Source organism: Oncorhynchus kisutch, linkage group LG22, assembly GCF_002021735.2.
Source record: "Oncorhynchus kisutch isolate 150728-3 linkage group LG22, Okis_V2, whole genome shotgun sequence".
Taxonomy (NCBI): Eukaryota; Metazoa; Chordata; class Actinopteri; order Salmoniformes; family Salmonidae; genus Oncorhynchus; species Oncorhynchus kisutch.
This window is the reverse complement of record NC_034195.2, coordinates 55,846,410-55,918,498: the sequence shown is the minus strand read 5'-3', so window position 1 is coordinate 55,918,498 and position 72,089 is coordinate 55,846,410. Positions and strand designations below refer to the sequence as shown.

At 45.3% G+C, this 72,089-nt stretch overlaps 2 protein-coding genes across 12 annotated transcripts in view; both read left to right on the top strand.

Annotated features, from left to right (window-relative positions):
- The first annotated feature begins 33,548 nt into the window (after positions 1–33,548).
- pgghg (protein-glucosylgalactosylhydroxylysine glucosidase) lies at positions 33,549–60,409 on the top strand. Of its 8 annotated transcripts, XM_031801704.1 has the most exons (16): positions 33,549–34,050; positions 34,264–34,332; positions 36,605–36,894; positions 37,498–37,708; positions 40,302–40,483; positions 41,727–41,980; positions 42,190–42,309; positions 43,379–43,510; positions 46,560–46,671; positions 47,026–47,098; positions 51,085–51,221; positions 52,479–52,612; positions 53,435–53,530; positions 54,458–54,555; positions 55,230–55,453; positions 57,387–60,409. In XM_031801704.1, exons 1-16 carry the CDS (start codon positions 34,010–34,012, stop codon positions 57,461–57,463), a joined length of 2,250 nt encoding a protein of 749 aa, XP_031657564.1. In that variant the 5' UTR covers positions 33,549–34,009; the 3' UTR covers positions 57,464–60,409. The 8 variants fall into 8 exon arrangements, with proteins under 8 accessions (XP_031657564.1, XP_031657572.1, XP_031657571.1 ...); XM_031801712.1 differs by lacking the exon at positions 34,264–34,332 and having other exon boundaries at positions 33,549–33,696; XM_031801711.1 differs by lacking the exon at positions 34,264–34,332 and having other exon boundaries at positions 33,549–33,696; positions 36,573–36,894.
- A 3,357-nt stretch (positions 60,410–63,766) lies between these two features.
- The window catches only part of incenp (inner centromere protein), an 11,675-nt gene continuing 3,352 nt past the window's right edge, over positions 63,767–72,089 (top strand). Inside the window, exons 1-11 of one of the 4 annotated variants that reach the window (XM_031801857.1) lie at positions 63,767–63,965; positions 64,605–64,753; positions 65,233–65,340; positions 66,229–66,884; positions 67,307–67,358; positions 69,301–69,361; positions 69,594–69,732; positions 69,972–70,093; positions 70,612–70,749; positions 70,990–71,007; positions 71,514–71,744. In XM_031801857.1, the coding sequence (XP_031657717.1) occupies positions 63,963–63,965; positions 64,605–64,753; positions 65,233–65,340; positions 66,229–66,884; positions 67,307–67,358; positions 69,301–69,361; positions 69,594–69,732; positions 69,972–70,093; positions 70,612–70,749; positions 70,990–71,007; positions 71,514–71,744 (1,677 nt within the window). In that variant the 5' untranslated portion in view covers positions 63,767–63,962. The remainder of the gene's footprint in view (positions 63,966–64,604; positions 64,754–65,232; positions 65,341–66,228; positions 66,885–67,306; positions 67,359–69,300; positions 69,362–69,593; positions 69,733–69,971; positions 70,094–70,611; positions 70,750–70,989; positions 71,008–71,513; positions 71,745–72,089) is intronic. The other 3 variants (XM_031801858.1, XM_020474175.2, XM_031801859.1) reach the window with 3 other exon arrangements.

Here is a 72,089-nt window from a genome sequence, read left to right as displayed (position 1 = left end):
TTGCACACATTGTATATAGACGTTTTCTATTGTGTTATTGACTGTATGTTTGTTTATGTGTAACTCTGTGTTGTTGTTTGTGTCAAACTGCTTTGCTTTATCTTGGCCAGGTCACGGGTGTAAATGAGAACTTGTTCTCAACTGGCCTACCTGGTTAAATGAAGGTGAAATAAAATAAATAAAAGTAGCAGACAATATCTGCTGTATGAGGTGCTACAACCACATGGCAGGATTAGAGTATATATTGGGTATACAGAACAGATTTATGTGGGAGTGGAGGGAAACGAGGCAGTTGAAGTACTGGCTAAACAAGCACTTAGTGGTTTGGGGATTTTGATGTTGTAGTTTCAATGAGCAAGACAGACAAAGACAAAAAGTCTGATATGGACAGTGATGGTGCAGAGATGACAGGAGCAGTGGAATAGAGATACTAAGGGCAGGCATTTATTTCAAGTACAGAGGAAAGTCAACGAGGGGAGGAAGGCAGGAAGGGACAGGAGAGAGGAGGCTATTTTTACAAGATTACAGGACACAGATGGTTGAATAGACTTTAAATGTGATAGGAAAGCATCAAACAGGAAAGTCTGATTATTGACAGGAAACAGAGACTGTGGAGCATGTATTGATACAATGTGGGCAGAGGGAAAGAGAGAGGCTGAGATCTAGTATCAGAAGGAAAGAGAGGCTGAGATCTAGTATCAGAAGGAAAGAGAGGCTGAGATCTAGTATCAGAGGGAAAGAGAGGCTGAGATCTAGTATCAGAGGGAAAGAGAGGCTGAGATCTAGTATCAGAGGGAAAGAGAGAGGCTGAGATCTAGTATCAGAAGGAAAGAGAGGCTGAGATCTAGTATCAGAAGGAAAGAGAGGCTGAGATCTAGTATCAGAGGGAAAGCGAGTCTGAGATCTAGTATCAGAAGGAAAGAGAGGCTGAGATCTAGTATCAGAGGGAAAGCGAGACTGAGATCTAGTATCAGAAGGAAAGAGAGGGTGATCTAGTATCAGAGGGAAAGCGAGGCTGAGATCTAGTATCAGAGGGAAAGAGGGAGGCTGAGATCTATTATTAGAGGGAACGAGAGGCTGTGCTCCATTATCAGAGAGAAAGAGAGAGGCTGAGCTCCATTATCAGAGGGAAAGAGAGAGGCTGAGATCTAGTATCAGAGGGAACGAGAGGCTGAGATCTAGTATCAGAGGGAGAGAGAGAGGATGAGATCTCGTATCAGAGGGAAAGAGAGAGGCTGAGATCTAGTATCAGAGGGAACGAGAGGCTGAGATCTAGCATCAGAGGGAAAGAGAGAGGCTGAGATCTAGTATCAGAGGGAAAGAGAGAGGCTGAGATCTAGTATCAGAGGGAAAGAGGGAGGCTGAGATCTAGTATCAGAGGGAAAGAGGGAGGCTGAGATCTAGTATCAGAGGGAGAAGGGGATACAGAACATTAGTTTAAATAGTATATTGAGTAGAACGTCATTAGATATAGTCTCAAATATTGTGTTATCTTTTTTAAGAGCAACAGGGCTGGCAGGTTGGAGAACAGTAGGTGACGGTAATGCACCATAACGTTGGCTGCCAACAGCCGATAAACCCCCACCGAAGAAGAAGTACTTCACACTAAAAGGTCATCTAAAAATGGAAAAGATTTGGTTGTTGAGGTTTTTTTTTATCAACGAGAGATTAACAACCGCTGCAGAGGAGATATTCGAGGTCGTTGAAAAAACGATAGCAGAGAACCAGGAAGAGGTTGACCGTCTACAGAGGAGATATTCGAGGTCGTTGAAAAAACGATAGCAGAGAACCAGGAAGAGGTTGACCGTCTACAGAGGAGATATTCGAGGTCGTTGAAAAAACGATAGCAGAGAACCAGGAAGAGGTTGACCTGTTTAAGTATAACGTGGTTGATTTGCGATGTTGACACAAACATTATATTAAGCAGGACGTTCATACGGGCCTTAAAATCCAATTATCAGCCAAAAGTAGTGTGAAATACACTACCCTGTTCTTTTGTGGTTGAGTCTGTGGTTGAAATTCACTGCTCGACTCGGGGACCTGTGAATTTCAACCACAGATTTATCCACAAAGACAAGGGAGGTTTTCCAATGCCTCGCAAAGGAAGGGCACCTATTGGTAGATGGGTAATACATTTTTTTTTTACATTGAATATCCCTTTAATCTGTCCTCCCTATGTGAAAAGGGACTTTGATGAGAATCCAACTCAGCCCTCACATCTCTAACAAGCACAGAAGGAAGGAAGTGGAGAGAGAGAGAGACTCGACCCAGTACTACACCTGAACAGATCCCAACCGAGCCTGATGGAGAAGACTACAGAGAATCACAACCAAATCAGTGTCTCCCAGCCACTCTCTGCAGCACATCCAGACTGTTCTGCAGCTCACAGTGAAAACAGTGGAAGTGTCAGTGGTATGAAGACTGGAAGGACCTCTGTCAGGTTTTAAGCCAGTCAAATCAACGAGAACAAATATGGCAAAAGGACAAATCTCCCAAAATCAACACCAAGGGTAGAAAATCAACACCGTTGTCCATTCTGAAATGACCCAGTAAAAGTCATGCTACTCACAGTTGTTGTAAGGTGTGTGGCGTGGATTTCTACTACAGAGGTTCATTGATTAAACATGTGCAATCCCATACAAAGTATAAAGAACAGCTTTGTGGTGTTTGTGGAATCCATGTTCAGTCCACAGAAAGTATGAAATATCACCTCCAGACTCAACGTTGCAGACAGGTTTACTTGTCATGTTTGTGGTAAAAGGTTCACCTTCAACAGTAGGCTAATAGAGCACATGAAGAGTCATGTCACTATCCACACATAGGGGAGAAATCATGTCACTATCCACACACAGGGGAGAAATCATGTCACTATCCACACATAGGGGAGAAATCATGTCACTATCCACACACAGGGGAGAAATCATGTCACTATCCACACACAGGGGAGAAATCATGTCACTATCCACACACAGGGGAGAAATCATGTCACTATCCACACATAGGGGAGAAATCATGTCATTGCTTTGATTGTGGCCATAAATTCTGTCTGAATGAAGATCTTAAAATACACATGAGTAGCCACACAGGGGAAAACCGGTTTCACTGTCTGGTTTGTGGCAAAGGATTCAAACGGAATGAAGATCCTAAAAAAAACACATCATGATTCACACAGGGGCGACCTCCACATGACTGGCGACATCACTGGCACCTGCCACAAAAGACCAGCGACCTCCACATGACTGGCGACATCACTGGCACCTGCCACAAAAGACCAGCGACCTCCACAAGACTGGCGACATCACTGGCACCTTCCACAAAAGACCAGCGACCTCCACAAGACTGGCGACAAGACTGGCACCTGCCACAAAAGACCGGCGAGTGGGAGAATGTCTATCTAACTCCCTTTGCTTTTTCTCCTGTACCTTTAGGCCAATAGATGGGCTGTTGTTGTCTCCTCTCCTGTCCCTAGACCAATAGATGGGCTGGTTGTTGTCTCCTCTCCTGTCCCTAGACCAATAGATGGGCTGGTTGTTGTCTCCTCTCCTGTCCCTAGACCAATAGATGGGCTGGTTGTTGTCTCCTCTCCTGTCCCTAGACCAATAGATGGGCTGGTTGTTGTCTCCTCTCCTGTCCCTAGACCAATAGATGGGCTGGTTGTTGTCTCCTCTCCTGTCCCTAGACCAATAGATGGGCTGGTTGTTGTCTCCTCTCCTGTCCCTAGACCAATAGATGGGCTGGTTGTTGTCTCCTCTCCTGTCCCTAGACCAATAGATGGGCTGGTTGTTGTCTCCTCTCCTGTCCCTAGACCAATAGATGGGCTGGTTGTTGTCTCCTCTCCTGTCCCTAGACCAATAGATGGGCTGGTTGTTGTCTCCTCTCCTGTCCCTTTAGACCAATATACAGTGCCTTGCGAAAGTATTTCACAGCGTATTTGTGATGTCATACAGGTTCACAGCGTATTTGTGATGTCATACAGGTTCACAGCGTATTTGTGATGTCATACAGGTTCACAGCGTATTTGTGATGTCATACAGGTTCACAGCGTATTTGTGATGTCATACAGGTTCACAGCGTATTTGTGATGTCATACAGGTTCACAGCGTATTTGTGATGTCATACAGGTTCACAGCGTATTTGTGATGTCATACAGGTTCACAGCGTATTTGTGATGTCATACAGGTTCCCACTACCATTACCACCATTGTCAATCCAGATCATCTGTAAGTCAGTACAGTATGTAACTGTTGGAGGTTGCCTCATTCCCTTCTGACCGGGGAAAGGGTGTTAGCAGGACACAGATCAGCTGTAAGTCAGTATAGTATGTAACTGTTGGAGGTTGCCTCATTCCCCTCTGACCGGGGAAAAGGGTGTTAGCAGGACACAGATCAGCCCAACTGGAGATGTTGAGCTCCCTTCAGGTGGCTACAAAGCCGCGCCTTGTTAAACTGGCATAGTTTCAGCAACATGTCATGGAATGCACAAGCATGGAACAGCAACATTCTGATGGCCGAATGTTACCATCAACAATGTAGGATCACTGTCATTCACATGTGTATTGTTTGAATTTTATCTCCTAGGCATTATCACGACTACGAATCACTGACATCTTGTCTGATGGAGCCTTCCGGCTGTTTCCATAGGTTGGGGGTAGAAGCTGTTCAGGGTCCTGTTGGTTCCAGACTTGGAGTTCTAGCACCGTTTGCTGTGCGGTAGCAGAGACAATAGTTTGACTTGGGTGGCTATATTTGACCATTTTTAGGGCCTTCCTCTGACACCGCCTGGTACAGAGGTCCTGGATGGCAGGGAACTCGGCCCCAGTGATGTACTGGGCCGTACGCACTACACTCTGTAGCAACTTGCAGTTGGAGGCTGAGCAGTTACCGTACCAGGCGATAATGCAGCCAGTTAAGATGTTCTCAGTGATGCAGCTGAAGGATTTTGAGGATCTGAGGACCCATGTCAAATATTTTCAGCCTCCTGAGGGGGAAAAGGCGTTGTCGTGCCCCTCTTCAGGACTGCGTTGGTGTGTGTGGACCATGATAGTTCCTTAGTGATGAGGACACCAAGGAACTTGAAGCTCTCGACCCACTCCACTACAGCCATGTTGATGTGAATCGGGGCGTGCTCGGCACTCCTTTTGTCTTGCTGATGTTGAGGGAGAGGTTGTTGTCCTGGCACCACACTGCCAGGTATCTAACCTTCTCCCTATAGGCTGTCTCATCGTCGTCAGTGATCAGGCCTACCACTGTTGTGTCGTCAGCAAACGTAATGATGGTGTTGGAGTCGTGATTGGCAACGCAGTCGTGGGTGAACAGGGAGTACAAGAAGGGACTAAGCACACATCCCTGAGTGACCCTCGTTTTGAGGATCAGCGTGGCGGATGTGTTGTTGCCTACCCTGACCACCTGGGGGCGGCCCTTCAGGAAGTCCGGGATCCAGTTGCAGAGGGGGAGGTCTTCTGTCCCAGGGTTTTTAGCTTAGTGATGAGTTTGGAGGACACTATGGTGTTGAACGCAGTTTATCTGGATGCAGTTTCACAGTGCCATCCGTTTTGTTACTAAAGCACCTTATACCACCCACCACTGCGACCTGTATGCTCTAGTCGGCTGGACCTCGCTACATATTCGTCGCCAGACCCACTGGCTCCAGGTCATCTACAAGTACATGCTAGGTAAAGCTCCGCCTTATCTCAGTTCACTAGTCACGATGGCAACACCCACCCGTAGCACGCGCTCCAGCAGGTGTATCTCACTGACCATCCCTAAAGCCAACACCTCATTTGGCCGCCTTTTCCTTCCAGTTCTCTGCTGCCAGTGACTGGAACGAATTTCTAAAATCGCTGAAGTTGGAGACTTTTATCTCCCTCGCCAACTTTAAACATCTGCTATCTGAGCAGCTAACCCGATCGCTGCAGCTGTACATAGTCCATCAGTAAATAGCCCACCCAATTTACCTACCTCACCCCCATACTGTTTTTGTTTATTTACTTTTCTGCTCTTTTGCACACCAATATCTCTACCTGTACATGACCATTTGATCATTTATCACTCCAGTGTTAATCTGCTAAATTGTAATTATCCGCCTACCTCCTCATGCCTTTTGCACACAATGTATATAGACTCTCTTTTTTTTCTACTGTGTTATTGACTTGTTAATTGTTTACTCCATGTGTAACTCTGTGTTGTCTGTTCACACTGCTATGCTTTATCTTGGCCAGGTCGCAGTTGTAAATGAGAACTTGTTCTCAACTAGCCTACCTGGTTAAATAAAGGTGTTCTCAACTAGCCTACCTGGTTAAATAAAGGTGTTCTCAACCAGCCTACCTGGTTAAATAAAGGTGTTCTCAACTAGCCTACCTGGTTAAATAAAGGTGTTCTCAACCAGCCTACCTGGTTAAATAAAGGTGTTCTCAACTAGCCTACCTGGTTAAATAAAGGTGTTCTCAACTGGCCTACCTGGTTAAATAAAGGTGTTCTCAACCAGCCTACCTGGTTAAATAAAGGTGTTCTCAACTAGCCTACCTGGTTAAATAAAGGTGTTCTCAACTAGCCTACCTGGTTAAATAAAGGTGTTCTCAACTAGCCTACCTGGTTAAATAAAGGTGAAATAAAAAATGAATCAAATAAAGACACTGAGCGGAAGTCAATGAACGGCAGGAACCTTCACACCCCTTTTCCCACATGTTACAGCCTGAATTAAAAAATGGATTACAAATTAATAAAAAATGAAAAGCTGAAATGTCTCGAGTCAATAAGTATAAAACCCTCTTTGTTATGACAAACCTAAATAAGTTCCCGGAGTAAAAATGTACTTAACAAGTCACATAAGTTTAATGTAGTCACTCTGTGTGCAATAATAATATATAATAACTACCTCGTCTCTGTACCCCACACATACAATTATCTGTAACATCCCTCAGTTGAACAGTGAATTTTAAACACAGGTTCAACCACAAAGACCAGGGTGATTTTCCAATACCTCGCAAATAAAAGCACCTATTGGTAGATGGGTAAAAATTAAAAAGCAGACATTGAATATCCCTTTAAGCATGGTGAAGTTATTAATTACTCTTTGGATGGTGTATCAATACACCCAGTCACTACAAAAATACAGGTGTCCTTCCTAACTCAGTTGCCGAAGAGGAAGGAAACTGCTCAGAGATTTCACCATGAGGCCAATGGTGTCTTTAAAACAATAACAGAGTTTAATGGCTGTGATGGGAGAAAACTGAGGATGGATCAACAACACTATAACAACAACACTGTAGTTACTCCACAATACTAACCCAAATGACAGTGAAAAGAAGGAAGCCTGTACAGAATAAAAATATTCCAAAACATGCATCCTGTTTGCAACAAGGTACTAAAGTAATACTGCAAAGAATGTGGCAAAGCAATTCTCTTTTTGTCCTGAATACAAAGTGTTATGTTTGGGGCAAATCCAATACAACACTGAGTACCACTCTCCATATTTTCAAACATAGTAGTGGCTGCATCATGTTATGGGTATGCTTGTAATCGTTAAGGACTGGGGAGTTTTTCAGGATGAAAAAATAAACGGAATGGAGCTAAGCACAGGAAAAATCCTAGAAAGCCTGGTTCAGTCTGCTTTCCATCAGACACTATTGCCCTTTCAGTAGGGCAATAACCTAAAACTCTAGGTCAAATCAACACTGGATTTTCTTACCAAGAAGACAGTGACTGTCCTGAGTGGCTGAGTTAGTTTTGACTAAAAATATTTTTAAGGACCTGAAAATGGTTGTCTTAGCAATGATCAACAACAACTATGACAGAGCTTAAACATTTTTTTTTAAAGAATAATGGGAAAATATTGCACAATCAATGTGTGGAAAGCTCTTAGAGACTTACCCAGAAAGACTCGCAACTGTAACCGATGCCAAAGGTCATTCTAACATACTGACTCCGGGAGCTGATTACTTATGCTACAATGTTTCTTCCACTTTGACAGAGTATTTTGTGTAGATTTTTTTTGACAAACAACAATTAAATAAATAGCAATCCCACTTTGTAACACAATGAAATACAAGGGGTCTGAATACTTTTGCAAGGCCCTGTATTTCAGTAAACCATTAATCATTCATTGTTTGTGTCCCAACCATAACACAGTGGATGACATGAATATCTTCAGATTTCATGTTGTGGTGCTGGTGTAGTGATGGTGTGGTTGGTGGTGATGGTGAGGTGATGGTGTGGTGATGGTGAGGTTGGTGGTGATGGTGTGGCGATGGTGTGGTGAGGTTGGTGGTGATGGTGTGGCGATGGTGTGGTGAAGTTGGTGATGGTTTGGCGATGGTGTGATGATGTGATGGTGATGTGATGGTGTGGCGATGGTGTGGTGATGTGATGGTGTGGTGTGGTGATGGTGTGGTGATGGTGTGGTGATGGTGTGGTGAGGGTGATGGTGTGGTGCTGGTGTGGTGATTGGTGATGGTGTGGCGTGTGATGATGGTGTGATGATGTAATGGTGTGGCGGTGGTATGGTGTGATGATGTTGGTGGTTTGATGGTGTGGTGATGGTGAGGTGATGGTGAGGTGATGGTGAGGTGATGGTAATGGTGATGGTGAGGTGATGGTGTCATGATGGTGTGATGATGGTGATGGTGTGGCGATGATGATGATGTGATGGTGTGGCGGTGGGTGATGGTTTGATGGTGTGGTGATGATGTGATGATGGTGTGGTGATAGTGTGGTGATAGTGTGGTGCTGGTGTGGTGCTGATGTGATGGTGTGGTGATGATGGTGTGGCGATGGTGATGGTTTGATGGTGTGGTGATTGTGTGATGATGGTGTGATGATGGTGAGGTGATGGTGTGGTGATGGTGTGGCGATGGTGATGGTTTGATGGTGTGGTGATGGTGTGATGGTGTGGCGATGGTGATGGTTTGATGGTGTGGTGATGGTGTGATGATGTTGGTGGTTTGATGGTGAGGTGATGATGTGATGATGGTGAGGTGATGGTGATGGTGTTATGATGGTGTGGTGATGGTGTGATGATGGTGTGGTGATGGTGTGATGATGGTGTGGTGATGGTGAGGTGATGGTGTGATGATGGTGTGGTGATGGCGTGATGATGGTGTGGTGATGGTGTGGTGATGGTATGGTGTGGTGAGGGTATTGGTGTGGTGAGGTTGGTGGTGATGGTGTGGCGATGGTGTGGTGATTGGTGATGATGTGGTGATGGTGATGGTTTGATGATGTGGTGATGTTGGTGGTTTGATGGTGTGATGATGGTGAGGTGATGGTGTGGTGATGGTGTGGTGATGGTGTGGTGATGGTGTGATGATGGTGATGGTGAGGTGATGGTGTGGTGAGGGTGTGGTGATGATGGTGATGGTGCGGTGATGGTGTGGTGATGGTTTGATGATGATGTGATGGTGTGATGATGAGGTTACTGTGTGGTGATGGTGTGGTGATGTTGAGGTGATGGTGAGGTTACTGTGTGGTGATGGTGTGGTGATGGTTTGATGGTGTGGTGTGGTGAGGTTACTGTGTGATGATGGTGTGATGATGGTGTGGTGATGGTTTGATGATGTTGAGGTGATGATGTGATGATGGTGTGATGATGTGATGGTGATGTGATGGTGTGGCGATGGTGTGGTGATGGTGAGGTGATGGTGATGGTGTGGTGAGGGTGATGGTGTGGTGCTGGTGTGGTGATTGGTGATGGTGTGGCGATGGTGTGATGATGGTGTGATGATGTAATGGTGTGGCGATGGTGTGGCGATGGTGTGATGATGTGATGGTGTGGCGATGGTGAGGTGATGGTGATGGTGAGGTGATGGTGTGGTGATGGTGTGATGATGTTGGTGGTTTGATGGTGAGGTGATGATGTGATGATGGTGAGGTGATGGTGATGGTGTTATGATGGTGTGGTGATGGTGGGGTGATGGTGTGATGATGGTGTGGTGATGGTGTGATGATGGTGTGGTGATGATGATGGTGAGGTGATGGTGTGATGGTGTGATGATGGCGTGATGATGGTGTGGTGATGGTGATGGTATTGGTGTGGTGCTGGTGTGGTGAGGTTGGTGGTGATGGTGTGGCGATGGTGTGGTGATTGGTGATGATGTGGTGATGGTTTGATGATGTGGTGATGTTGATGGTTTGATGATGTGGTGATGTTGGTGGTTTGATGGTGTGATGATGGTGAGGTGATGGTGTGGTGATGGTGTGGTGATGGTGTGATGATGGGGGTGATGGTGTGATGATGGTGATGGTGATGGTGAGGTGATGGTGTGGTGAGGGTGTGGTGAGGGTGAGGTTACTGTGTGGTGATGGTGTGGTGATGGTTTGATGGTGTGGTGATGGTGTGGTGAGGTTACTGTGTGATGATGGTGTGATGATGGTGTGGTGATGGTGTGGTGATGGTTTGATGATGTTGAGGTGATGATGTGATGATGGTGTGATGATGTGATGGTGTGGTGATGGTGAGGTGATGGTGATGGTGTGGTGATGGTGAGGTGATGGTGTGGTGAGGGTGATGGTGTGGTGCTGGTGTGGTGATTGGTGATGGTGTGGCGATGGTGTGATGATGGTGTGATGATGTAATGGTGTGGCGATGGTGTGGTGATGGTGTGATGATGTTGGTGGTTTGAGGGTGTGGTGAGGGTGAGGTGATGGTGATGGCGAGGTGATGGTGTCGTGATGGTGTGATGATGGTGATGGTGTGGCGATGGTGTGATGGTGATGATGTGATGGTGTGGCGATGGTGATGGTTTGATGGTGTGGTGATGGTGTGATGGTGTGGTGGTGTGGTGAGGGTGATGGTGTGGTGCTGGTGTGGTGATTGGTGATGGTGTGGCGATGATGTAATGGTGTGGCGATGGTGATGGTTTGATGGTGTGGTGATGGTGAGATGATGATGTGATGGTGTGGTGATGATGGTGTGGCAATGGTTTGATGGTGTGGTGATGGTGTGGTGATGGTGTGATGATGGTGTGATGATGGTGAGGTGATGGTGTGGCGATGGTGATGGTTTGATGGTGTGGTGATGGTGTGGTAATGGTGTGATGATGGTGATGGTTTGATGGTGTGGTGATGGTGTGATGATGTTGGTGGTTTGATGGTGTGGTGATGGTGATGATGTGATGATGGTGAGGTGATGGTGATGGTGTTATGATGGTGTGATGATGGTGTGGTGATGGTCTGGTGATGGTGTGATGATGGTGTGATGATGGTGATGATGATGGTGAGGTGATGGTGTGATGATGGTGTGGTGATGGCGTGATGATGGTGTAGTGATGGTGATGGTGGGGTGATGGTATGGTGTGGTGAGGGTATTAGTGTGGTGCCGGTGTGGTGCTGGTGTGGTGAGGTTGGTGGTGATGGTGTGGCGATGGTGTGGTGATTGGTGATGGTGTGATGTGATGATGTGGTGATGGTGATGGTTTGATGATGTGGTGATGATGTTGGTGGTTTGATGGTGTGATGATGGTGAGGGTGTGGTGATGGTGAGGTGATGGTGTGATGATGGTGTGGTGATGGTGTGGTGATGGTGTGGTGATGGTTTGGTGATGGTGAGGTGATGATGGTGTGATGATGGTGAGGTTACTGTGTGGTGATGGTGTGATGATGGTGTGGTGATGTTGAGGTGATGGTGTGGTGATGGTGTGGTGATGGTGAGGTTACTGTGTGGTGATGGTGTGGTGATGGTTTGATGGTGTGGTGATGGTGTGGTGAGGTTACTGTGTGGTGATGGTGTGATGATGGTGTGGTGATGGTTTGATGATGGTGTGGTGATGGTGTGGTGATGGTGATGGTTTGATGATGTTGAGGTGATGATGTGATGATGGTGTGGTGAAGTTGGTGATGGTTTGGCGATGATGTGATGGTGATGTGATGGTGTGGCGATGGTGTGGTGATGGTGTGGTGATGGTGTGGTGATGGTGTTGTGATGGTGTGGTGATGGTGTGGTGATGGTGTGATGATGTAATGGTGTGGCGATGGTGTGATGATGTTGGTGGTTTGATGGTGAGGTGATGGTGATGTGATGGTGTCGTGATGGTGATGGTGTGGCGATGGTGTGATGATGATGATGTGATGGTGTGGCGATGGTGATGGTTTGATGGTGTGGTGATGGTGTGGTGATGGTGTGGTGCTGGTGTGGTGCTGTGATGGTGTGGTGATGGTGAGGTTACTGTGTGGTGATGGTGTGATGATGGTGTGGTGCTGGTTTGATGGTGTGGTGATGGTGTGGTGTGGTGAGGTTACTGTGTGGTGATGGTGTGATGATGGTGTGGTGATGGTGTGATGATGGTGTGGTGATGGTGTGGTGATGGTGATGGTTTGATGATGTTGATGTGATGATGGTGTGGTGAAGTTGGTGATGGTTTGGCGATGGTGTGATGATGTGATGGTGTGATGATGGTGTGGCGATGGTGTGGTGATGTGATGGTGTGGTGATGTTGTGGTGATGGTGATGGTGTGGTGAGGGTGATGGTGTGGTGCTGGTGTGGTGATTGGTGATGGTGTGGCGATGGTGTGATGATGTAATGGTGTGGCGATGGTGTGGTGATGGTGTGATGATGTTGGTGAGGTGATGGTGAGGTGATGGTGTCGTGATGGTGTGATGATGTGGCGATGGTGTGATGATGATGATGTGATGGTGTGGCGATGGTGATGGTTTGATGATGTGGTGATGATGTGATGATGGTGTGGTGCTGGTGTGGTGATGTGATGTGATGTGATGGTGTGGTGATGGTGAGGGTGATGGTGTGGTGCTGGTGTGGTGATTGGTGATGGTGTGGCGATGATGTAATGGTGTGGCGATGGTGATGGTTTGATGGTGTGGTGATGGTGTGATGATGTTGGTGATGGTGTGGTGATGGTGTGATGATGGTGTGATGATGGTGTGGTGATGGTGTGATGATGGTGTGGTGATGGTTTGATGGTGTGGTGATGGTGTGGGTAATGGTGTGATGATGTGATGGTGTGGCGATGGTGATGGTTTGATGGTGTGGTGATGTTGGTGGTTTGATGGTGAGGTGATGATGGTGAGGTGATGGTGTTATGATGGTGTGGTGATGGTGGGGTGATGGTGTGATGATGGTGTGGTGATGGTGATGATGATGGTGAGGTGATGGTGTGATGATGGTGTGATGATGGTGTGGTGATGGTATTGTGTGGTGGGGGTATTGGTGTGGTGCTGGTGTGGTGAGGTTGGTGGTGATGGTGTGGCGATGGTGTGGTGATTGGTGATGATGTGGTGATGGTGATGGTTTGATGATGTAGTGATGTTGGTGGTTTGATGGTGTGATGATGGTGAGGTGATGGTGTGGTGATGGTGTGATGATGGGGGTGATGGTGTGATGATGGTGATGGTGTGATGTGATGATGTGGTGATGGTGTGATGATGGTGATGGTGCGGTGATGGTGTGGTGATGGTTTGATGATGATGTGATGGTGTGATGATGAGGTTACTGTGTGGTGATGGTGTGGTGATGTTGAGGTGATGGTGTGGTGATGGTGAGGTTACTGTGTGGTGATGGTGTGGTGATGGTTTGATGGTGTGGTGATGGTGTGGTGTGGTTACTGTGTGATGATGGTGTGATGGTGTGATGATGGTGAGGTGATGGTGTTATGATGGTGTGGTGATGGTGGGGTGATGGTGTGATGATGGTGTGGTGATGGTGATGATGATGGTGAGGTGATGGTGTGATGATGGTGTGGTGATAGTATTGTGTGGTGGGGGTATTGGTGTGGTGCTGGTGTGGTGAGGTTGGTGGTGATGGTGTGGCGATGGTGTGGTGATTGGTGATGATGTGGTGATGGTGATGGTTTGATGATGTGGTGATGTTGGTGGTTTGATGGTGTGATGATGGTGAGGTGATGGTGTGTGATGGTGTGGTGATGGTGTGATGATGGGGTGATGGTGTGATGATGGTGATGGTGAGGTGATGGTGTGATGATGGTGATGGTGCGGTTATGGTGTGGTGATGGTTTGATGATGATGTGATGGTGTGATGATGAGGTTACTGTGTGGTGATGGTGTGGTGATGTTGAGGTGATGGTGTGGTGATGGTGTGGTGATGGTTTGATGGTGTGGTGATGGTGTGGTGATGTTACTGTGTGATGAGGTGTGATGATGGTGTGTGATGGTGATGTTTGATGATGTTGAGGTGATGATGTGATATGGTGTGATGATGTGATGGTGTGGCGATGGTGGGAGGTGATTGTGAGGTGTGGTGAGGGTGATGGTATGGTGCTGGTGTGGTGATTGGTGATGGTGTGGCGATGGTGTGATGATGATGTAATGGTGTGGCGATGGTGTGCGATGGTGTGATGATGTATGATGTGATGGTGTGGCGATGGTGAGGTGATGGTGATGGTGAGGTGATGGTGTGTGATGGTGTGGTGATGTTGGTGGTTTGATGGTGAGGTGATGATGTGATGATGGTGATGGTGTTATGATGGTGGGGTGATGGTGGGGTGATGGTGTGTGATGGTGTGGTGATGGTGTGATGATGGTGTGGTGATGATGATGGTGAGGTGATGGTGTGATGATGGTGGTGGTGATGGCGTGATGATGGTGTGGTGATGGTGATGGTGTGGTGATGGTATTGGTGTGGTGCTGGTGTGGTGAGGTTGGTGGTGATGGTGTGGCGATGGTGTGGGTGATTGGTGATGATGTGGTGATGGTGATGGTTTGATGATGTGGTGATGTTGGTGGTTTGATGGTGTGATGATGGTGAGGTGATGGTGTGGTGATGGTGTGGTGATGGTTTGATGATGATGTGATGGTGTGATGATGGTGAGGTTACTGTGTGGTGATGGTGTGATGATGTTGATGGTGAGGTGATGGTGTGGTGAGGGTGTGGTGAGGGTGTGGTGATGGTGTGATGATGGTGATGGTGCGGTGATGGTGATGGTTGATTATGATGTGATGGTGTGATGATGGGTGAGGTTACTGTGTGGTGATGGTGTGGTGATGTTGAGGTGATGGTGTGGTGATGGTGAGGTTACTGTGTGGTGATGGTGTGGTGATGGTTTGATGGTGTGGTGATGGTGTGGTGTGGTGAGGTTACTGTGTGATGATGGTGTGATGATGGTGTGGTGATGGTGTGGTGATGGTTTGATGATGTTGAGGTGATGATGTGATGATGGTGTGATGATGTGATGGTGATGTGATGGTGTGGTGATGGTGAGGTGATGGTGATGGTGTGGGTGAGGGTGATGGTGTGGTGCTGGTGTGGTGATTGGTGATGGTGTGGCGATGGTGTGATGATGGTGTGATGATGTAATGGTGTGGCGATGGTGTGGTGATGGTGTGATTATGTTGGTGGTTTGAGGGTGTGGTGAGGGTGAGGTGATGGTGGGTGATGGTGTCGTGATGGTGTGATGATGGTGATGGTGTGGCGATGGTGTGATGGTGATGATGTGATGGTGTGGCGATGGTGATGGTTTGATGGTGTGGTGATGGTGTGATGGTGTGGTGGTGTGGTGAGGGTGATGGTGTGGCGATGATGTAATGGTGTGGCGATGGTGATGGTTGATGGTGTGGTGATGGTGAGATGATGATGTGATGGTGTGGTGATGATGGTGTGGCGATGGTTTGATGGTGTGGTGATGGTGTGATGGTGTGGTGATGGTGTGATGATGGTGTGATGATGGTGAGGTGATGGTGTGGTGATGGTGTGATGATGGTGTGGCGATGGTGATGGTTTGATGGTGTGGTGATGGTGTGGTAATGGTGTGATGATGGTGATGGTTGATGGTGTGGTGATGGTGTGATGATGTTGGTGGTTTGATGGTGTGGTGATGGTGAGGTGATGATGTGATATGGTGAGGTGATGGTGATGGTGTTATGAATGGTGGGGTGGATGGGTGTGATGATGGTGTGGTGATGGGTCTGGTGATGGGTGTGATGAGGGTGTGAGGGATGGTGATGAGATGGTGAGGTGAGGGTGTGATGATGGTGTGGTGATGGCGTTGATGATGGTGTATGTGATGGTGACGGTGGGGTATGGTATGGTGTGGTGAGGGTATTGGGTGTGTGCCGGTGTGGCGATGGTGTGGTGATTGGTGATGGTGTGATGTGATGATGTTGGTGATGGTGATGGTTTGATGATGTGGTGATGATGTTGGTGGTTTGATGTGTATGATGGTGAGTGATGGTGTGGTGATGTGTGGTGATGGTGGTGGTGAGGTGATGGGTGTGGTGATTGTGTAGGGTGACGGGTGTTGGTGATTGGTGAGGTGATGGTGTGATGATGGGTTGAATGATGGGTGGGTGATGGTTTTGGTGATGGTGGTGATGATGATGATGTGATGGTGTGAGCGGATGGTGGAGGTGATGGTGATGGTGAGGTGATGGTGTGGTGATGGTGTGATGATGTTGGTGGTTTGATGGTGAGGTGATGATGTGATGATGGTGATGGTGTTATGATGGTGTGGTGATGGTGTGATGATGGTGAGGTGATGGTGTGGTGATGGTGTGGTGATGGTGAGGTGATGGTGTGGTGATTGTGTGGTGAGGGTGTGGTGATGGTGAGGTGATGGTGTGATGATGGTGTGGTGATGGTGTGGTGATGGTGTGGTGATGGTTTGGTGATGGTGAGGTGATGATGTGATGATGGTGAGGTGATGGTGGGATGGTGTTATGATGTGGGGTGATGGTGTGCTGTGGTGTGGTGATGGTCTGGTGATGGTGTGGATGATGGTGTGATGATGGTGATGATGATGGTGAGGTGATGGTGTGATGATGGTGTGTGATGGCGTGATGATGGTGTAGTGATGGTGACGGTGGGGTGATGTATGGTGTGTGAGGGTATTGGTGTGGTGCCGGTTGTGGCGTGGTGATTGTGATGATGGTGTGGTGATGGTGTGGTGGTTGGCTGGTGTGGTGATTGTGATGGTGAGTTTACTGTGTGGTGATGGTGTTGATGATGGTTGTGGTGATGGTTGATGGTGTGGTGTGGTGAGGTTACTGTGTGGTGATGGGTGTGATGGTGTGGTGATGGTGTGATGATGGTTGTGGTGATGGTGTGGTGATGGTGATGGTTTGATGATGTTGATGTGATGGTGTGGTGAAGTTGGTGATGGTTTGGGCGATGGTGTGATGATGTGATGGTGTGATGATGGTGTGGCGATGTGATGGTGTGGTGTGATGTTGTGGTGATGGTGATGGTGTGGTGAGGGTGATGGTGTGGTGCTGGTGTGGTGATTGGTGATGGTGTGATGATGGTGTGATGATGTAATGGTGTGGCGATGGTGTGGTGATGGTGTGATGATGTTGGTGAGGTGATGGTGAGGTGATGGTGTCGTGATGGTGTGATGATGTGGCGATGGTGTGATGATGATGATGTGATGGTGTGGCGATGGTGATGGTTTGATGATGTGGTGATGGTGTGATGATGTGATGATGGTGTGGTGCTGGTTGTGGTGATGTGATGGTGTGGCGATGATGTAATGGTGTGGGCGATGGTGATGGTTTGATGGTGTGGTGATGGTGAGGTGATGATGTGATGGTGATGATGGTGTGGCGATGGTGATGGTTTGATGGTGTGGTGATGGTGTGATGATGTTGGTGATGGTGTGATGATGGTGTGATGATGGTGATGATGATGGTGAGGTGATGGTGTGATGATGGTGTGGTGATGGCGTGATGATGGTGTAGTGATGGTGACGGTGGGGTGATGGTATGGTGTGGTGAGGGTATTGGTGTGGTGCCGGTGTGGCGATGGTGTGGTGATTGGTGATGGTGTGATGTGATGATGGTGATGGTTTGATGATGTGGTGATGATGTTGGTGGTTTGATGGTGTGATGATGGTGAGGTGATGGTGTGGTGATGGTGGTGTGAGGTGATGGTGTGGTGATGTGTGGTGAGGGTGTGGTGATGGTGAGGTGATGGTGTGATGATGGTGTGTGATGATGGTGTGGTGATGGTTTGGTGATGGTGAGGTGATGATGGTGTGATGATGGTGTGGTGATGGTGAGGTTACTGTGTGGTGATGGTTTGATGGTGTGGTGATGGTGTGGTGAGGTTACTGTGTGGTGATGGTGTGATGATGGTGTGGTGATGGTGTGATGATGGTGTGGTGATGGTGATGGTTTGATGATGTTGAGGTGATGATGTGATGATGGTGTGGTGAAGTTGGTGATGGTTTGGCGATGATGTGATGGTGATGTGATGGTGTGGCGATGGTGATGGTGTGGTGATGGTGTGGTGGTGATGGTGTGATGATGGTGTGATGATGTAATGGTTGTGGCGATGGTGTGATGATGTTGGTGGTTTGATGGTGTGGTAATGGTGAGGTGATGGTGATGTGATGGTGTCGTGATGGTGATGGTGTGGCGATGGTGTGATGATGATGATGTGATGGTGTGGCGATGGTGATGGTGGTGAGGTGATGGTGTGGTGATGTGATGATGGTGTGGTGATGGTGTGGTGCTGGTGTGGTGGTGAGTTTACTGTGTGGTGATGGTGTGATGATGGTGTGGTGATGGTTTGATGGTGTGGTGTGGTGAGGTTACTGTGTGGTGATGGTGTGATGGTGTGGGTGATGGTGTGATGATGGTGTGGTGATGGTGTGGTGATGGTGATGGTTTGATGATGTTGATGTGATGGTGTGGTGAAGTTGGTGATGGTTTGGCGATGGTGTGATGATGTGATGGTGTGATGATGGTGTGGCGATGTGATGGTGTGGTGATGTTGTGGTGATGGTGATGGTGTGGTGAGGGTGATGGTGTGGTGCTGGTGTGGTGATTGGTGATGGTGTGATGATGGTGTGATGATGTAATGGTGTGGCGATGGTGTGGTGATGGTGTGATGATGTTGGTGAGGTGATGGTGAGGTGATGGTGTCGTGATGGTGTGATGATGTGGCGATGGTGTGATGATGATGATGTGATGGTGTGGCGATGGTGATGGTTTGATGATGTGGTGATGGTGTGATGATGTGATGATGGTGTGGTGCTGGTGTGGTGATGTGATGGTGTGGCGATGATGTAATGGTGTGGCGATGGTGATGGTTTGATGGTGTGGTGATGGTGAGGTGATGATGTGATGGTGATGATGGTGTGGCGATGGTGATGGTTTGATGGTGTGGTGATGGTGTGATGATGTTGGTGATGGTGTGGTGATGGTGTGATGATGGTGTGGTGATGGTGTGATGATGGTGTGGTGATGGTGTGATGATGGTGTGGTGATGGTTTGATGGTGTGGTGATGGTGTGGTAATGGTGTGATGGTGTGGCGATGGTGATGGTTTGATGGTGTGGTGATGTTGGTGGTTTTGATGGTGAGGTGATGATGGTGAGGTGATGGTGTTGTGATGGTGGGGTGATGGTGTGATGATGGTGTGGTGATGGTGATGATGATGGTGAGGTGATGGTTGTGATGATGGTGTGGTGATGGTATTGTGTGGTGGGGGTATTGGTGTGGTGCTGGTGTGGTGAGGTTGGTGGTGATGGTGTGGCGATGGTGTGGTGATGGTGTGATGTGATGATGTGGTGGTGATGGTTTGATGATGTGGTGATGATGTTGGTGGTTTTGATGGTGTGATGATGGTGAGGTGATTGGTGTGATAATGGGGGTGATGGTGTGGTGATGGTGTGATGATGGTGATGGTGTGGGTGTGGTGATGGTGAGGTGATGGTGTGATGATGGTGTGGTGATGGTGAGGTGATGGTGTGATGATGTTGGTGAGGTGATGGTGAGGTGATGGTGTCGTGATGGTGTGATGATGTGGCGATGGTGTGATGATGATGATGTGATGGTGTGGCGATGGTGATGGTGTGATGATGTGATGATGGTGTGGTGCTGGTGTGGTGATGTGATGGTGTGGCGATGATGTAATGGTGTGGCGATGGTGATGGTTTGATGGTGTGGTGATGGTGAGGTGATGATGTGATGGTGATGATGGTGTGGCGATGGTGATGGTTTGATGGTGTGGTGATGGTGTGATGATGTTGGTGATGGTGTGATGATGGTGTGATGATGGTGATGATGATGGTGAGGTGATGGTGTGATGATGGTGTGGTGATGGCGTGATGATGGTGTAGTGATGGTGACGGTGGGGTGATGGTATGGTGTGGTGAGGGTATTGGTGTGGTGCCGGTGTGGCGATGGTGTGGTGATTGGTGATGGTGTGATGTGATGATGGTGATGGTTTGATGATGTGGTGATGATGTTGGTGGTTTGATGGTGTGATGATGGTGAGGTGATGGTGTGGTGATGGTGGTGGTGAGGTGATGGTGTGGTGATTGTGTGGTGAGGGTGTGGTGATGGTGAGGTGATGGTGTGATGATGGTGTGATGATGGTGTGGTGATGGTTTGGTGATGGTGAGGTGATGATGGTGTGATGATGGTGTGGTGATGGTGAGGTTACTGTGTGGTGATGGTTTGATGGTGTGGTGATGGTGTGGTGAGGTTACTGTGTGGTGATGGTGTGATGATGGTGTGGTGATGGTGTGATGATGGTGTGGTGATGGTGATGGTTTGATGATGTTGAGGTGATGATGTGATGATGGTGTGGTGAAGTTGGTGATGGTTTGGCGATGATGTGATGGTGATGTGATGGTGTGGCGATGGTGATGGTGTGGTGATGGTGTGGTGATGGTGTGATGATGGTGTGATGATGTAATGGTGTGGCGATGGTGTGATGATGTTGGTGGTTTGATGGTGTGGTAATGGTGAGGTGATGGTGATGTGATGGTGTCGTGATGGTGATGGTGTGGCGATGGTGTGATGATGATGATGTGATGGTGTGGCGATGGTGATGGTGGTGAGGTGAGGTGATGGTGTGGTGATGTGATGATGGTGTGGTGATGGTGTGGTGCTGGTGTGGTGATGTGATGGTGAGTTTACTGTGTGGTGATGGTGTGATGATGGTGTGGTGATGGTTTGATGGTGTGGTGTGGTGAGGTTACTGTGTGGTGATGGTGTGATGGTGTGGTGATGGTGTGATGATGGTGTGGTGATGGTGTGGTGATGGTGATGGTTTGATGATGTTGATGTGATGGTGTGGTGAAGTTGGTGATGGTTTGGCGATGGTGTGATGATGTGATGGTGTGATGATGGTGTGGCGATGTGATGGTGTGGTGATGTTGTGGTGATGGTGATGGTGTGGTGAGGGTGATGGTGTGGTGCTGGTGTGGTGATTGGTGATGGTGTGATGATGGTGTGATGATGTAATGGTGTGGCGATGGTGTGGTGATGGTGTGATGATGTTGGTGAGGTGATGGTGAGGTGATGGTGTCGTGATGGTGTGATGATGTGGCGATGGTGTGATGATGATGATGTGATGGTGTGGCGATGGTGATGGTTTGATGATGTGGTGATGGTGTGATGATGTGATGATGGTGTGGTGCTGGTGTGGTGATGTGATGGTGTGGCGATGATGTAATGGTGTGGCGATGGTGATGGTTTGATGGTGTGGTGATGGTGAGGTGATGATGTGATGGTGATGATGGTGTGGCGATGGTGATGGTTTGATGGTGTGGTGATGGTGTGATGATGTTGGTGATGGTGTGGTGATGGTGTGATGATGGTGTGATGATGGTGTGGTGATGGTGTGATGATGGTGTGGTGATGGTGTGATGATGGTGTGGTGATGGTTTGATGGTGTGGTGATGGTGTGGTAATGGTGTGATGGTGTGGCGATGGTGATGGTTTGATGGTGTGGTGATGTTGGTGGTTTGATGGTGAGGTGATGATGGTGAGGTGATGGTGTTGTGATGGTGGGGTGATGGTGTGATGATGGTGTGGTGATGGTGATGATGAGGTGATGGTGTGATGATGGTGTGGTGATGGTATTGTGTGGTGGGGGTATTGGTGTGGTGCTGGTGTGGTGAGGTTGGTGGTGATGGTGTGGCGATGGTGTGGTGATGGTGTGATGTGATGATGTGGTGGTGATGGTTTGATGATGTGGTGATGATGTTGGTGGTTTGATGGTGTGATGATGGTGAGGTGATGGTGTGATAATGGGGGTGATGGTGTGGTGATGGTGTGATGATGGTGATGGTGTGGGTGTGGTGATGGTGAGGTGATGGTGTGATGATGGTGTGGTGATGGTGTGGTGATGGTGCGATGATGGTGTGGTGATGGTGTGGTGATGGTTTGATGATGATGTGATGGTGTGATGATGGTGAGGTTACTGTGTGGTGATGGTGTGGTGATGTTGAGGTGATGGTGTGGTGATTGTGAGGTTACTGTGTGGTGATGGTGTGATGATGGTGTGGTGATGGTTTGATGGTGTGGTGATGGTGTGGTGTGGTGAGGTTACTGTGTGATGATGGTGTGATGATGGTGTGGTGATGGTGATGGTTTGATGATGGTGTGGTGATGGTGTGGTGATGATGTGGTGATGGTGAGGTGATGATGGTGTGGTGATGGTGAGGTGATGATGGTGTGGTGATGGTGATGGTTTGATGATGGTGTGGTGATGGTGAGGTGATGATGGTGATGTGGTGATGGTGTGGTGATGGTGCGATGATGGTGTGGTGATGGTGTGGTGATGGTTTGATGATGATGTGATGGTGTGATGATGGTGAGGTTACTGTGTGGTGATGGTGTGGTGATGTTGAGGTGATGGTGTGGTGTGGTGATGGTGAGGTTACTGTGTGGTGATGGTGTGATGATGGTCTGGTGATGGTTTGATGGTCTGGTGATGGTGTGGTGAGGTTACTGTGTGGTGATGGTGTGGTGATGGTGTGATGATGGTGTGGTGATGGTGATGGTTTGATGATGGTGTGGTGATGGTGTGGTGATGATGTGGTGATGGTGAGGTGATGATGGTGAGGTGATGATGGTGTGGTGATGGTGATGGTGTGGTGATGGTGAGGTGATGATGGTGTGGTGATGGTGTTACCATTTTTACATTTCTCCTGTGTTCCTAAACAAATCTCTAGTCCAGTTAAAGTGGCTAGTTTCTTCCAAAGCAGAAAAAAAATAGCTATTAAAATCATCCTTCTGCGTTCCTACCATCTATAGTGTAGTCCAGACAGTAAAGTTCTAGATATGTTAATTGGCTATTTGCATTCTACGGTCTTCTTTGACTAGCTTTGCCCTTTTTGAGGTTAACTGTGTCTGATAGTGTAGTGGTCAGAGTGCCTGGTTAGTAACCATGTGGTTAAATACATCTGTAAACATACATCTGTTTTTCATGTTGCTACTGTGGTTTTCATATCAGTCCCTTTGTGTTTTCTCCACATGTTCTCCAAGAGCTTGATGCCAATATCCACTCTGAAGGAAAATACATTTTTATTTAGGCTTTTTGACCGGCATTAAGCAGTGCCTCCAGATGTTTTTGTTTGTTTGTGATAGTTGTTTGATTTTTGCTGTGGTAACAATGACATTTTGCATGGAAAATCTGCAATGATTTTGTCTAATTGATCATAAAATTGCCGAGGGGAGAAAGTTTGTTTTACGTTTTGCTTGACCGAACCATTTTAAGCAGTAAAAGTGTTTGGTGATTGGTTAAAATTGTGAGCCCTCTTTTGTAGTGATTGGTAATATTGCAATTGTCCATTTTATGCAGTAATAATGAAGTGATTGGTCAAATTTGTTAGCCCTCATCATTTTTGATTTGACCCCCCCAAAAAAATGCAGCTGCTATCAGAGGGTGATGGTTACTAACCTAGCTCCACAGATATACTACCAGAAGAAGACATATTGTGATGGTTACTAGCCTGGCTCCACAGATATACCACCAGAAGAAGATAGATTGTGATGGTTACTAGCCTGGCTCCACAGATATACCACCAGAAGAAGACATATTGTGATGGTTACTAGCCTGGCTCCACAGATATACCACCAGAAGAAGACCTATTGTGATGGTTACTAGCCTGGCTACACAGATATACCACCAGAATAAGACAGAGGGTGATGTTTACTAGCCTGGCTACACAGCTATACCACCAGAAGAAGACAGAGGGTGATGGTTACCAGCCTGGCTACACAGATATACCACCGGTGTGCCACAAGGAGGAGTGGTCTTTGCCATCTGTTTCTCCTTCACATGTCCACCTGAAAAGTTGTCTTCAGTGACACTCTGGACACTGGGTATGCAGACGAGGTAGGGCTGTCCCAAGCCATACCATTAACCAGCATCCAAGAGGACACTTCCATGGGTTTGGAGGCAAAGCAGCTGGAAGAGTGGGCCACATCCAGCATCATGCTCCTGAATGGGAAAAAGTCTGTGGAAATTGGGATATGTTTTCCCTAGAAACCAACCACAACCTGCACCACTAATCCTAGGAGGACAGGAAGTACCAGTGGAAACAGCAACTAAGTGTCTTGGTTTTCATCTAGACTCTAACCTCATCATTCACACCACATCAACCTGCACCACTAATCCTAGGAGGACAGGAAGTACCAGTGGAAACAGCAACTAAGTGTCTTGGTTTTCATCTAGACTCTAACCTCAGTGGCGACACGCATGTGGAGCAGTCAGTTAGAAAGGCCTTAAAACACCTGCATTTTATGACTGTTCTTGTCAGAAATGTCCTACCCACTGAAGATCTGGTCCCAGTCTATACTACCCTGGTCAGGCCTTGTCTGGAATACGGTGGAGTTCTGTTAGTTGGATGCAGGAAAAAGCAGCAGGCCCAACTAGACAGGCTGCAACAGGAGGTGGAGCAGTCCAATCACAGCTCCCCTCACTGCAGAGAAGGAGACAGCAGGCCGCAGTGCACCTGGTGGAAGGACATGCACACTCTTGACCAGTCACTGAATGACCTGCTCCCTCCACCACCAGGCTCCCTCCAAAAAGAGGTAACTGCACCACCAGGCTCCCTCCAAAAAGAGGTAACTGCACCACCAGGTTCCGACAACTGTCCTGTATAACACCACTCTACCTGCTTTCAGACTGTATAACACCACTCTACCTGCTATCAGACTGTATGACACCACTCTACCTGCTATCTGACTATATAACACCACTCTACCTGCTATCAGACTGTATGACACCACTCTACCTGCTATCAGACAGTATAACACCACTCTACCTGCTATCAGACTGTATAACACCACTCTACCTGCTATCAGACTGTATAACACCACTCTACCTGCTATCAGACTGTATAACAGACTGTATAACACTACTCTACCTGCTATCAGACTGTATAACACCACTCTACCTGCTATCAGACTGTATAACACCACTCTACCTGCTATCAGACTGTATAACACCACTCTACCTGCTATCAGACTGTATAACACCACTCTACCTGCTATCAGACTGTATGACACCACTCTACCTGCTATCAGACTGTATGACACCACTCTACCTGCTATCAGACTGTATAACACCACTCTACCTGCTATCAGACTGTATGACACCACTCTACCTGCTATCAGACTGTATGACACCACTCTACCTGCTATCAGACTGTATAACACCACTCTACCTGCTATCAGACTGTATAACACCACTCTACCTGCTATCAGACTGTATAACACCACTCTACCTGCTATCAGACTGTATAACACCACTCTACCTGCTATCAGACTGTATGACACCACTCTACCTGCTATCAGACTGTATGACACCACTCTACCTGCTATCAGACTGTATAACACCACTACCTGCTATCAGACTGTATAACAGACTGTATAACACCACTCTACCTGCTATCAGACTGTATAACACCACTCTACCTGCTATCAGACTGTATAACACCACTCTACCTACTATCAGACTGTATGACACCACTCTACCTGTTATCAGACTGTAATACACCACTCTACCTGCTATCAGACTGTATAACAGACTGTATAACACCACTCTACCTGCTATCAGACTGTATAACACCACTCTACCTACTATCAGACTGTATGACACCACTCTACCTGCTATCAGACTGTAATACACCACTCTACCTGCTATCAGACTGTATAACAGACTGTATAACACCACTCTACCTGCTATCAGACTGTAATACACCACTCTACCTGCTATCAGACTGTATAACACCACTCTACCTACTATCAGACTGTATGACACCACTCTACCTGCTATCAGACTGTAATACACCACTCTACCTGCTATCAGACTGTATAACAGACTGTATAACACCACTCTACCTGCTATCAGACTGTAATACACCACTCTACCTGCTATCAGACTGTATAACAGACTGTATAACACCACTCTACCTGCTATCAGACTGTAATACACCACTCTACCTGCTATCAGACTGTATAACACCACTCTACCTACTATCAGACTGTATGACACCACTCTACCTGCTATCAGACTGTAATACACCACTCTACCTGCTATCAGACTGTATAACAGACTGTATAACACCACTCTACCTGCTATCAGACTGTAATACACCACTCTACCTGCTATCAGACTGTATAACAGACTGTATAACACCACTCTACCTGCTATCAGACTGTATAACAGACTGTATAACACCACTCTACCTGCTATCAGACTGTATAATAACTCCCCCCCCCCCCCCAAAAAAAAAAAACATGTTTTAATCACATTTGATAATTTTCATTTCCATCATGAAAAATGTCCTGTAATGTTTCAAGTGTTCAGTATTCTACTTATGTTAACTATTAGATTTTATGGATTTTAAATGAATGCTTTGCAATTATTAACAATGTAAATTATGCATTTCTTCAGTTTCATCTGAGAATAAATCAACTGAAACTGAATTGGTCATATGATGTGTATGTGTCGGTCATCAAATCAAATGTATTTATAAAGCCTTTTCTACATCAGCCGATGTCACAAAGTGCTGTACAGAAACCCATAGTCTTCATCTTCATGGTGGAAACTCGCCGTCCCGTGGTCGTGGGAGAGACATTTCCTGTGAGAGTGGTGGGATGTCTGTGCTGTGGAGGGGGAAGAGGTAGGAGCATGGGCTCATTGTAAAGACTGGAATGGAATGGTACCAAACACATGGAAACAGCGTGTTTCACTCCTGAGCTCTTGGAAGTCCCATGCAGAAAAAGCTAGACTAGAATAGATTGCTGGACAGTATTTTTTTGTTGTATCATTTCTTATACCAATAGAATAGACTCCAAGAGGTACGGAAGCTGCTATTGGCTGAATGATAAATACAGCAGCCAATAGAACTCACGGGTAGTTTGAAAGAAGAACGAACACTGATGGCGGTAGACCACAACAGCTATATATTCAGACCCGTAACCATTCAGTCTTCCCGAAGACAAGTGAAAGGTTTATATGATGTCATTAGAATGATAAGGACAACGAAACGTATTTAATTTAACTGTTGAAAGCGAGGAAGGAATGAAGCAACAATAGACAGAGAAAGAGTACTACTACATACAGTATGCCTCCTATATGCAGTGTGTATTGGATAAAGCTGTAATCAAATCCAGACATATTAATATGCTTTATAATGATTTTGAATGACCCTTCCTGTTTTGGCAGGAAATACCGGGTTACCTGGGAGAAAATTTATTTATTTTCGGGTTGAAAATATTCAACTCTTATGGAAAGTACACAGGTTTATCCACACGCAGAGTACACGCACAGGGAGACGATAGCTCGCTTAGCTAGTTTCTCCGTGCCATCAAATGAAGTTTCTCAGTGCCATCAACTGGAGTTTCTCAGTGCCATCAAATGGAGTTTCTCAGTGCCATCAAATGGAGTTTCTCAGTGCCATCAAATGGAGTTTCTCCGTGCCATCAAATGGAGTTTCTCAGTGCCATCAAATGGAGTTTCTCAGTGCCATCAAATGGAGTTTCTCAGTGCCATCAAATGGAGTTTCTCAGTGCCATCAAACGAAGTTTCCTCCGTGTCATCAAATGGAGTTCCTCCGTGCCATCAAATGGAGTTTCTCCGTGCCATCAAATGGAGTTTCTCCGTGCCATCACTCACCCCTCATAGTCGCCATCATGAGGAAAGTGTTCTAAAAATATACGCCGCCGGGACATGACGTTTGTGCGTCTGAAAATCCTTATTCGATTCATTCAAAAAGCAGAGTGTTTTTCTAGAAGCTCAGCTGAACGGTTTACAGCAGCAGTGTCAGGCCCAGTCCTGGCCGTTCTGCGGCCTGAGGCAAAAAACAACCAAATAAATACGTCCAAAAGTAGGAAGCGTCGTTCCGTGCTTACTGGGTGTAACCTACAGTGTCAGGCCCAGTCCTGGCCGTTCTGCGGCCTGAGGCAAAAAACAACCAAATAAATACGTCCAAAAGTAGGAAGCGTCGGTCCGTGCTTACTAGGTGTAACCTACAGTGTCAGGCCCAGTCCTGGCCGTTCTGCGGCCTGAGGCAAAAAACAACGAAATAAATACGTCCAAAAGTAGGAAGCGTCGGTCCGTGCTTACTGGGTGTAACCTACAGTGTCAGGCCGCAATGGAATGTTATGAATGGCCATCCATCTGGTCGTTTTTAAAACACACCAAAAAAGACATAAAGCATGTGGACACCTGCTCGTCAAACATCTCGTTCCAAAATCGTGGGCATTAATATGGAGTCAGTCTCCCCTTCGCTGCTATAACAGCCTCCACTCTTCTGGGAAGGCTTTCCACTAGATGTTGGTACATTGCTGCTATAACAGCCTCCACTCTTCTGGGAAGGCTTTCCACTAGATGTTGGTACATTGCTGCTATAAACAGCCTCCACTCTTCTGGGAAGGCTTTCCACTAGATGTTGGTACATTGCTGCTATAAACAGCCTCCACTCTTCTGGGAAGGCTTTACACTAGATGTTGGAACATTGCTGCTATAACAGCCTCCACTCTTCTGGGAAGGCTTTCCACTAGATGTTGGAACATTGCTGTTATAACAGCCTCCACTCTTCTGGGAAGGCTTTCCACTAGATGTTAGAACCTTGCTGCTACAACAGCCTCCACTCTTCTGGGAAGGCTTTCCACTAGATGTTGGTACATTGCTGCTATAAACAGCCTCCACTCTTCTGGGAAGGCTTTACACTAGATGTTGGAACATTGCTGCTATAACAGCCTCCACTCTTCTGGGAAGGCTTTACACTAGATGTTGGAACATTGCTGCTATAACAGCCTCCACTCTTCTGGGAAGGCTTTCCACTAGATGTTGGAACATTGCTGCTATAACAGCCTCTACTCTTCTGGGAAGGCTTTCCACTAGATGTTGGAACATTGCTGCTATAACAGCCTCCACTCTTCTGGGAAGGCTTTCCACTAGATGTTGGAACATTGCTGCTATAACAGCCTCCACTCTTCTGGGAAGGCTTTCCACTAGATGTTGGAACATTGCTGCTATAACAGCCTCCACTCTTCTGGGAAGGCTTTCCACTAGATGTTGGAACATTGCTGCTATAATAACCTCCACTCTTCTGGGAAGGCTTTCCATTAGATGTTGGAACATTGCTGCTATAACAACCTCTACTCTTCTGGGAAGGCTTTCCACTAGATGTTGGAACATTGCTGCTGGGACTTGCTTCCATTCAGCCACAAGAACATTAGTGAGGTCGGGCACTGATGTTGGGCGATGAGGTCTGGCTCGCAGTCCGCGTTCCTATTAATCCCAAAGGTGTTCGATGGAGTTGAGGTCAGGGCTCTGTGCAAGCCAGTCAAGTTCTTCCACACCGATCTCTACAAACCATTTCTACAAGGACCTCACTTTGTGAACGGCGCATTGTCATGCTGAAACAGCAAAGGACCTTCCCCAAAGGTCTCGTCCTAATATTTATATATTTCTTTATTCCATTATTTTTCTTTTAGATTTGTGTGTATTGTATTGTTGTGAATTGTTAGATACTACTGCACTGTTGGAGCTAGGAACACAAGCATTTAGTTAGATACTAGTGCACTGTTGGAGCTAGGAACACAAGCATTTAGTTAGATACTACTGCACTGTTGGAGCTAGGAACACAAGCATTTAGTTAGATACTACTGCACTGTTGGAGCTAGGAACACAAGCATTTAGTTAGATATTACTGCACTGTTGGAGCTAGGAACACAAGCATTTAGTTAGATACTACTGCACTGTTGGAGCTAGGAACACAAGCATTTAGTTAGATATTACTGCACTGTTGGAGCTAGGAACACAAGCATTTAGTTAGATATTACTGCACTGTTGGAGCTAGGAACACAAGCATTTAGTTAGATATTACTGCACTGTTGGAGCTAGGAACACAAGCATTTAGTTAGATACCACTGCACTGTTGGAGCTAGGAACACAAGCATTTAGTTAGATATTACTGCACTGTTGGAGCTAGGAACACAAGCATTTAGTTAGATATTACTGCACTGTTGGAGCTAGGAACACAAGCATTTAGTTAGATATTACTGCACTGTTGGAGCTAGGAACACAAGCATTTAGTTAGATACTACTGCACTGTTGGAGCTAGGAACACAAGCATTTAGTTAGATATTACTGCACTGTTGGTGTCACGTTCTGACCTTTTATTTCCTTTGTTTTGTATTTATTTAGTATGGTCAGTGCGTGAGTTGGGTGGGCAGTCTATGTTTGTTTTTCTATGATTTGGGTATTTCTATGTTTCGGCCTAGTATGGTTCTCAATCAGAGGCAGGTGTCATTAGTTGTCTCTGATTGAGAATCATACTTAGGTAGCCTGGGTTGCACTGTTTGTTGGTGGGTGATTGTCTATGTTGTAGCTTCACGGTCGTCATTTGTTTATTGTTTTGTATACAGTGTCAGTACTTTCTTTATTAAAGATTTACCATGGACACTTACGACGCCGCATTTTGGTCCGATCCTTCTCGCCTCTCCTCTTCAGATGAAGAGGAGGACGACCGTGACAGTTGGAGCTAGAAACACAAGCATTTAGTTAGATATTACTGCACTGTTGGAGCTAGGAACACAAGCATTTAGTTAGATACTACTGCACTGTTGGAGCTAGGAACACAAGCATTTAGTTAGATATTACTGCACTGTTGGAGCTAGGAACACAAGCATTTAGTTAGATACTACTGCACTGTTGGAGCTAGGAGCACAAGCATTTAGTTAGATACTACTGCACTGTTGGAGCTAAGAAAACAAGCATATAGTTAGATATTACTGCACTGTTGGAGCTAGGAACACAAGCATTTAGTTAGATATTACTGCACTGTTGGAGCTAGGAACACAAGCATTTAGTTAGATACTACTGCACTGTTGGAGCTAGGAACACAAGCATATAGTTAGATATTACTGCACTGTTGGAGCTAGAAACACAAGCATTTAGTTAGATATTACTGCACTGTTGGAGCTAGGAACACAAGCATTTAGTTAGATACTACTGTACTGTTGGAGCTAGGAACACAAGCATTTAGTTAGATACTAGTGCACTGTTGGAGCTAGGAACACAAGCATTTAGTTAGATACTAGTGCACTGTTGGAGCTAGGAACACAAGCATTTAGTTAGATACTACTGCACTGTTGGAGCTAGGAACACAAGCATTTCACAACACCCGCAATAACATTTGCTAAATATGTGACCAATACAATTTGATTTGAAACTGTTGCCACAAAGTTGGAAGCACAGAATCGTCTAGAATGTAATTGTATTCTGTAGCGTTAAAATTTCACTTCACTGGAACTAAGGGGCCTGAAACATGAAAAACAGCCCCAGACCATTATTCCTCCTCCACCAAACTTTACCGTCGGGACTATGCATTGGGACAGGTAGCTTTCTCCTGGCTTCCGCCAAATCCAGATTCTTCCGTCAGACTGCCAGATGGGGAATCGTGATTCATCACTCCAGAGAACACGTTTCCATGGCACCAGAGTCCAATGGCGGCAAGCTTTACACCACTCCAGCCAACGCTTGGCATTGCATATGGTGATCTTAGGCTTGTGTGCGGCTGCTCGGCCGTGGAAACAAAAAAAGATCTGTGTGTTTCATGAAGCTCCAGACGAACAGTTCTTGTGCTGACGTTGCTTCCAGAGGCAGTTTGAAACTCAGTAGTGAGTTTTCAGCTGCATTGCTTGTACAGCACTTTGTGACATCAGCTGATGTAAAAAGGGCTTAGTAAATTTGATTGAATTTGCAACCGAGGATTTTTACACGCTTCAGCACTCGTCGTTCCTCATGTCTTTTAAATACCCCCTTTTTCCTAGTATCCAATTGTTAGTAGTTAATATCTTGTCTCATCGCTACAACTCCCATACGGGCTCGGGAGAGACGAAGGTCGAAAGCCATGCGTCCTCCGAAACACAACCCAACCAAGCCGCACTGCTTCTTAACACAGCGCGCATTCCAACCCGGAAGCCAGCCGCACCAATGTGTCGGAGGAAACACCACACCGTGCACCTGGCGACCTGGTTAGCGTGCACTGCGCCCGGCCCCGCTGGTGGCACAGCTAACACTGCGATGCAGTGCCTTAGACCACTGCGCCACCCGGGAGGCCCCTGGATCTCATGTTTTGAATGAGTACAACAAGCTAGAGCTAAGGCTGATCTTCGGTTAAATTTGGTTACATTTGGACCAACAAAAAAAAAATATGGCCACAACTGAGTTGGACGCAAGTCAATGGTACCTAAATTAGCATTTTCCAAATCATGTCCAAATGATCTACAAGTAACTTTGTTAAGTTACACTGTACATTTCTTTTTCACTTTAGGATGATTTGGACATGATATGGTGCAAAAAACAAATGTAAATAGGGACCTTACATCAAAACCTCGTCATCGTGAGGATATTAATAGTGATGCCAATTGTGCAATTCCATTTTATTCAGTATTTTATTTAATCAAAATAAGATACCTAGACATTAGCTTTTAAGAGTTAATGAATAAAAAAAATGTCAAAATAAAAATGATACAATAGATTTTTACGCACTGATCTTTTGGGGGCCTGGGGGAAGGGGGGGGGGGGGGGACAGTTACCCTAGTAATTGAGGGAAAATACACCTTTTCAATAAACGATATTTAATTCAATACCAAAACAAAAAAAGTGTAAATGGTTGCCACTTGTTTCCCTTAATAGTTTGTTTGCCTAAGCATGACCATCATCCACATATCTTGTTTATTTTTTACCAAACTTTGCTTGTTTGTGTCAGCAGTTGGACATTGATTTTAGGGGGGGGGGCTATTGTCCCCGATATAGACTACTAGCGTATTAGGATCCTATCAGAATGCATTTAAATGACGATCTGACATCGATGTACCAATGCTTAGCATGTGCACAGTACAATAACCTATGTATTGCAGTTTTTCCTGTAGAAACCTAGCATACCTGATGTCTTTATGAAGTTGTTCTAGATTAGGCCAAACTCGCTGCGAGGGCTCCGTGCGGCTGAGAGGTGGTTTACCATCTAAATCTTCACCAACAATCATGGTTCCATTTCAATCCCTTAGAAACCCAACAACTAATCTAAATCCAATCCGTATTATAGGAATCCTGTCCAGGTTTGTCCGTTGACCAGCCTTGATATGGTGTTCACTAGTTACCACAGCCGCAAAGCCATACGCCCCGCCCATTTCTTCAATTTCAAAATGTGATTTAAAACCTAACCTTAACCATAAACACACTGCTAACCTTATGCCTAACTTTAACTTTAAATTAAGACAACAAAAAAACACGTTTTCATGAATTTGTACTATATTGGCCATTTCGACTTTGTGTCTGTGGTAACTAGTGGAACCCCTCGCTATGCCTCCTCCCTTTCATAGTTCCATACCGGAGAGAAACCTACATTTTGTTTTCCTCTATACAGTCTGGAAGAAGAACTGACAGTACCTTTAGGAGTTTCTTTTCAACTAAATACACGTTTGGGGCTCGGGAACATCAATACTTCGTTTAGTTCCAGATATTTGTTCTACTCATGTGAGACACGTTACCTGTTTATTTGACCTTTGTTTCTTTTCCTCATTTATTTTCTGCATTCCTTTCATCCCCGGTAACGGCGGATGCCCCCCTTCTTCTCACGTGAGTGTGCGACGGTTCCCCGGTCAGAAATATCAAGGAGTTGTTGAGAATTACAGCGGTCTGTAGACAGCAACAGTTTTCACATGACAAGAGACTGACGCTGACAGAGTTGCGTTTAAGACTTGTTGCTCTTCGGCATTTAACGGGTCGCCATGAACTTTTTGCCGTTATCATCTTCTCATCATTCATTACGGTTTACTTTCTCGAGATCATGAGATTCATTCAATATGTCATGCTGCTCTTAGTGTTTTGGTGAGGCGATCCACTTTTTATTGTCATGTTTTTATCTCACATCACATGTCATGAGGAGTGCTTGTGACAAAAACCAGATGTCGCATTGGTTTTCACTCGTTAGAACTGCAGTGGTTTTCAGTAAGGCGCTTTCAGGACATTTCAGTTCAATACTATTACACTATACAATTACAGTATGAGACTAATGCATGTTTCTCTGTTTTCTTGCTGTAGTTGTTTCTCTTTGTTAAACTATAGGCTCTACTATTCTCATTTACTCATACCCAAATTGTCCCTTGTGTGGTAAGTATATATGAAATATAAATTAATATATGATATATCAAATATATCAAACAAATATATAAAATATATATTTTAACCTTTATCTTAATAGTAGGAAACACATTTTACAGCTGAAAGTGGAATTGTAGCATACAGAAGCTCACATACAAATAAATGAGAAACTAAACAACTGGGTTAAAATGCTAAATAGAAGGTAGGCCTGCTGGTGTACAAAAAAAATCAACAACAAGCTGCACAAGAACTCACTGTAATGGTCCAGGTTACAAAGTGGCTCAGTGACTCACTACTGTAATGGTCCAGGTTACAAAGTGGCTCAGTGACTCACTACTGTAATGGTCCAGGTTACAAAGTGGCTCAGTGACTCACTACTGTAATGGTCCAGGTTACATAGTGACTCAGTGACTCACTACTGTAATGGTCCAGGTTACATAGTGACTCAGTGACTCACTACTGTAATGGTCCAGGTTACATAGTGACTCAGTGACTCACTACTGTAATGGTCCAGGTTACATAGTGACTCAGTGACTCACTACTGTAATGGTCCAGGTTACAAAGTGGCTCAGTGACTCACTACTGTAATGGTCCAGGTTACAAAGTGGCTCAGTGACTCACTACTGTAATGGTCCAGGTTACAAAGTGGCTCAGTGACTCACTACTGTAATGGTCCAGGTTACAAAGTGGCTCAGTGACTCACTACTGTAATGGTCCAGGTTACAAAGTGGCTCAGTGACTCACTACTGTAATGGTCCAGGTTACAAAGTGGCTCAGTGACTCACTACTGTAATGGTCCAGGTTACAAAGTGGCTCAGTGACTCACTACTGTAATGGTCCAGGTTACAAAGTGACTCAGTGACTCACTACTGTAATGGTCCAGGTTACAAAGTGGCTCAGTGACTCACTACTGTAATGGTCCAGGTTACAAAGTGACTCAGTGACTCACTACTGTAATGGTCCAGGTTACATAGTGACTCAGTGACTCACTACTGTAATGGTCCAGGTTACATAGTGGCTCAGTGACTCACTACTGTAATGGTCCAGGTTACATAGTGACTCAGTGACTCACTACTGTAATGGTCCAGGTTACAAAGTGGCTCAGTGACTCGTGTTTGCATCTCAATTTGAAAAAAACTGTTTGCATGTTCTTCACAAAGAGGGCAACAGATGCTACTGAGCCAGATGTCTATGTGTCAGGGGAGAAGCTCCAGGTGGTATCCGATTTTAAGTACCTTGGCATCATACTTGATTCCAACCTCTCTTTTAAAAAGCATGTGAAAAAGGTAATTCAAATAACCAAATTCAACCTAGCTAATTTCCGATTTATACGAAATTGTTTGACCACAGAGGTAGCAAAACTGTACTTCAAATCTATGATACTCCCCCACTTAACATACTGCTTGACTAGTTGGGCCCAAGCTTGCTGTACAACATTAAAACCTATTCAGTCTGTCTACAAACAGGCTCTCAAAGTGCTTGAGTGCCCTCAGTCTGGGTAGGACAGCAGAGCATTGGGCTGTTGTACTACCTGTCAGTCTGGGTAGGACAACAGAGCATTGGGCTGTTGTGCTACCTGTCAGTCTGGGTAGGACAGCAGAGCATTGGGCTGTTGTACTACCTGTCAGTCTGGGTAGGACAGCAGAGCATTGGGCTGTTGTACTACCTGTCAGTCTGGGTAGGACAGCAGAGCATTGGGCTGTTGTACTACCTGTCAGTCTGGGTAGGACAGCAGAGCATTGGGCTGTTGTACTACCTGTCAGTCTGGGTAGGACAGCAGAGCATTGGGCTGTTGTACTACCTGTCAGTCTGGGTAGGACAGCAGAGCATTGGGCTGTTGTACTACCTGTCAGTCTGGGTAGGACCGCAGAGCATTGGGCTGTTGTAGGAGGATCTGGGGTTAAAGTAGAAGTTTGTGGCTGGATCTTGTGGATCTGCCACTGACAGGCATTCTGCGTGTGTGTGTGTGTGTGTGACATAGGCATTCTGCGTGTGTGTGTGTGACATAGGCATTCTGCGTGTGTGTGACATAGGCATTCTGCGTGTGTGTGTGTGACAGGCATTCTGTGTGTGACAGGCATTCTGTGTGTGACATAGCATTCTGTGTGTGTGTGTGTGTGACATAGGCATTCTGTGTGTGTGTGTGACATAGGCATTCTGTGTGTGTGTGTGACATAGGCATTCTGTGTGTGACATAGGCATTCTGTGTGTGACAGGCATTCTGTGTGTGTTGTACTGTTCTGTTGTAGGTACCATTGATTTAACCTTTTATCATCCTAAGTGGAAGAGGACACGCTCTCCCCACGATGACCAATGAGACCCCAGTTGACCCCTACATCTTCACCACTGACCTCCTGCCTCTTGACCCTCGCTTCCTTCCTCCGCTGGCCAATGGGCTGCTGGGTTGGAGGGTGTACGGTGACATCATGCACATGGGCGGAGTCTATAACGGCGAGGGCGGGGACTGTCACCGTGCCAATCTCCCCTGTCCTCTGGCTGTGAGGATGGATATAGATGAGGTGGAAAAGGCAGGGCATCTGCAACACTCCTACAGTCTAGACACACACACAGGTACGTTGGTACAGTCTAGATACACACAGGTACGTTGGTACAGTCTAGAGACACACACGGGTACGTTGGTACAGTCTAGACACACAGGTACGTTGGTACAGTCTAGAGACACACACGGGTACGTTGGTACATGTGGTTCACTGCAGATCAAGAACAGATGATGAGGTCTGTGTATTCTACATGTAAAGGGCTGAAAACCATGTGCTGACACATTCATCATCACTTTATTTTTACCTTTATTTAACCAGGCAAGTCAGTTAAGAACAAATTCTTATTTACAATGACGGCCTGGGAACAGTGGGTTAACTGCCTGATCAGGGGGCAGAACGACAGATTTGTATTTACATATTCTTATTAATTCCTTTACACTTGTGTCTATAAGGTAGTTGTTGTGAAATTGTTAAATTACTTGTTAGATATTACTGCATGGTCGGAAGTAGAAGCACAAGCATTTCGCTACACTCACATTAACATCTGCTAACCATGTGTATGTGACAAATAACACTTGATTTAATTTGAGGTAGCCTCGTTTGAATTAAATTGTTTCCAAGCTTTACAGTTGTATCACTGCATTTGTGTCTGTCTCTGTCCTCTCCTCTCCAGGTATATTCACCCACTCTCTGAGGACAGTTAGTGTTATTGCCTCCCAGTCTCTCTACACCCATCGACACCATCCCAACCTCTTGGTCATGGAGGTCCTGCTGATTCGTCAGGGCACCTCCCGGGAGCCAATCACAATCAAGCTGGACAGTAGGTTCACGCCTCAAAGCGATGACATAGTGTTCCATTCCGAACCGGACTACAAAGGAGCCAGGTGAGAATAAATGGAGAACTAGGAAGGAAGGGAGAACTAGGAAGGAAGGGAGAACTAGGAAGGAAGCTAGATGGACAGAAACAGAAAGATTCAATGGCCTTCTTGTTTGTAGCAGCAGCGAGCTGTAGTTGCTTTCCCATTGCGTTTATACAGCATTTCTCCATGTTGTTTTTAATATGATAGGTGTGTCAGTTGTACTGTTTCCATAGATCAAAAGACTGAAACACCAGGTCCTTTATTCATATCTACTCATTATAATCTAACAAGCCAAACTGATCCTAGATCAGCATTCCTACTCTTAGACTTGATCATCCTGTGTTTTATGTACACTGAACATTTTTTTTTTATGCAACAATTTCAGCTCATATAAGGCAATCAGTAAAATACATTCATTAGGCCCTAATCTATGGATTTCACATGACTGGGAATACAGATATACATCTGTTGTTCAGATACCTTAATAAAACAATAGGAGTGTGGATCAGAAAACCTGTCAGTATCTGGTGTGACCATTTGTCTCATGCAGCGCGACACATCTCCTTCACATAGAGTTGATCAGGCTGTTGATTGTGGCCTGTGGAATGTCGTCCCACTCCTCTTCAATGGCTGTGTGAAGTTGCTGGATATTGGCGGGAACTGGAACACGCTGTCGTACACGTCGCTCCAGAGCATTCCAAACATGCTCAATGGGTGACATGTCTGGGGAGTATGCAGGACATGGAATAACTGGGACCTTTTCAGCTTCCAGGAATTGTGTACAGATCCTTATGACATGGGGTTGTGCATTATCATGAAACATGATTATCATATCATGAGGTAATGGCGGTGGATGAATGGTACGATAATGGGCCTCAGGATCTCTTCACGGTATCTCTGTGCATTCAAATTGCCATCGATAAAATGCATTTGTTTTCCTTTTCCGTAGCTTATACCTGCCCCATACCATAACCCCACCGCCACCATGGGGCACTCTGTTCACAACGTTGACATCAGTAAACCGCTCGCCCACACGACGCCATACACGCTGTCTGCCATCTGCCCGGTACAGTTGAAACCGGGATTCATCCCTGAAGAACACACTTCTCCAGCGTGCCAGTGGCCATCGAAGGTCAACATTTACCCACTGAAGTCAGTTACGACGCTGAACTGCAGTCAAGTCAAGACCCTGGTGAGGACGAAGGGTACACAGATGAGCTTCCCTGAGATGGTTTCTGACCATTTGTGTAGAAATTATTTGGTTGTCCAAACCCACAGTTTCATCAGCTGTCCTGGTGGCTGATCTCAGACAATCCCGCAGGTGAAGAAGCCAGATGTGGAGGTCCGATTTGGTTGAGGTTGGGGTGATTGTGGAGGCCAGGTCATCTGATAAAGCACTCCATCACTCTCCTTCTTGGTCAAATAGCTCTTACACAGCCTGGAGGTGTGTTGGGTCATTGTCCTGTTGAAAAACAAATGATAGTGGGACTAAGCCCAAACCAGATGGGATGGCGTATCGCTGCAGAATGCTGTGGTAGCCATGCTGGTTAAGTGTGCCTTGAATTCTAAATACATCACTGACAGTGTCACCAGCAAAGCACCATCACACCTCCTCCTCCATGCTTCACGGTGGGAACCACACATGCGGAGATCATCCCTTCACCCACACTGGGACACGGCGGTTGGAACCAAAAATCTCCAATTTGGACTCCAGAACAAAGGACACATTTCCACCAGTCCATTGCTTGTGTGCACATGTCCATTGCTCGTGTTTCTTGGCCCAAGCAAGTCTCTTCTTATTATTGGTGTCCTGTAGTAGTGGTTTCTTTGCAGCAATTTGATCATGAAGGCCTGATTCACGCAGTCTCCTCTGAACAGTTGACGTTGAGATGTGTCTGTTACTTGAACTGACAGAAACATTTATTTGGGCTGCAATTTCTGAGGCTGGTAACTCTAATGAACTTATCCTCTGCAGCAGAGGTAACTCTGGGTCTTCCTTTCCTGTCCTCATGAGAGCCAGTTTCATCATAGCGTTTGATGGTTTCTGCGACTGCACTTGAAGAAACTTTAAAAGTTCTTGAAAGATGGAATATGCCAGGTCTATTGGGCCAAAATGAATCATGGCCTATTGCACAGATCACATAGAAAGGAAACTTTTAACAGATCAGATTTTTTGTTTGTAAATTTGTTTATAAATACTTTGCTACAATGATGATATACATGATGATGATGCTAATGATGATATAGATGATGATAATTATGATATAGATGATGATAATGCTGATATAGATGATAATGATGATATAGATGATAATAATGTAATAATGATGTGAATGAACCTCTCAGCCAATAACAGCTAGTTTTCAGTTTTCCCCCTCCACACTCAGACCACTCCCAGACAGTCTTAAGCAAAATTCTTGCTTGAGAAATTGCTCTTTGCTAACAAGATATTTTTGTTTCTTTTTTGCTAATTTTAAATGAAAACAATCACAGTAAGGTACTTCATTGTTACCCAGAAATGATTTCATATTGAGATCAAAACTGCTGCATTGGACCTTTCTAATACAAAAGTCCCCAGCATTCAGCTCAGCTCACAATCACCCTTTTCCTTCCCTAGTTACATCCAGGGCCAGACCACTACGGCTGAGGTCTCTGGTGGCGTCTGTCCCAGCGTCCACATCATCTGGACCCCCATCACCCCTTCCCTTACCCTGCTGCCCGACCAGGCCCAGTCCCGCTGGGGGTTCGTGGTGGCGGTGGCGGGCAGTCAGGACAGCGTACAGGCTCACTACGACACAGGTAAAGAAAGGGAGTGAGCTCAACTATCCTCCTGCGTCACATAATGATGAAAACTAACTTGATGAAGTTGCAGCTGAGGTCTCCGCTGCGGTACATCTAGTGGGACATGTCGGACTGAGGCTCGTTATGACAAGAGGTGTGGCATTACTCTGTAATTAGAGGACACGACCAGAACATAATAAGAACACGACCAGCCCCGTCTCAAGTTTAGTGATATAGGTGTAGTAGTGATGTAGGTGGAGTAGTGATGTAGGTGGAGTAGTGATGTAGGTGTAGTAGTGATGTAGGTGTAGTAGTGATATGTAGGTGTAGTAGTGATATGTAGGTGTAGTAGTGATATAGGTGGAGTAGGGATATATAGGTGGAGTAGTGTAGTAGTGATATAGGTGTAGTAGTGATATAGGTGTAGTAGGTATATAGGTGCAGTAGTGATATAGGTGTTGTAGGTGTAGTAGTGATATAGGTGTAGTAGTGATGTAGGTGTAGTAGTGTAGTAGTGATATAGGTGTAGTAGTGATGTACTGATATAGGTGTAGTAGTGATATAGGTGTAGTAGTGATATAGGTGTAGTAGTAATATAGGTGTAGTAGGGTAGTAGTGATGTAGTGTAGTAGTGATATAGGTGTAGTAGTGATGTAGTGTAGTAGTGATATTAGTGTAGTAGTGATATAGGTGTAGTAGTGATATAGGTGTAGTAGTGTAGTAGTGATGTAGTGTAGTAGTGATATAGGTGTAGTAGTGTAGTAGTGATATAGGTGTAGTAGTGTAGTAGTGATGTAGTGTAGTAGTGATATAGGTGTAGTAGTAGTGATGTAGTGTAGTAGTGATATAGGTGCAGTAGGGTAGTAGTGATATAGGTACAGTAGGGTAGTAGTGATATAGGTGCAGTAGGGTAGTAGTGATGTAGGTGTAGTAGTGATGTAGGTGTAGTAGCGATGTAGGTGTAGTAGTGATGTAGGTGTAGTAGTGATGTAGGTGTAGTAGTGATGTAGGTGTAGTAGTGATGTAGGTGTAGTAGTGATGTAGGTGTAGTAGTGATGTAGGTGTAGTAGTGATGTAGGTGTTAGCACAGTGGGTACATCATTAGATGTTTTATCATCCAGTACCACTTTGGACACAAGTGTTTTAATGAATACTTCTAAGTGGGGATACAGTATATTGGACATATTATTGTTTATGTTTTTTACCAATTAAAAAAAATAAATGAAACTTGTCATGGCAACGAGCGTAAACATGTTAACAGCTCTGGAGCTGATGGCCAATGGGAACCTTCGTCCCTCGCACCTCCGGGCGTGGGAGGAGCTGTGGGCGGGCAGCACCCTGGAGCTGACTGGTCCAGACGACCTGAGCAGGGCTCTGATTGGCTGCATGTTCTACCTGCTCAGTGCCTTCCCTTCGTTGCACGAGGCGCCCGGTCATTTCGGCGGCGTCAGTCCTGGAGGACTGTCTAACGGGGGCTCAGGGCAAGACTACTGGGGACACGTGTTCTGGGACCAGGTGAGGACAATGTTCTGTTTATTTCATGATGTATCTAATGAAGGGAAAGGTGGTTAGTTGACCCATCAGGTGTACTGGATTCCAACACATAAGTGGAACTGGCTGTATTCAAGGAGAGGGTTCATTGTGTTAGGCTAACCTCTACCTACTGAACCACGTGTCTTTTTAGTGTGACTGAAATGTCCCTCGCCCTCTGTCTCCCTGTATAGGACACTTGGATGTACCCCAGTATTGGTCTCTTCTACCCTCAGTTAGCACGGGCCGTGCTTGAGTACCGGGTGAGGACAGTAGATGGCGCTAAGGACAATGCTGAGAAGCAAGGCTACAAGGTACAGGCTTCTCTCTCTCTGAAGCCATGTGTTCAAACACTCCCTATTCACAGTCAGGCCTCGCGGTGATCTTTCTGGCTGCAAGTTTTATATTTGTGTGATTTGTAAAAATATTTTTAGTTACAGTATAGTGACTTTTGGATTTCAGCTTCACGTAAAAACCTGTATCTTGGTCATACTGTGTGTTGTTGAGTGTCATGTGAACACATACCTTTTACAGTGCCTTAAAGGAAGTATTCACACACCTCCACCTGCTCCACCTTTTGGTTGTTGTTACATCCTGAATTCAAAATGGATGAAATAGGTAAAAAAGAACAAATCTATCTACACACAGTACTGATACACCATCCCAAGTGTAATTAATAACGTCACCATGCTTAAAGAGATATTCAATGTCTGATTTTTTTTAAAATATTACCCATCTACCAATCGGTGCCCTTTTTTGCGAGGCGTTGGAAAACCTCCCTGGTCTCTGTGGTTGAGTCTGTGTTTGAAACTCACTGCTCGACTGAGGGACCTTACAGATAATTGGTATGTGTGGGGTACAGAGATGAGGTAGCCATTTAAAAATCATGTTAAACACTATTATTGAACATAGAGTGAGTCCATGACACTTATTATGTGACTTGTTAAGCACATGTTTCCTCCTGAACATATTTAGGCTTGCCATAACAAACGGGTTGAATACTTATTGACTCAAGGCATTTTTATTCATTTGTAAAGATTATGGGGTATTGTGTGTAGACCAGTGACACAACATCTACATTTAATCCATGTTAAATTCAGGCTGTAAACAACAACAACAACAACGTGGAAAACGGGTGTGAATAGTTTCTGAAGACACTGTTAGTGGTCCCACAGGATCAGGCATCACACACTAAACATGTATTCCCTCGCTGTACTTATAGGTGTGTTGTGTTTGTAGTGTGTGGTGGTGTGTAGTGTATGTTTATAGTGTGTTTATAGTGTGTGTTGTGTGTAGTGTTGTTTGTAGTGTAGTGTATTGTAGTGTATGTGGGTCAGTGTGTTCTGTTCTGATGAAAGAGATATTATGTTGTCCTCCTAACAGGGACTAAAGTTCCCGTGGGAAAGTGCTGTGTCAGGGAGGGAGGTGTGTCCTGAAAAGATATACGGACAACAAGAGATCCACATCAACGGAGATGTTACTCTGGCCTTCCAGCACTACCTCTACCTCACACAGGTAACACCTAACCCCAACACTACCTCACACAGGTAACACCTGACCCCAACACTACCTCTACCTCACACAGGTAACACCTGACCCCAACACTACCTCTACCTCACACAGGTAACACCTAACCCCAACACTACCTAACACAGGTAACACCTGACCCCAACACTACCTCTACCTCACACAGGTAACACCTGACCCCAACACTACCTCTACCTCACACAGGTAACACCTGACCCCAACACTACCTCACACAGGTAACACCTAACCCCAACACTACCTCACACAGGTAACACCTGACCCCAACACTACCTCTACCTCACACAGGTAACACCTGACCCCCACACTACCTCTACCTCACACAGGTAACACCTAACCCCAACACTACCTCACACAGGTAACACCTGACCCCAACACTACCTCTGCCTCACACAGGTAACACCTAACCCCAACACTACCTCACACAGGTAACACCTGACCCCAACACTACCTCTACCTCACACAGGTAAAACCTAACCCCAACACTACCTCACACAGGTAACACCTGACCCCAACACTACCTCTACCTCACACAGGTAAAACCTAACCCCAACACTACCTCACACAGGTAACACCTGACCCCAACACTACCTCTACCTCACACAGGTAGCACCTGACCCCAACACTACCTCTACCTCACACAGGTAACACCTAACCCCAACACTACCTCACACAGGTAACACCTGACCCCAACACTACCTCTACCTCACACAGGTAACACCTGACCCCAACACTACCTCACACAGGTAGTAACACCTGAACCCAACACTACCTCTACCTCACACAGGTAACACCTGGCCCCAACACTGCCTCTACCTCACACAGGTAACACCTGGCCCCAACACTACCTCTACCTCACACAGGTAACACCTGACCCCAACACTACCTCTACCTCACACAGGTAACACCTGACCCCAACACTACCTCTACCTCACACAGGTAACACCTGACCCCAACACTACCTCTACCTCACACAGGTAACACCTGACCCCAACACTACCTCTACCTCACAAAGGTAACACCTGACCCCAACACTACCTCTACCTCACACCGGTAACACCTGACCCCAACACTACCTCTACCTCACACCGGTAACACCTGACCCCAACACTACCTCTACCTCACACTGGTAACACCTGACCCCAACACTACCACTACCTCACACAGGTAACACCTGACCCCAACACTACCTCACACAGGTAATACCTGACCCCAACACTACCTCTACCTCACACAGGTAACACCTAACCCCAACACTACCTCTACCTCACACAGGTAACACCTGACCCCAACACTACCTCTACCTCACACAGGTAACACCTGACCCCAACACTACCTCTACCTCACACAGGTAACACCTGACCCCAACACTACCACTACCTCACACAGGTAACACCTGACCCCAACACTACCTCTACCTCACACAGATAACACCTGACCCCAACACTACCTCTACCTCACACAGATAACACCTGACCCCAACACTACCTCTACCTCACACAGGTAACACCTAACCCCAACACTACCTCACACAGGTAACACCTGACCCCAACACTACCTCTACCTCACACAGGTAAAACCTAACCCCAACACTACCTCACACAGGTAACACCTGACCCCAACACTACCTCTACCTCACACAGGTAAAACCTAACCCCAACACTACCTCACACAGGTAACACCTGACCCCAACACTACCTCTACCTCACACAGGTAGCACCTGACCCCAACACTACCTCACACAGGTAGTAACACCTGAACCCAACACTACCTCACACAGGTAACACCTAACCCCAACACTACCTCTACCTCACACAGGTAACACCTGACCCCAACACTACCTCTACCTCACACACGTAACACCTGACCCCAACACTACCTCACACAGGTAACACCTGACCCCAACACTACCTCTACCTCACACAGGTAACACCTGACCCCAACACTACCTCTACCTCACACAGGTAACACCTAACCCCAACACTACCTCTACCTCACACAGGTAACACCTGACCCCAACACTACCTCTACCTCACACAGGTAACACCTGACCCCAACACTACCACTACCTCACACAGGTAACACCTGACCCCAACACTACCTCACACAGGTAATACCTGACCCCAACACTACCTCTACCTCACACAGGTAACACCTAACCCCAACACTACCTCTACCTCACACACGTAACACCTGACCCCAACACTACCTCACACAGGTAACACCTGACCCCAACACTACCTCTACCTCACACAGGTAACACCTGACCCCAACACTACCTCTACCTCACACAGGTAACACCTGACCCCAACACTACCTCTACCTCACACAGGTAACACCTGACCCCAACACTACCTCACACAGGTAACACATAACCCCAACACTACCTCTACCTCACACAGGTAACACCTGACCCCAACACTACCTCTACCTCACACAGGTAACACCTGACCCCAACACTACCACTACCTCACACAGGTAACACCTGACCCCAACACTACCTCACACAGGTAATACCTGACCCCAACACTACCTCTACCTCACACAGGTAACACCTAACCCCAACACTACCTCTACCTCACACAGGTAACACCTAACCCCAACACTACCTCTACCTCACACACGTAACACCTGACCCCAACACTACCTCACACAGGTAACACCTGACCCCAACACTACCTCTACCTCACACAGGTAACACCTGACCCCAACACTACCTCTACCTCACACAGGTAACACCTGACCCCAACACTACCTCTACCTCACACAGGTAACACCTGACCCCAACACTACCTCACACAGGTAACACCTGACCCCAACACTACCTCTACCTCACACAGGTAACACCTGACCCCAACACTACCTCACACGGGTATGGTCACTAGGCCAGTCATCTACATTCACAGCCGGCTCCCTAGCGCTTCTCATTTGGGCCTAGTTATTTTCTGATCTGAAAGGTATAAGCTGCTTCCACCATATTACCTCCACTTTAAAGACCTGCAACCTGTCTCTCTTCTAGGACATGTCTATGTTCACAGAGGGGCGTGGCAGCGAAGTGATTTGGGGCGTGGCTGATTACTGGGTTTCCAGGGTAACCTGGAGCGCTGAAGAACAGAACTACCACATCTTAGGTAAAGGGACACTCAGTAAACATGTTGTTTAGAAATCGTCATGCCAGCTGATGTCAGCTTATTGCTAGTACTAACTTTAATGATAGCTAGTTTGAGGTTAAAATGTACTTACAATGACTGTGATATTCAGTTGTCTCACCTGTAGTTATCTCACCCGGGGGCCATCTTAAAATGAATCCACTAACTGTAAATCACTCTGGATAAGAGCGTCTGTTAAATGACAAATGTATTGCAACTGATTTCGTTGTCAAGCACACTAGGTAAGCTATTTAGCTTATTGGTCGTAGCAACCCTGTTGCTTGAGTAAACACGAGTATGCAAGACATTTACCAAAGTATCTCTGTTTTCTGCCAGGTGTCATGCCCCCCGATGAGTATTACTACAACGTCAACAACTCGGTGTACACAAACACTGTGGCCAAGTTCAGGTACCAGAGGGGTGTCATACGAAGCTACATTCAGAAAGTATTCAGACCACCTGACCCTATTCCCCAATTTGTTACGTTACAGCCTTATTCTAAAATAGATGAATTAAAACAAGTTCCTCGTCAATCTAAACACAATAAACCATAATGACAAAGCGAAAACAGGTTTTTAGACATTTTTGCAAATTTTGTCAAAGAAAAACAAAAAAAAACAGTAATAGTTTATTTACATTCAGACCCTTTGCTATGAGACTTGAAATTGAGGTCAGGTGCATCCTGTTTCAATTGATCATCTTTGAGATGTTTCTACAACTTGATTGGAGTCCACCTGTTGTAAATTAAATTGATTGGACATAATTTAGAAAGGCAAACACCTGTCTATATAAGGTCCCACAGTTGACAGTGCATGTCAGAGCATGAACCAAGCCATGAGGTTGAAGAATTGTCCATAGAGTTCAGATACAGGATTGTCTCGAGGCACAGATCTGGGGAAGGATACCAACAAATGTCTGCAGCATTGAAGGTCCCCAAGAACAAAGTGGCCTCCATCATTCTTAAATGGAAAAAAGTTAGGAACCACCAAGACTTTTCCTAGAGTTGGCCGCCCGGCCAAACTGAGCAATCGGGGGAGAAGGGCCTTGGTCAGGGAGGTGAACAACAACTCAATGGTCACTCTGACAGAGCTCCAGTGTTCCTCTGTGGAGATGGGAGAACCTTCCAGAAGGACAACCATCTCTGCAGCTCTCCACCAATCAGACCTTAATGGTAGAGTGGCCAGACGGAAACCACTCCTCAGTAAAAGACACATGACAGCCCGCTTGGAGTTTGCCAAAAGGCACCTAAAGGACTGACCATGAGAAACAAGATTCTCTGGTCTGATAAAACCAAGATTGAACTCCTTGGCCTGAATGCCAAGCGTCTGGAGGAAACCTGACACCATCCCTACTTGAAGCATGGTGGTGGCAGCATCATGCTGTGGGGATGTTTTTCAGAGGCAGGGACTGGGAGACTAGTCAGGATCGAGGGAAAGATGAACGGAGCAAAGTACTAAGAGATCCTTGATGGAAACATGCTCCAGAGTGCTCAGGACCTCAGACTGGGGTGAAGGTTCACCTTCCAACAGGACAACAACCCTAAGCACACAGCCAAGACAACACAGGAGTGGCTTCAGGACAAGTCTCTGAATGTCCTTGAGTGGCCCAGCCAAAGCCTGGAATTGAACCTGATCGAACATCTCTAGAGAGACCTGAAAATAGCTGTGCAGCGACACTCCCCATCCAACCTGACAGAGATTGAGAGGATCTGCAGAGAAGAATGGGAGCAACTCTCCAAATACAGGTGTGCCAAGCTTGTAGTGTCATAACCAAAAAGACTCGAAGCTGTAATCGCTGCCGAAGGTGCTTCAACAAAGTACTGAGTAAACTGTCTGAATACTTATGTAAATGTGATATTATACTTATGTAATACTTATTTTTTTAATGTATAATAATTGTATAACATTGTTTTTGCATTGTCATTATGGGGTATTGTGATGTCATTATGGGCTATTGTGATGTCATTATGGGCTATTGTGATGTCATTATGGGCTATTGTGATGTCATTGTGGGCTATTGTGATGTCATTATGGGCTATTGTGATGTCATTATGGGCTATTGTGATGTCATTATGGGGTATTGTGTGTAGATTGATGAGGGAAATATTGTTTTGATCAATTTTAGAATAAAGCTGTAATGTAATAAAATGTGGGGGGAAATCAAGAGGTCTGAATACTTTCCCAATGCACTGTAGATTTACTCAGGCTTGTCTAACACTAACCAGCTTCAGTTAGCTTCACATTCCAGCTCAGGCTTCCACTAACCAGCTTCAGTTAGCTTCACATTCCAGCTCAGGCTTCCACTAACCAGCTTCAGTTAGCTTCACATTCCAGCTCAGGCTTGTCTAACACTAACCAGCTTCAGTTAGCTTCACATTCCAGCTCAGGCTTCCACTAACCAGCTTCAGTTAGCTTCACATTCCAGCTCAGGCTTCCACTAACCAGCTTCAGTTAGCTTCACATTCCAGCTCAGGCTTGTCTAACACCAACCAGCTTCAGTTAGCTTCACATTCCAGCTCAGGCTTGTCTAACACCAACCAGCTTCAGTTAGCTTCACATTCCAGCTCAGGCTTCCACTAACCAGCTTCAGGTAGCTTCACATTCCAGCTCAGGCTTCATCCGTACAACGTTGCTGTATATTGCTCGCCCTCATGCCGCTAACTCTAGCAGGCGTGTAACTGCGTGTGCATTTCACACATGGCTAGTCGAACACCGAACTCTTCATTGAGACAACGCTGAAACATCCAATCCATGGGCCGAGTCAGTGACACATGAAAAGTTATCTTAGTTCACCAGGCTATGGTGTGAAATGGGCTTTTAGAAGTGGCGTCTTTATTTGATTACTGATTGTTAATGCCGTCTTTGATGTGCTTATCAATGCCCAAGCACCCCCCCCCCCCCCTCCTCCTTTCTCCCCTTCTATCTGTGGAACAGCTTGTTGTGGCCATAGACATACAATCCATAGAAGAGTTTTAGAACCTCTGAACCTGACAATTAGACTGTTAAACACTAACAATGGCTGCCAGTCTTGACCTGAAAGGGAACTGCCATCTATGGATAATATGTCTATGGTTGGATGTGGCTGTCATTGGCCTTTCACAAATGTTTTAAATACAATCGCGTGTAAAACGTACAGTTTGGAAAGCAAATGCTGTCATAACTAAATGTGATATTTTAACATGACTGTATTTTTTTTTTTTACACACTTTTTTTGTTATTCAAACAAATATGTCATCGGTCGATTCTGATTTAATTGGTCCTCAACTCGTGACTCAGACCCCTTCATTCAGGAGTTAGCCTTTTAGTTAGCCTGCATCGGAGCAGGTTAGTTCTGAAAGATTCATTACCATAAAAATGTACCTGGCTAAAATATTATCCCGAGTTGAACTCCGAGTTGACCAAAGTAACGTTTGCATTTAACAGATCAGAGACTTACAGGAGCAATTAGGGTTAAATGCCTTGCTCAAAGGCACATCAACATACTTAGTCGGCTCACGGAATCGAACCAGCGACCTTTCAGTTAATGGCCCAACGCTATGAACCGCTAGACTACCTGCCGTCCCAATTACGTGGCTATTTCCTCAAACATGCTTTGTAGGATACCCCCCCCCATCAGCTATTTCCCAATCTCACCTTATTTTCCATAGACCTTATTCATGTGGAAGCCAACGTCGTTCCACATCCAGGCTTATTGCCTGGAGAAAGTGGAAGCCAACGTCGTTCCACATCCAGGCTTATTGCCTGGAGAAAGTGGAAGCCAACGTCGTTCCACATCCAGGCTTATTGCCTGGAGAAGGTGGAAGCCAACGTCGTTCCACATCCAGGCTTATTGCCTGGAGAAAGTGGAAGCCAACGTCGTTCCACATCCAGGCTTATTGCCTGGAGAAAGTGGAAGCCAACGTCGTTCCACATCCAGGCTTATTGCCTGGAGAAAGTGGAAGCCAACGTCGTTCCACATCCAGGCTTATTGCCTGGAGAAAGTGGAAGCCAACGTCGTTCCACATCCAGGCTTATTGCCTGGAGAAAGTGGAAGCCAACGTCGTTCCACATCCAGGCTTATTGCCTGGAGAAAGTGGAAGCCAACGTCGTTCCACATCCAGGCTTATTGCCTGGAGAAAGTGGAAGCCAACGTCGTTCCACATCCAGGCTTATTGCCTGGAGAAAGTGGAAGCCAACGTCGTTCCACATCCAGGCTTATTGCCTGGAGAAAGTGGAAGCCAACGTCGTTCCACATCCAGGCTTATTGCCTGGAGAAAGTGGAAGCCAACGTCGTTCCACATCCAGGCTTATTGCCTGGAGAAAGTGGAAGCTCACGTTTTTAAATATTTTTTTAAAAGTCTATGGAAAACATAGTACTTGATGTTATCATTTACATTCTTTCTCATCTCTTACCCAGTCTGGAGTTCGCTGTGGAGTTGGCTGCCCTGCTGAAGTACCCTGCTCCTCGGGAATGGCAGCAGGTAGCAGACAAGATCAAAATCCCTTTCGATCAGAAGCAGAAATATCATCCTGAATTTGACGGCTACAAAAAAGGCGAGTGTTTCCCCCATTGCCCACGTTCACTTAGTTGTCTGTTTAAAGGTGTAATATTAAATAGAGCTCGTCCAGTCATTTCAGTAATAAGGACATGTAACACATGCAGTGTGATGTTAGATAGAGCTCGTCATTTCAGTAATAAGGACATGTAACACATGCAGTGTGATGTTAGATGGAGCTCGTCATTTCAGTAATAAGGACATGTAACACATGCAGTGTGATGTTAGATAGAGCTCGTCATTTCAGTAATAAGGACATGTAACGCATGCAGTGTGATGTTAGATAGAGCTCGTCATTTCAGTAATAAGGACATGTAACGCATGCAGTGTGATGTTAGATAGAGCTCGTCATTTCAGTAACAAGGACATGTAACGCATGCAGTGTGATGTTAGATAGAGCTCGTCATTTCAGTAACAAGGACATGTAACGCATGCAGTGTGATGTTAGATAGAGCTCGTAATTTCAGTAATAAGGACATGTAACACATGCAGTGTGATGTTAGATAGAGCTCGTCATTTCAGTAATAAGGACATGTAACACATGCAGTGTGATGTTAGATAGAGCTCGTCATTTCAGTAATAAGGACATGTAACACATGCAGTGTGATGTTAGATAGAGCTCGTCATTTCAGTAATAAGGACATGTAACACATGCAGTGTGATGTTAGATAGAGCTCGTCATTTCAGTAATAAGGACATGTAACACATGCAGTGTGATGTTAGATAGAGCTCGTAATTTCAGTAATAAGGACATGCAACACATGCAGTGTGATGTTAGAGCTCGTAATTTCAGTAATAAGGACATGCAGTGTGATGTTAGAGCTCGTCATTTCAGTAATAAGGACATGCAGTGTGATGTTAGATAGAGCTCGTCATTTCAGTAATAAGGACATGTAACACATGCAGTGTGATGTTAGATAGAGCTCGTCATTTCAGTAATAAGGACATGCAGTGTGATGTTAGATAGAGCTCGTCATTTCAGTAATAAGGACATGCAGTGTGATGTTAGATAGAGCTCGTCATTTCAGTAATAAGGACATGCAGTGTGATGTTAGATAGAGCTCGTCCAGTCATTTCAGTAATAATGACATGCAGTGTGATGTTAGATAGAGCTCGTCCAGTCATTTCAGTAATAATGACATGTAACACATGCAGTGTGATGTTAGATAGAGCTCGTCCAGTCATTTCAGTAATAAGGACATGCAGTGTCTTCGAGTCTCCGCTTTTTCATTTTTATTTGGACTTTTTCTCCCAGGACAATTTGTGAAGCAGGCTGACACAGTCATGCTAGGCTATCCCCTGGGTCTACCTATGACCCCTGAGGTCAGGAGAAATGACCTGGAGTTCTACGAGGCTGTCACAGACCCTGGTGGTCCAGCTATGACATGGGTACGTCACATACTGGTATTACCATGCACTGCCAAGAACGGGTCAATTTATCAACTGTACTGTTGAAAGGGGTACCTACCTACAAAAGGGACTTTATAACACATAACCCATTCATAACCCATTCATAACCCATTCATAACCCATACATAACCCATACATAACCCATACATAACCCATACACAACCAATTCGTAAGCAGTACATAAGCATTTTTTTTCTACTGCTAATGAATGCAGTATGTGTGTGTTATGAATGTGTTCTGAAATCCTTACTGGTAGAGTGTTACTCAGTTGGGGGTGTAGAAGGGTGTTACTCAGTTGGGGGTGTAGAAGGGTGTCAGTCAGTTGGGGGTGTAGAAGGGTGTCAGTCAGTTGGGGGTGTAGAATAGTGTTACTCAGTTGGGGGTGTAGAATAGTGTTACTCAGTTGGGGGGTGTAGAATAGTGTTACTCAGTTGGGGGGTGTAGAATAGTGTTACTCAGTTGGGGGGTGTAGAATAGTGTTACTCAGTTGGGGGTGTAGAAGGGTGTTACTCAGTTGGGGGTGTAGAAGGGTGTCAGTCAGTTGGGGGTGTAGAATAGTGTTACTCAGTTGGGGGTGTAGAAGAGTGTTACTCAGTTGGGGGTGTAGAGGAGTGTCAGTCAGTTGGGGATGTAGAAGGGTTTTACCAGCCTCCTGAGTGGTGCAGAGGTCTGAGGCGTCACTACAGCCTGGGGTTAGATACCATATATAATATATAATCATTTTTTATAGAAGACGAGTTTTACCTAGTTGGGGATGTCGAAGCCCATTTGTCAAGTGTGTTTGTCTCTGTATGGTGCCAGGGTATGTTTGCAGTGGGCTGGCTGGAGCTGGGGGAGGTGGAGAAGGCTGGACATCTACTCCAGAAGTGTTTCAAAAATATCCAGGGACCATTCCAGGTCAGAATGGGAATGTCTCTCTCTTTCTCTCTGTCTCTCTCTGTCTGTCTCTCTCTCTCTGTCTCTCTCTCTATATATCCCTGTCTCTCAATTCAAGGGCTTTATTGGCATGGGAAACATGTGTTAACATTGCCAAAGCAAGAGAGGTAGATAATATATAAAGTGAAATAAACAATCAAAATTAACTGAAAACATTACACATACAGAAGTTTCAAAACAATAAAGACATTACAAATGTCATATTATACATATACATATATATATATATATACAGTGTTTTAACAATGTACAAATGGTTAAAGGACACAGGATAAAATAAATAAGCATAAATATGGGTTGTATTTACAATGGTGTTTGTTCTTCACTGGTTGCCCTTTTCTTGTGGCAACAGGTCACACATCTTGCTGCTGTGACGTCACACTGTGGAATTTCACCCAGTAGATATGGGAGTTTATCCAAATTGGATTTGTTTTCGAATTCTTTGTGGATCTGTGTTATCTGAGGGAAATATGTGTCTCTAATATGGTCATACATTGGGCAGGAGGTTAGGAAGTGCAGCTCAGTTTCCACCTCATTTTGTGGGCAGTGAGCACATAGCCTGTCTTCTCTTGAGAGCCAGGTCTGTCTACGGCGGCCTTTCTCAATAGCAAGGCTATGCTCACTGAGTCTGTACATAGTCAAAGCTTTCCTTAATTTTGGGTCAGTCACAGTGGTCAGGTATTCTGCCACTGTGTACCCCCTGTTTAGGGCCAAATAGCATTCTAGTTTGCTCTGTTTTTTTGTTAATTATTTCCACTGTGTCAAGTAATTATCTTTTTGTTTTCTCATGATTTTGTTGGGTCTAATTGTGCTGCTCTCTCTCTATATATCTATTTCTCTCTCTCGCATACTCACACACACAGTATGTGTCACATTAATGTCTCTCAGGTATGGAGTGAATCGTCTGATGGTTCTGGGGCGGTGAACTTTCTCACTGGTATGGGAGGATTCCTGCAGGCTGTTCTGTTTGGCTACACTGGATTCAGGTCCGTTATATCCACCACCACACATCACTTGGCTTGAAACCAAACTGTCATTTAGTGGCATCATAAGACGTACATTACACTATTATTGCAGAATACAAGTGTATGTACCTACTTCCTGTCTTAAAGACATTCTCCGGGAACGTTTGTATACTTTTTAGACAGTAGTTCTGAAAGTAGCGCTCACGAGCCAAAAGCCCCCCCACGACAATTACATACTACGTCATATATGTACGTCGTCTCTCCCTGTCTGCTGTGTCGACGGAGCCGGTGGGCCCACCCTACAACCTCATTGGATAACGCTGGGCAGGCCTCTTGCTAGCTGTCACACAAATGTGAGGGGCTGAAGCTCATTGGCTAGAACTCCAATTGCTAGGGGGCTGGCCCACGTGGGGAGAAGTGTAGGGGAAATCGTGCAGCATAACTTCAAGAAAACAGTCGCTTTCCAACTAGGGAATTTGTGAATAATTGAGGTTAGACAAAAATTATGCTCATAGATTATGAATGAATGATCTACACATTGACACATCAGCCATCAAAGTTTTTTAAAAAAGACTTTCTTAGTGTCCACAATACCAGAGAATGTCTTTAACTGTTGGGACATAAGGCAACAATGAGCTCCTCGGTGAGGGGATCTGCAGTATGTACCCTTCTCTCGTTTTCATTTTCCTTCTCAGAGTACAGAAGGATTGTCTGGCCTTCGCCCCTTCCATCCCTGATGACATCACTCAGCTGTGTATCCGGGGGATCAGTTACCTGGGCAACAAGATGGACTGGCTGGTGAGGGGACAGGAAGTTTACATCATACTGAGAGAGGGAGCAAAGCATGCTGGGAATACCAAACCCTGCGCTCTGCAGGTGGTCCTCAAGAACTCCGGGACCAAGATCCCTCTTATACCAGGTAAACTCTATTCTATTCCATTTTATTTTACTCTCTACCAACTCACAAATGCTGAAACTGAGCCTTCAAATACTGTATGGATATTATAGTAAAGTTATAATTAAATACTGTATGGATATTACCGTAAAGTTATAAATACTGTCTGGATATTATAGTAAAGTTATAATTGTTATGAAGGCACACACACACACACATTCAGATTTTCTCGTTGTTTTAGGGTGAGGAAAAATCGTTAACACTTTACTTGGAACCTAGTGTCATAACACATTATGTAACGGTCATAACCATGTCATATGTTATAACCATGTCATATGTTATAACCATGTCATAATATGTCATAACACATATATTTAGACCTGTTGTGACATAAAAAGAAACGTCCCTTTTTCAGGACAATGTCTTTCAAAGATAATTTGTAAAAGTCCAAATAACTTCACAGATCTTCATTGTAAAGTGTTTAAACACTGTTTCCCATGCTTGTTCAATGAACCATAAACAATCAATGAACATGCACCTGTGGAACGGTCGTTAAGACACTAACAGCTTACAGACCGTAGGCATTTAAGGTCACAGTTATGAAAACTTAGGACACTAAAGAGGCCTTTCTACTGACTCTGAAAAACACCAAAAGAAAGATGCCCAGGGTCCCTGCTCATCTGCGTGAACGTGCCTTAGGCATGCTGCAAGGAGGCATGAGGACTGCAGATGTAGCCAGGGCATTAAATTGCAATGACCGTACTGTGAGACGCCTGAGACAGCGCTACAGGGAGACGGGACAGACAGGTGATAGTCCTGGCAGTGGCAGACCACATGTAACAACACCTGCACAGGATCGGTACATCCGAACATCACACCTGTGGGACAGGTACAGGATGGCAACAACAACTGCCCGAGTTACACCAGGAACGCACAATGCTCAGACTGTCCGCAATAGGCTGAGAGAGGCTGGACTGAGGGCTTGTAGGCCTGTGTAAGGCAGGTCCTCACCAGACATCACCGGCAACAACATCGCCTATGGGCACAAACCCACCGTCTCTGGACCAGACAGGACTGGCAAAAAGTGCTCTTCACTGACGAGTCGCGGTTTTGTCTCAGCAGGGGCGATGGTCAGATTCGAGTTTGTCGTCGAAGGAATGAGCGTTACACCGAGGCCTGTACTCTGAAGCAGGATCGATTTGGAGGTGGAGGGTCCGTCATGGTCTGGGGCGGTGTGTCACAGCATCATCGGACTGAGCTTGTTGTCATTGCAGGCAATCTCAACGCTGTGCGTTACAGGCAAGAGATCCTCCTCCCTCATGTGGTACCCTTCCTGCAGGCTCATCTGGACATGACCCTCCAGCATGACAATGCCGCCAGCCATACTGCTCGTTCTGTGCGTGAATTCCTGGAAGACAGGAATGTCAGTGTTCTGCCATGGCCAGCGAAGAGCCCGGATCTCAATCCCATTGAGCACGTCTGGGACCTGTTGGATCAGAGGATGAGGGCTAGGGCCATTCCCCCCAGAAATGTCTGGGAACTTGCAGGTGCCTTGGTGGAAGAGTGGGGTAACATCTCACAGCAAGAACTGGCAAATCTGGTGCAGTCCATGAGGAGGAGATGCACTGCAGTACTTAATGCAGCTGGTGGCCACACAAGATAATGACTGTTACTTTTGATTTTGAACCCCCTTTGTTCAGGGACACATTATTCAATTTCTGTTAGTCACATGTATGTGGAACTTGTTCAGTTGATGTCTCAGTTGTTGAATCTTGTTATGTTCATACAAATATTTACACGTTAAGTTTGCTGAAAATAAACTAAGTTGACAATGAGAGAACGTTTATTTTTTTGCTGAGTTTATATTGCGTTAATTTATGGCAGGTTATGACACCTGGTTAATATAAATATATTTCATATAATAAATAAAGGTCATTATGTTTGTTTGTTTCCTCAGGAAAACCAGTGACTTTCCCACGGGAGTCTGGAATGATCTGTAAAGTGGATGGTGCCTTATCCTGCTGGCCCATGTGAGGACCATCCCTGTCAAACCCCATCGCCTTCTACCCACAGTGCCTTCTATCTACTGTACCTTCCATCTACAGTACCTTCCATCTACAGTACCTTTTTACAGTACAGTACCTTCTATATACAGTACTTTCTATATACTGTACCTTTTTACAGTACAGTACTTTATATCTACTGTACCTTTTTACAGTACAGTACTTTCTATCTACAGTACAGTACCTTCTATCTACTGTACCTTCTATCTACTGTAACTTCTATCTACAGAACCTTCCAACTACTGTACCTTCCCTTCTATCTACAGTGCCTTCTATCTACAGTACAGTGCCTTCTATCTACAGTACAGGGCATTATATCTACAGTACCTTCTATCTACAGTACAGTATCTTCAATCTACAGTGCCTTCTATCTACAGTACAGTATCTTCTATCCACAGTACCTTCTATCTACAGTGCCTTCTATCTACAGTACCTTCTATCTACAGTACAGTATCTTCTATCTACAGTACAGTACCTTCTATCTACTGTACCTTTCTACAGGACAGCACCTTCTATCTACTGTACAGTACATTCTATCTACAGTACCTTCTATCTTCAGTACAGTGCCTTCTATCTACAGTACCTTCTAATTACAGTACAGTACCTTCTATCCACAGTACCTTCTATCCACAGTACCTTCTATCTACTGTACCTTCTAATTACAGTACAGTGCCTTCTATCTACAGTACCTTCTATCCACAGTGCCTTCTATCTACAGTACCTTCTATCTACAGTACCTTCTATCCACAGTGCCTTCTATCCACAGTGCCTTCTATCCACAGTGCCTTCTATCTACAGTACCTTCTATCTACAGTACCTTCTATCTACAGTACCTTCTATCCACAGTACCTTCTATCCACAGTACCTTCTATCCACAGTACCTTCTATCCACAGTGCCTTCTATCCACAGTGCCTTCTATCTACAGTACCTTCTATCTACAGTACCTTCTAATTACAGTACAGTGCCTTCTATCTACAGTACCTTCTAATTACAGTACAGTGCCTTCTATCTACAGTACCTTCTATCTACAGTGCCTTCTATCAACAGTGCCTTCTATCTACAGTACCTTCTATCTACAGTGCCTTCTATCTACAGTGCCTTCTATCTACAGTGCCTTCTATCTACAGTGCCTTCTATCTACAGTACCTTCTATCTACAGTACCTTCTATCTACAGTGCCTTCTATCTACAGTACCTTCTATCTACAGTACCTTCTATCTACAGTACCTTCTAATTATACAGTACAGTACCTTCTAATTATACAGTACAGTACCTTCAGAAAGTATTCACAACCCCCTGACTTTTACCACATTTTGTTGTGTTACAAAGTGGGATTGAATTGCCTTTTTTGTTGTTGTAAACGATCTATACAAAATACTCAAATAGATTTATGGAAAATTAAACACTAATGTATCTTGACTAGATAAGTATTCAACATCCTGAGTCAACACGTTACAATCACCTTTGGCAGCAATTAAAGCAGTGAGTCTTTCTGGGTAAATTGGTAAAGCTTTGCACGTCTGGATTGTACAATATTTTTCCATTATTCTTCCAAAAATTCTTCATGCGTTGTCAATTTAGTTGTTAATCATTGCTAGACTGCCATTTTCAAGTCTTGCCATAGATTTTCAAGTAAGTCAAAACTGTAACTAGGCCACTCAGTAACATTCAATGTGCTCTTGGTAAGCAACTCCGGTGTATATTTGCAGACTGAACCAAGTTTTCCTCTAGGATTTTGCCGGGGGCTTAGCTCTATTACGTTTCTTTTTATCCTGAAAAACTCCCTAGTCCTTGCCGATGACAAGCATATCCATAACATGATGCAGCCACCACCATGCTTGAAAATATGAAGAGTGGTACTCAGTGTTGTGTTGGATTTGGATAATTTCTGTGCCACATAATTTTTTGCAGTATTGCTTTATTGCCTTGTTTGCAAACAGCATGCATGTTTTGGAAAATGTTTATTCTGTACAGGTTTCCTTCTTTTCATTCTGTAATTTATGTTAGTATTGTGGAATAACTACAAAGTTGTTGATCCATCCTCAGTTTTCTCCTATCACAGTCATTAAACTCTGTAACTGTTTTAAAGTCACCATTGGCCTCATGGTGAAATCCCTGAACGGTTTCCTTCCTCTCTGGCAACTGAGTTAGGAAGGACACCTGTATCTCTGTAGTGACTGGGTGTATAGATACACCATCCAAAGTGTAATTAATAACTTCACCATGCTCAAAGGGATATTCAGTGTCTGCTTCTTCTTTTTTTACCCATCTGCCAATAGGTGCCCTTCTTTGCGAACCATTGGAAAACCTCCCTGGTAACATAATTCCACTTTGACATTACGGAGGATTGTGTGTAGATCAGTGACACAAAATCTCAATTTATTTCATTTTAAATCCAGGGTGTAACACAACAAAATGTGGGAAAGGTCAAGAGGTGTGAATACTTCCTGAAGGCCCTGAACCTATATGTCGTTATGTGAGTCCCAAATGGCATCCTATTCCCTTTTATAAAGTAAGTAGCCTTGTCTGAACCAGAATGTCCCATAGGGCAGGAGCCTGTCTCCTGTTTCTGTAGCGTGAGCCAGCTTGATGTACAACTCCACCCCCGTGAGGCAGCTTGATGTACAACTCCACCCCCTGGAAAGGACGCTATAGCCTATCGCAGCGCCCATAGCCCAAAGTAACGCACAATAGACTGCCATTTGGGGCTCATTGTTATTCCTGGTTTATTCATGCACTGGAAATTATTTTCTGTGTATAAGAAGGATTTAATCTATTGTGCTTTAACCATGTATTTAGTGTGACTTGATTTGTCAGTCACATCTCAGTAAATGTACTGTATGTTTGTAGAGATGGATCAAGTGCCTTTTTATACTGATACTTAAAGCTGCAATAAAATATACATTTGGAATGAGAACATTTTATAAGTGATATTTTTCATTAAAACATCTTGCAGCATGGACTCATTGGAAAATGAAAGAAGATATTGTGTATTGCAATTATTTTGACCCATACATACCTAATATTTCAACCCACCTAAAAGTGTTGGGTCTTTTATCTTAGCAGACCTCAAACAAAAACAAAGATGCATTTTCCTCCATTTTTGTTGCATGGCTTGTAAAAGGAGATTTTGTTTTCTTCAACTGTGATAAAGATATTTTCCTGAGCCTTCATCTCTAAACATGAATAAATAAATAAAGACTTTAATAATATTAGACTGGCTGTTATATAAATAACATCAAGAAATGTTTAGATACTTTACACTTTATAGTGCAGGGATCATCAACTCAATTCAGCTGGGGAAGGAGTTTTTTTATTGAGTTGATGGTCAAGGGCCCGGAACATAATTTGTAGACTACAAATTGACTGCAAGAAGCCTAAAGAGATATGTTTAACTAAAACATTTGAAACCTTGCTTATGTTTGTCTACGACCACATCGTGTCTCTCTATTGTGCGTGGGAATACTTGGGAACAGATGTCTTAAATTAAAATGGAAAATCATTTTCCAACAATGAAAATTCCACACACAAAAAAATAAGGTCTGAGGTTAACACAGGCTTATGAGATCTTATACGTTTAGTTGTATAAGATACTATATGACCTTTATGAAATATGAAGCCTTTATGTGCTTTAAGGCGGAGTTAGTGCAGACAAAAAGACGCCAAGACAGAAATAGTAATGGCGTCCTTTTGTTGGGACTCCTCCATGGTTCGTTGGACAACGTCTATATATTTAACATTCATTATTATATTTTTATTAAGGATTCATTTTTTATTATTTTTATGTCACCTTTATTTAACCAGGTAGGCAAGTTGAGAACAAGTTCTCATTTACAATTGCGACCTGGCCAAGATAAAGCAAAGCAGTTAGACACATACAACGACAGAGTTACACATGGAGTAAAACAGACATAGTCAATAATACAGTATAAACAAGTCTACATATGATGTGAGCAAATGAGGGAGGTAAAGGCAAAAAAAGCCATGGTGGCGAAGTAAATACAATATAGCAAGTAAAACACTGGAATGGTAGATTTGCAGTGGAAGAATGTGCAAAGTAGAAATAAAAATAATGGGGTGCAAAGGAGCAAAATAAATAAATAAATACAGTAGGGAAAGAGGTAGTTGTTTGGGCTAAATTATAGGTGGGCTATGTACAGGTGCAGTAATCTGTGAGCTGCTCTGACAGCTGGTGCTTAAAGCTAGAGAAATAGTAATGGCTCTTGTTTATGTGTTTCCAGTTTCAGAGATTTTTGTAGTTCGTTCCAGTCATTGGCAGCAGAGAACTGGAAGGAGAGGCGGCCAAAGAAAGAATTGGTTTTGGGGATGACCAGAGAGATATACCTGCTGGAGCGTGTGCTACAGGTGGGAGATGCTATGGTGACCAGCAAGCTGAGATAAGGGGGGACTTTACCTAGCAGGGTCTTGTAGATGACCTGGAGCCAGTGGGTTTGGCGACGAGTATGAAGCGAGGGCCAGCCAACGAGAGCGTACAGGTCGCAGTGGTGGGTAGTATATGGGGCTTTGGTGACAAAACGGATTGCACTGTGATAGACTGCATCCAGTTTGTTGAGTAGGGTATTGGAGGCTATTTTGTAAATGACATCGCCGAAGTCGAGGATTGGTAGGATGGTCAGTTTTACGAGGGTATGTTTGGCAGCATGAGTGAAGGATGCTTTGTTGCGAAATAGGAAGCGAATTCTAGATTCAAATAAAAAAAATTGTAACGGCGTCCTTTTGTTGGGACTCCTCCATGGTTCGTTAGACAACGTCTATATGTTTAACCTTCATTATTATATTTTTATTAAGGATTCATACTGAGACCAAGGTCTTTTTTACAGATGCCCTGAATTACAGAAAATACACACGTCAAAATATACATTCAAAATGCAAGCAGAAAGAAAAACACGGTCATAAAATACAAACACTTTCATCAGTAATAAGGTCCTCAACCATCTTTCTGAATTGGCCTAGCGGCACCAGAACAAACACATTCATCAGTAATAAGGTCCTCAACCATCTTTCTGAATTGGCCTAGCGGCACCAGAACAAACACATTCATCAGTAATAAGGTCCTCAACCATCTTTCTGAATTGGCCTAGCGGCACCAGAACAAACACATTCATCAGTAATAAGGTCCTCAACCATCTTTCTGAATTGGCCTAGCGGCACCAGAACAAACACATTCATCAGTAATAAGGTCCTCAACCATCTTTCTGAATTGGCCTAGCGGCACCAGAACAAACACATTCATCAGTAATAAGGTCCTCAACCATCTTTCTGAATTGGCCTAGCGGCACCAGAACAAACACATTCATCAGTAATAAGGTCCTCAACCATCTTTCTGAATTGGCCTAGCGGCACCAGAACAAACACATTCATCAGTAATAAGGTCCTCAACCATCTTTCTGAATTGGCCTAGCGGCACCAGAACAAACACATTCATCAGTAATAAGGTCCTCAACCATCTTTCTGAATTGGCCTAGCGGCACCAAAGCATCACGCTTAAGAAGATTGTTTCCACAAATAAGGTGCAAAAAAAAAACGAAAAACGGATTTACTTAACTCAGTAGAGCCCAAAGGAATTTCCAGAGTTACGTTAGCTATCCTTGAGACAGGGTGCGGTAACTCTAATGTCTGATGTTTAGTAATGTTAAGTACAGTGGGATTTTTTTTGTAAAATGGCTTTTTATAAATTAAAACATAGCAATGTATCAACCTACATGACATCGTTGAGGTCCAAGCAACTTTCTGGATGAGAATGCAGTGATGAGTACTAAAATTGTCGCACGTAAATCCCTATGGAGAAAATGAATGGCGTTTTTTGGATAAACGTTGAAGGTATTTGGTAAACACAGGTGTAGGAGATATACGTTTTGTTCTATGATATACTCTCAATCAGCTAACGTCACATTTAGTACATTTTAAAGAAATTATCTAATAAATAAATAAAACATGTAAAGCACGTAAAGGCTTCATAATTCATAAAGATCATGTCAACTGACTGCTATTACATCGTAGAACAAACGGTATTTAACAGCTCCTATACCCCTGTGTTAACCTCAGGCTTTATTTCCGACGTTTATTAACGCTAAATAGCACTATCCGGAAGAAGAAACAAAACCCTCTCCTACGATTGGATGGTTTGAATCATGAAAAGAATCAGTGATTCCGCCCCCTCGACACTTCCTCTTTAAATATGATTGGTCAGTGGGAGGAGCTGATTTGAGCACGTCATTTACAAACCCGTCTCTGATTTGCTAAGACAGTTTGGAACATTTTAAACGGTTTTCAGCGGGTGTTGAAGTCAAGTCGGACTAACGTTACTTTGTTGTGGTTGTGCAGAGAAATAAATGGCGTATTTTACCATTTAATATATATATATTTGTTTTTGTTGATAAAGATTGTTGAAGTAATCTGCTATTGAAGCGAAACGGATTTATATTTTTCTCGAAAACTGGAGGAATTTTATGGTATGGGAATTTTATTTGGCTATCGTTCGCTAGCTTCATTAGCCATCTTTTCACGTTGACTTTTAAAATCTCAACAACAACAACTCGCTAGATTGCTAAGACAACACTGACTATCTTTGTTTCTTCAACATGATCTGATTTTACTTTGCATATTATTACAGGATATATATTTGGCTAGCTGCTAACAAAAGTTGTCAGGGAGACTGGTTACGTTAATAAGTAGTTAGCTACTGTAGCAAGCCTCAGTCCAACGTTACTTGAGTTTGCGGAAATGCGCGGGTTTAGCTCAAATTCAAAAATGGTAGCTAGTTATAGTTCGCTAACTAGTAAGCCATTTTGTTACTGCAAGCAAGGTTTCAATGAACATTTGGTTAAATGTAACGTTTTTTTTGTGGGTAATGTTGAGTTATTGTATTGGATTGTCTGGAATGGTTGTCGTGTCACTTCGCCCCCCCCCTGCATGTGTCTTTGTGTCAGGTGTCTCGACTTGTACAATATTTTGTACAGATTTTTTTGGCCTTCCTTGTTAAAACGTAACTGCTTGCCAATTTAGTTCGAGCGTTAGAGTTTTGTGGGAGGTTTCACCATCCCATCAAACGTTTGAAAACAATTGATTCTTTCCTCCTTTATTTTCACCAGGTCGCAATCATGACCTCTGTACTGTCGTCGACGCATGCCCTGATGCAGATGTTTAATGGGAAGATTCAGGAGTTCGCCAACGAAATAGAAAATGTCCACATGGTGTGGCTCGAGGAGATCCAGCAGGAAGCCAACCGCATGTTTTCAAGGTAGGAGGACTGAAGTGTACAGGGAAAAAACGACCCCATCAGAATCAAATCTATTGCGGGCGGACTCCATCTACTCATTTGTGTCGTAATTATTTTTTCAAACGGTGCCCGTAAAGCATTATACAAACACGGTACATATAGTTGATTGGATTAAAATGCATAGTATGTGTTTCTATGGAGAAAAAATACACACAAAAACTAGCGGTCGAACAAACCTTTTTAGTTTTATTGGCATGATTTTGCTCATAATGAAACTGAGTGTGGAAAAACCCAGCAGCGGTGCAGTTCTTGATCACAAACCGGTAATCTTCATCTACACTGATTGAAGTGGATTTAACAAATGACACCACTAAGGGAGCCTAGCTTTCACCTGGTCAGTCTGTCATGGAAAGAGCAGGTGTTCTTAGTGTTTTGTATATTCACAACAACAACAAAAATCTTCTCCCGAGCCATTCACATTTTTTTCTTTCCTGTCTCAGTGACTTCAGTGCGGAGCCAGAACTGATGCCAAAGACTCCATCACAGAAGAAGAGCAACCGTAGGAAGCGTCTATCCGTGGGTCAGAATGAGAACCGCACCAAGAGGCGGTAGGTTATTCTGTTAATTTATTCTACTACAGTATGTTCCTATGTCTCAGAGCAGTGTTTCATCTGTTCAGTCATCATGTGACACTGTACATTTAGTACAGGAATCAGAATCACCTTCATTCACCAAGGCTTGTGCCAGGAATTTCACAATAAACAGAGTTAACGCCCTGACTAGACCGATCCCACGTGTGCTCTTCATCGTGCACATTATAATTTTACCCGACCAGACACGTTTAATGACACGCAGGTTTAAATACCGAAACCAACGGTGAACCCACAATATTAATTTGAGGACAGGTTGAAACACGTATTTAGTCTGCTATAATGCCCCCCTCCCGTCTGCTATAATGCCCCCCTCCGTCTGCTATAATGCCCCCCTCCGTCTGCTATAATGCCCCCCTCCCGTCTGCTATAATGCCCCCCCCCCCCAGTCTGCTATAATGCCCCCCCCCCCCCCCCCATCAGTCTGCTATAATGCCCCCCCATCAGTCTGCTATAATGCCCCCCCCCCCCATCAGTCTGCTATAATGCCCCCCCCCCCTCTGTCCACTATAATGCCCCCCCCCCCTCAGTCTGCTATAATGCCTCCCTCCCGTCTGCTATAATGCCTCCCTCCCGTCTGCTATAATGCCCCCCCCCATCAGTCTGCTATAATGCCTCCCCCCATCAGTCTGCTATAATGCCTCCCCCCATCAGTCTGCTATAATGCCTCCCCCCATCAGTCTGCTATAATGCCTCCCCCCATCAGTCTGCTATAATGCCTCCCCCCATCAGTCTGCTATAATGCCCCCCCCACCAGTCTGCTACAATGCCCCCCCCCCCCCCCATCAGTCTGCTATAATGCCCCCCTATCAGTCTGCTATAATGCCGTCTTTGTCATCCCTGCAGCTTCTCAAAGGGCAAACGCAGCAACCTGCGTCGCTCCTCCGTGTCCACCTCCCTGAACCTGATAGCGGAGGATGACGGAGGATCTCCGGTCACGCTGGAAGAGATAGTCAAGCCCCCTCGTTCCCGCAGAGCCAAACAGACGACCCAGTCTGAGGCGGCGCCACCCGTATGCAGCACCCGCAAAGGAGCTGCTCCGACCACCAACTCTCAGCCGGAGGAGATGGAGTATGAGGCTCCTAGCAAACACATCCAGGAGGAGAGGATGCAGCCAGAGGAAGCTGAGAGTAAGAGGGAGTCGTTCAGCTCTGTCGCCTCCCAGCCCCACTGTCTAACATCCCCTCAGACTCAGAGTCACATAGCTGAAGCCATAGTCAAGATCTCAGCCTCAGAGCGCCGTTCTGCAGATCTCCAGATGAACCCCAACCCAGAGCGCTCTCCAAGCCGCACCGCCACTAAGATAGCCATCGCTGCCGGCACCACGCCCCCGGGTCCCAGGCGGAGCTCCGTGAGACACTCCCTGACCGTGCGGCGCTCCCTGGCAGGGCTGAGACACAGCATGACCCAGGAGTCTGTCCGCAGAGCCTCCAGGAGATCCTTCCTGAAGAAGAAGGCTCGTATGGGTAGCTCCACCTGCAGCAGTAACGTCAGCGGGCATGGTGAGGGGCGAGATATGACCTGACATTCTGCCATTTATACCTTGACTGGAGTTTGATGTGAGCAGTGGAGGCTGCTGAGGGGAGGACAGCTCGTACTAATTCCTGGAATGGAGTCAATGGAGTGGCGGCAACCACGTCTTTTGATGTTGGACACCATTCCATTGACTCCATTCCAGGAATTAGTACGAGCCGTCCTCCCCTCAGCAGCCTCCACTGGATGTGAGCGATATGGTTTGGTGTGCAGCCAGCATTTTGTTTTCATACCAGTCAGATTTACTAATTTACTGCTTCAGAGCTCAGTCTGAGTTGAGCATGCCTTTTTAATTTAATGTATTTATCTCTCCATATTACGCCTTGACAATGTAATGATATATACTGTGCTAATGAATGATAGCATTGTGTTGTCTGTCTGTCCGCTGTAGAAGATGTGTGGATGGAAACTGATGGACATGAGGTCCAGGTGCAGACTGACGGGTGAGTGATCACATTTATTAGCCCTATTTTAGTGTGTGTTTTTTTTTTATCAACCATTGTCTTGTCTTTAAACACGTCTGTTGTGAATGATGTAGGCTTGGACAGTATACCGGGATATTTGGATATTTAGCCATGAGATGGTTTTATATATATCTATCGCCACTGCTCAAAAAAATAAAGGGAACACTAAAATAACACATCCTAGATCTGAATGAATGAAATATTCTTATTAAATACTTTTTTCTTTACATAGTTGAATGTGCTGACAACAAAATCACACAAAAATGATCAATGGAAATCAAATTTATCAACCCATGGAGGTCTGGATTTGGAGTCACACTCAAAATTAAAGTGAAAAACCACACTACAGGCTGATCCAACATTGATGTAATGTCCTTAAAACAAGTCAAAATGAGGCTCAGTAGTGTGTGTGGCCTCCACGTGCCTGTATGACCTCCCTACAACGCCTGGGCATGTTCCTGGTGAGGTGGCGGATGGTCTCCTCAGGGATCTCCTCCCAGACCTGGACTAAGGCATCCGCCAACTCCTGGACAGTCTGGTGCAATGTGGCGTTGGTGGATGGAGCGAGACATGATGTCCCAGATGTGCTCAATTGGATTCAGGTCTGGGGAACTGGCGGGCCAGTCCATAGCATCAATGCCTTCCTCTTGCAGGAACTGCTGACACACTACAGCCACATGAGGTCTAGCATTGTCTTGCATTAGGAGGAACCCAGGGCCAACCGCACCAGCATTTGGTCTCACGAGGGGTCTGAGGATCTCATCTCGGTACCTAATGGCAGTCAGGCTACCTCTGGCGAGCACATGGAGGGCTGTGCGGCCCCCCAAAGAAATGCCACCCCACACCATGACTGACCCACCGCCAAACCGGTCATGCTGGAGGATGTTGCAGGCAGCAGAACGTTCTCCACGGCGTCTCCAGACTCTGTCACGTCTGTCACATGTGCTCAGTGTGAACCTGCTTTCATCTGTGAAGAGCACAGGGCGCCAGTGGCGAATTTGCCAATCTTGGTGTTCTCTGGCAAATGCCAAACGTCCTGCACGGTGTTGGGCTGTAAGCACAACCCCCACCTGTGGACGTCAGGCCCTCATACCACCCTCATGGAGTCTGTTTCTGATCGTTTGAGCAGACACATGCACATTTGTGGCCTGCTGGAGGTCCTTTTGCAGGGCTCTGGCAGTGCTCCTCCTTGCACAAAGGCGGAGGTCGCGGTCCTGCTGCTGGGTTGTTGCCCTCCTACGGCCTCCTCCACGTCTCCTGATGTACTGGCCTGTCTCCTGGTAGCGCCTCCATTCTCTGGACACTACGCTGACAGACACAGCAAACCTTCTTGCCACAGCTCGCATTGATGTGCCATCCTGGATGAGCTGCACTACCTGAGCCACTTGTGTGGGTTATAGACTCCGTCTCATGCTACCACTAGAGTGAAAGCACCGCCAGCATTCAAAAGTGACCAAAACATCAGCCAGGAAGCATAGGAACTGAGAAGTGGTCTGTGGTCACCACCTGCAGAACCTCTCCTTTATTGGGGGTGTCTTGCTAATTGCCTATAATTTCCACCTGTTCCATTTGCACAACAGCATGTGAAATGTATTGTCAATCAGTGTTGCTTCCTAAGTGGACAGTTTGATTCCACAGAAGTGTGATTGATTTGGAGTTACATTGTGGTGTTTAAGTGTCCCCTGGATTTTTTTGAGCTGTGTGTGTGTATATTGATCGCTACTTTCCAAGGAAATACCTGCAGTCAACTTGTGCAATATGTTAAGAGATAAAGTAGATGGCCTTCTTCATTTCACCTGTTACCGTAGTTCCCAGTGTTTCTGTTTACAATGCTTGTGAAACGTTTTTTTTTGTTACGGTGTGCCGACGAATGAATACACCCGAGATTATTATGCATCTGATATGCTGTTGTGTATGACAGGGTGTTGTCAGAGGAGCCTGCAAAGACTAAGACCGACAGCCAATCTCCTGAGACTTCTGAGGTAGGAAACATCCCCATTGTACCTGGATGATATGTTTATCTAAAATATACATTCATATCAGGGTTGGGGGGTCAATTCAGATGTTCCTCATTTACTTCCTGAAATGGAATTGAACCCCCCAACCCTGATTTAGTCGTTGATATCTAGCTCTACTGTTTCTGTCTGTTCCTTATGTAAATATATTGACGATCATAGTGAAATGGTTCCCTAAACTCGTGTTTAATTTGCGCAGGATAACACGGTGCAGAACCATCTCAGTGTTACGGAGGTTCGTCGTTTCACTCGCTCCATGGCCCAGACCACTCCCACCGTGCCGCCACCAGCCTCGATCATCAGCAAAGCCAAGACCGCCACACCAGACTCTGGATCAGGTGCAGGCCGTCATTTCCTCACACACACACACTCATCAGCAAAGACTGGCACACGTACCGAAGATGCACCACGTATATGCAGAAATCCCCCCCATCTTCTGAATCATGCTTGTAACGTCAATAGGTTATGGCTATGTTTTAGAGAGGGAGCCAACGTGTGTGTGTGTGTGCGTGTGCGCGCGCACACACTGGCAAAGATGTTGGCTGTATTGGTGGTTAACGGGTTTGTGTTCTCCTAGATGGCAGTGGTAAGAAGCCACCGTCAAGTCTGGGTCCTCGTCTCAGTGCCAAGCGCAGAGCAGCTGCCGATGAATTCCAGAGCCCAAGGAAGAAGCCATCACCCCCTATTAAGAGCCAGAGTGTAAGAACCAAGATATTTTATTTATCTGTTATTTTACCAGGTAAATTGACTGAGAACACGTTCTCATTTGCAGCAACGACCTGGGGAATAGTTACAGGGGAGAGGAGAGGGATGACTGAGCCAATTTGTAAACTGGGGATTATTAGGTGACTGTGATGGTTTGAGGGCCAGATTGGGAATTTAGCCGGGACACTGGGGTTAACACCCCTACTCTGACGATAAGTAAGATAAAGGCATTTCTTCACACCAACTAGCTGTCTTTTACCTGGCATAGGACCTGCCAGTTTACCTGGCATAGGACCTGCCAGTTTACCTGGCATAGGACCTGCCAGTTTACCTGGCATAGGACCTGCCAGTTCTCCCAACAAGTGAATATATTAAGTGGTGGGACTATCACTGTATCAAGTTCACTTTTGAAATCCCATTTTTATAGGTTTACGTTCTGAACCTAGTGTTGTTTAAAAAATACTGAAAACGTTTACTTGCCATGAATAGACCCCTAATGTTGTCTACTGTAGGTGAGGCCCAACATGAGGTCGTTCCTCCACACGGTCCAGAAGAACCAGATGCTGATGATGACCCCCAGTTCTCTGGGTCGCAACACGGTCATGAAGTCCTTCATTAAACACACCACTCCGGGCAGAGCCGACCTCAAGGTTCGTTTACAGATCACTACTCATTTCAGAGGCTCCCTAATTTTGCGATGTGATATTTCCTGAATAATTCCTGCCTTCGTGACATTATCCCCCCCCCCCTATGTTGTCATGATCACATCATAACCATTTTGTGATCATTTTGAGCCAAATGTTTAGGAAGTTTAAAAATAAATCACAATGTTACCAGACAACATATGTAGCCTTGTTAATTGGATCTCTCTTTCCCTGTCCCCTCTACAGTCAGGCTGTGGTGTAGTGGTATGTATCATAGTAATATGGTGTGGTGGGGGGGGGGGGGGTGTTTGGTCTTTGTGTGCTCTAACTGGTACATGCCACTTGTCATCGTTCCCTCCCACACCACCTGAGTTAACGTTGGGTTGTAAGGGGCACAAAGGCTGGGGCTTTTGTGATTTAGACTTCATCCGATTTATGTCTGTGTTTTCGGGCACCTACACACGTCAAGCGCGTTACCGGCTCTTTGCAAGAACATACGTTTGCCCCTCACTAACTAAATTTACATTTTAAAAAATCGCCTTAAATCTGTGTATACGTCCTTGAGATACATTTTCTTTCCCCCTTGGTGCCTTTAGTTCCATATTAATCTTATTCCCTCTTAATGGGCTCTCTTTCCATATAAAATAATACTACCACGGATTTCACTCAGTCCCAGATGAGATGCCACTAGAATGTTTAAAAAATATATATATATTATTATTTTTATGCCATGTATCTATATCAGATTCCTAAGTGTAATTTTCTTCTAGGAAAGAGAACGCCTGAAACTGGAAGCACTAAAGAAGAAGCAAGAGCAAGAAGACGAGAGGAAGAAGAAGATGGAGGAAGAGAAGAGGAGAAAACAGGAAGAGATGAAGAAGAAGAGGGATGAACGGCTGCGGAGGGTAGTCGAGGCCCGGGTGAAGGAAGAACAGAAAGAGGAGGAGAAGAAGAAGAAGATTGAGCAGAAAATGCTCCAGATTGATGAGAAACACGACAAGGTGAGATGTTGACGAGAGAGGCGACAGGGTGAGATGTTGAATGAGAAAGGGTGAGATGTGGACGAGAGACGCGACAGGGCGAGGTGTGGACGAGAGACGCGACAGGGCGAGGTGTGGACGAGAGACGCGACAGGGCGAGGTGTGGACGAGAGACGCGACAGGGCGAGGTGTGGACGAGAGACGCGACAGGGCGAGGTGTGGACGAGGGAGGGTAAGATGTGGACGAGAGACTCGACTTTACCGAATGACGGATGGAGGACATCTGATGCAGAGGTGAAGCTACAGTAATGGGGGTCCTGTTCATTTGGGCACAAACCGCCTTGAAATGGAGTGGAAAAGAGGAGA

What these genes read in the sequence shown, in the direction of transcription:
- pgghg (XM_031801704.1), top strand. Translation starts at nt 34,010, where the DNA reads ATGAGATTCATTCAATATGTCATGCTGCTCTTAGTGTTTTG. An exon ending in ACAGAACTACCACATCTTAG is followed by an intron (nt 46,672 to 47,025) that starts GTAAAGGGACAC and finishes GTTTTCTGCCAG; the next exon opens with GTGTCATGCCCCCCGATGAG. An exon ending in ATTTGACGGCTACAAAAAAG is followed by an intron (nt 51,222 to 52,478) that starts GCGAGTGTTTCC and finishes TTTTTCTCCCAG; the next exon opens with GACAATTTGTGAAGCAGGCT.